This window comes from Leptidea sinapis, chromosome 27 (assembly GCF_905404315.1).
Source record: "Leptidea sinapis chromosome 27, ilLepSina1.1, whole genome shotgun sequence".
Lineage (NCBI taxonomy): Eukaryota > Metazoa > Arthropoda > Insecta > Lepidoptera > Pieridae > Leptidea > Leptidea sinapis.
This window is the reverse complement of record NC_066291.1, coordinates 8,563,492-8,635,580: the sequence shown is the minus strand read 5'-3', so window position 1 is coordinate 8,635,580 and position 72,089 is coordinate 8,563,492. Positions and strand designations below refer to the sequence as shown.

General features: G+C 35.7%; 1 protein-coding gene across 3 annotated transcripts; it reads left to right on the top strand.

The window, feature by feature from the left end:
- The first annotated feature begins 12,316 nt into the window (after nucleotides 1-12,316).
- LOC126972713 (sodium/hydrogen exchanger 9B2-like) lies at nucleotides 12,317-70,386 on the top strand. Of its 3 annotated transcripts, none has more exons than XM_050819620.1 (11): nucleotides 12,317-12,471; nucleotides 20,422-20,482; nucleotides 21,044-21,147; nucleotides 28,401-28,638; nucleotides 33,444-33,613; nucleotides 34,582-34,796; nucleotides 36,426-36,597; nucleotides 46,895-47,049; nucleotides 51,128-51,292; nucleotides 68,510-68,696; nucleotides 70,251-70,386. In XM_050819620.1, exons 1-11 carry the CDS (start codon nucleotides 12,444-12,446, stop codon nucleotides 70,361-70,363), a joined length of 1,608 nt encoding a protein of 535 aa, XP_050675577.1. In that variant the 5' UTR covers nucleotides 12,317-12,443; the 3' UTR covers nucleotides 70,364-70,386. The 3 variants fall into 3 exon arrangements, with proteins under 3 accessions (XP_050675577.1, XP_050675578.1, XP_050675579.1); XM_050819621.1 differs by having other exon boundaries at nucleotides 68,510-68,683; nucleotides 70,251-70,385; XM_050819622.1 differs by having other exon boundaries at nucleotides 12,373-12,471; nucleotides 20,422-20,486.
- Nucleotides 70,387-72,089: the final 1,703 nt, after the last annotated feature.

Below are 72,089 nucleotides of genomic sequence, written 5' to 3'. Positions count from 1 at the left end.
CTGGTTAACGTAGATCGTGCTCATCCTCCTTTTACAATTATCATAACAGACTTAAACATACAGCCACTACGTGAATCTTTTATTCCTAGGAGAAATTTTTATAAAGCAGATTACGCCAGTATTAGTGAAAATTTGAGCGCACATGACTGGCCTATTGCGAACAGGCACTATCGATGATGCGGTTGATGTTTTTTATGATATTTTGTATACTTGTGTAGATAAGTACGTCCCTTTACGCAAATCAAAACCGAGTAGACCGTACCCTAAGTGGTAAGGTTCTGCTCTTATAAAAATTGTTAGGGAGAAGTTTTGTACGTCTCACCAAAGATGGAAGAAATACGGTAACCCAACAGACTATGACGAATTCTCATTTCTTCGCCGTAGGGAGCGACGTGTACAAAAACAATGTTTCAATAACTTTACTTCAAACTGCCAGGTCAATATCAAATCGAATCCTAAATTATTTTGGACTTTTGCTAAAGCTCTTTGAGGGGGTTCCAGTTACCCTAAGTCTTTAAGTCTGGGCAAATACAAATTTGTGGATGGGAAAGAGATTTGCGACGGTTTTAACTCATTTTTTAAAAACGCTTTCGTTAATCCCCATAAGACGGATCAGTTACCAGAAAACGTCTCTCATGGGCTAGACGCAAACTCTTGCGTACGAACAAATCCCACCATTATTCTTAAGATGCTCCAAAACCTTAACACTAGGAAAGGCGTTAATTGCGACGGTATTCCTTCCACATTCTGGCACTTGTGTGCAAAAAGTCTTGCCCCACCCTTAACAATCATATTCAATCGCTCTTTAAGTGAAGGTATCTTTCCACACAGATGGAAAACAGCATACATCGTGCCTGTTCACAAAAAAGGTAGCAGGGCAATGTTTGAGAACTATAGGGGTATCTCAATGCTATCCACTCTAGCTAAGTTACTCGAACTTATCGTATACAATTCAATTTATCATATAATTGGTAAATCCATTCCTCATGAACAGCACGGTTTTCTCAGGACGGGATCGACTTCTACGAACCTGGCGTGCTTCACCGATTATGTACATTCTAACATGCAACGTGGTGGTCAGGTTGACGTGATCTACACTGATTTTGAAAAAGCTTTCGATCGTGTGGATCATGTCATCCTTTCCCACAAATTGCAGCTCCTTGGAATTCATGGAGATTTACTTCGTTGGTTACAGTCGTATCGTTCAAATAGATCTCAAGCGGTTGTGATTGGTGGTTAAAGGTCTGATCTCGTTGATATTCCCTGCGGCGTAACACAGGGTTCGCATTTAGGACATTGTCTTATAATGCATATCTCTATGATATCGGTTCCTGCTTAGCTAACTTTGAATATCTTATGTATGCTGACGATAAGAAGATATATCGTAGTATAAAATCGATAAATGATTGTCAGTGGATGCAAAAGGATCTCGACTGTCTTTTTGAATATTATAAAAGAAGCAACATTACAGTCAACATATTCAAATGCGTGCAAATCAGTTATACGCGTAAATCAAAGCCCTTTGACTATAACTACACCTTAAATGGCACACTTTTACAGAAATCCAAATTTGTTCGCGACCTCGGAGTATATTTTGATCACAAAATGTTACTCTGTGACCACATTGACAACATAGCAAAAAAAAGCATAAGAAATCTGGGCTTTGTCTCGCGCACGTGCAAACCATTTTCTGATATAGAACCTATTAAAGTTATCTACTATGCGTATGTCAGGAGTATTCTGGAATATGCTTGTCCAATATGGTCTTCACAATATATAATTTACAATGAACGCTTGGAACATATACAGAAAAAATTCTTAAACCACCTAAACTACCGTAAAAAATTACACACCGGCTCTTATTATGACAGTTGTAAGGCGCACAAACTATTAACGTTGGAGCAGAGACGCATTTTACTTGATATGAGCCTACTATTTGATATTGTGAACAGCTTTGTCGACTGTGATAAATTGATCTCTAAAATATCATACTGTACACCGTCATCCCGCACGAGACACACGAATCTACTATATGAACCACTACACTATACAAACTATTCCAAAAACACTATCATAGTCACGTAGATCTTTTTCACCATAAATAAATCTAAATTCAAATCAGAACTCATAGCTACTTTCAATGATACATCTAAGTAAATGATGCACTAACATATATAAATATGTTTATTTATTTTACCACATATAGTGTACATATTTATGTATATACTAGCTGACCCGGCAAACGTTGTTTTGCCATATAAAGTATAATTCACGCGATAGTTTTATAAGTAATAAAATATTGCCTATATTATAGCCTGTACATCATTTTGTTCTATTGTCAATAGTTTTTGCAGCGCACGCAAAAATAGGTTTTCGATTTTACACCTTGTGTTACAAAATAGCAATTTTATTACGGATCCCTAATTTTGAAAAAAAAACATAGCCTATAGCCTTCTACGATAAATGGACTACCCAACACTGAAAGAATCATTCAAATCGGACCAGTAGTACCAGAGATTAGCGCGTTCAAACAAACAAACAAACAAACACTGCAGCTTTATAATATTAGTATAGATTTAGTAACAGATTTTTTTTATGTATTGAAACGACTTATATAATCTCAAAATTAATCTCATTTTTGTTTAGTAGGTTTTGCACTATGTTGAAATTTTTCGAAAACCGTAATTTAATATAATATAAGGGAAACCTGTTATTGGCATTATTATTGTAAAATATAATTAGTTATTTATCTAATCTGTAATATGCTGTTTGTTTTCTTAATAAAAAAAATTAAAAAAAAAGGATGCTTCGTGAATATGATGGTCGTGATTACTGTCATAAGTGGACGTAGTTCCGGAAAAACGTTCCAAGCCACAAACATCATATTTTAAGGAATTCATGTTTAAAGTTTTATAAATATTAGTGTATTCCATACATGTGGGTTGGGCTACTAAGTCATGATGTAATTCAAAGAGTGACAGTAGGGCTGCCATTTTTGTCAGTCCGTTAATATGAATCACGTGACCAAATTTGTGTTCTTAACTCAGTTTCGACATGATTGTAGTTTGGAACGTTTTTCTGGGATTATGTCCAATTAGTAATCGCATCAAACAAATACAATGATTTATTAACTATTACAAGTCAATCCGGCACCACAAGCAGCACCCGTCCACATCGTTCTCTTCGCACTTATTTAAGGGAAGGAGACGACCCGGCACACGACGCCGCCGCAAGCAATGCCATTTTAGTGAGTATGACGAACCGTGTTATAGAGTATCAGGGTAAGGGTGCACTGTGCAGCCCGTTATTTAGAAAACCGACACATACCGATCAGTACCTAAAAGCCAATTCCCACCACCATTCGTCGCACCTCTCGTCTGTTACCTCGGACATACTAATCGTACACTTCGTTTGTTCAATTCTCGATTTCTTGAGTCAGAATTGACACACGTAAGGCAGCTGTTGGAGCGCAATGGCTACAATTGGCGACAGAGTTCCCAACTGGCAAATATGGCAAAACGAGTGCGGCAAAAATGGAGAAACAGGAATAACATAAACACTAGACTCAACAAACACATCCAAAGTGTACGGAAAATGTCCATTGCTGTCCAGCAACACCACGGCGTTGGAAGAGCTCCAGTAGGAGGCTCCTTTGCACTGGATGCCGGCTAGATTATGAGTACCACAACGGGTCCCTATTTGTGCCTTGAAGCAGTAATGTGTAAACATTACTGTGTTTCGGTCTGAAGGGTGACGTAGCTAGTGAAATTGCTGGTCAAATGAGATTAAATATCTTATGTCTCAAGGTGACGAGCACAATTGTAGTGCCGCTCAGAATTTTTGGGTTTTTCTAGAAACCTGAGCGGCACTGCATTATAATGGTCAGAACGTATCAATTATCATCAGCTGAACGTCTTGTTCGTCTCGTCCCTTATTATTATAGAGTTGGGCTCTGCCTAATAAACCTACTTGGAAACCCGTGTTAAGCGCATCTCGGACTAAGAGCCACAGTACCGATGATTCCATAGTGGACATTGTGAGTACATTTAGTGCACCGGTGAACACCATTAGTGACACAATAGTTTCAGTGATACCAGTGCTCGGCATCACCGCCGGCATCGTCTCCCCGCCCTATGAAACCGCGCACTGTGCAAATCCATATTCAAAGAAACCGTGAACTCACTACACTAATCCTGAGGAAGCACCTCTGAATGGTCTGAAACTAGTCGGTGAATGAACGCCGATGAATCGTGAGTAATACTGATTTAAATAAATATAATTTCAACATATATTTTCTTGTGGATGTAAGTTAATACGGAATGGACATGAATGACGAAATAACGCACATCAAAATTCAGCATAAAAAGAATGCAAACATTATATTTACAGCAAGTATTTAATGAAGTGCAATTATTTTTTATACCATTGCACGGGATGCCGGCTAGATTATGGGTACCACAACGGCACGTATTTCTGCCGTGAAGCAGTTATGTATAAGCATTACTGTGTTTCGGTCAGAAGGGTGACATAGCTAGTGAAATACCTGGGCAAATGAGACTTAACATCTTATGTCTCAAGGTGACGAGCGCAGTCGTAGTGCCGCTCAGAATTTTTGGGTTTTTCAAGAATCCTGAGTGGCACTACATTGTAACGGCCAGGACGTATCAATTATCATCAGCTGAACGTGCTGCTCCTCTCGCCCCTTATTCACATAAAAAAAACAATATCCGGACGACCGAGCCTTGCTCGGATTTTTAAGAATGTACAAAACTTGAACAAAAAAAAAACTAATAGGACATCTGGATTCGAACCGGGGTCTTTTGCTTTCCGGATCACCCAATGTCCTATCTGAGCTATAATAGTCTTTTATATAGTGGCGAAATTTACCTTTGTATTCTAATGTTATTGTAGCTGTTTCTCATTCAAACATGGATAAAACCATTTTTTTTAAATTGAAACCTAGCTAGATCGATTTATCACCCCCGAAATCCCCTGCATACTTAATTTTATGAAAATCGTTGGAGCCGTTTCCGAAATTCAGATTATATATATATATATATATATATATATATATATATATATATATATATACAAGAATTGCTCGTTTAAAGATATAAGATACAAATTTGAACGCACACTATCGCAAGTTGGATAAAGTTAAAATTATCACAACAAAATAAAACAAGATTATATTATGATAAGTACAAATTATGATTTTATTGCCATAATACAGATCTTTGAAACCAATCATGTATACAAGCTTCTATCCGCGAGTTAGTCCGTAGTATTTGGTTTCATGTTTAACCTGCACGTGGAGGATGGTAGACTCATATAAATCTATACAAAAGGATAACAACCAGGATATACAAGGCAAGTTCATGGAAAACAACTTCATGATACTTCTAGCAATGAATTACGCTCGTGATATTAAAAAGTGTGTGTGAACTTATGTATGCACGCAGGAAGTTATACTTCTTTGGCTTAACAAAGCAAAAATCCTTAAAAAAAATTATTCCTCGTGTAGTTACTTTACGTTTCTAGAAAGAACAATATAGTAAAAATCTTGCAAAGATGGCTTTGACAATTAATTATTAAATAACCAATACGGCTGTAAGGGCTTGAACCCTTTGCCTATCCTAATAATGGACGAAGAAACCAAAAAAAAATAACGAATGTCGCAAACGTCAGAAAATTTTAAGGACCAACTTCACCCTGTTACTTCTGCGTTAGAGTGATGCGCGCGCATCTTAAAATTCCACTGTCATCATTTTTTCAAAACTCGGCTAAAGAAGTATAACTTCAATGTGCTTATTGATTTCCGGCTTGACATTGTGGATGTTATGAAACTACTGAAGAAACGAACGCCTAGAAGAATAAGATTACCCAGGGAAGAATGGCTCCTATGAACAGGATTCTGCAAGATACGAGCTCTATCTGTGTTTTAAAAGTACCGACTTATATTTAAACAAGTCCACACAGATTTTAGGGTATTCAGAAGTAGAATCCTGTTAACAATGTAAACACCAGGTTATTCAAAAGAATTGCTACAAACGTTTATGTGGTAAAGGTTACTATAAAATGACTTTCTTAATGATACCACAGATTGGGAATGGAGCGACCGGCCTCAGGCTATTAAATAATAAGTTTAATAGTACAATATTACTTTGTAAACATATTTTTGATAAAAAAATCCCGCTGAGTTTGCAGCGCTATTCTTCTCAGGCCCGAGTATTTCATTTTGGACTGGGTGTTAGTTTTTTTGACTTTCAATAAGTGATGTCACATTCTATTTTGAATAAAAATATTTGAATATGAATTTGTTCGACTCCATTACAATACATATATGTTTAATTATTTCGTAAAAGACCAATAAATTTCTTAAAATTTGTAATCACAACTTATACGAAATTGTGTTGACAACGCATTGTATTCGCTGTCAATTAGTGCACATGTAACACGACTTACATACAATTAGTCAGCATTACGAATAATCTGATGATTTACACAAAATCATAGGTGAACGACCGTCTTGTTCAACAAAGCCAGCTTAATATATCCAGTAAGTGTCCTGTCAGCCACTTCAAATCCTATACAAGCCAAATAATATATCTTTGGTTTAAAATATTATTTAATAGTTTCAAAAGGCTAATTTTAGTTAAAAATTTCTACGCATACTGTAAAAACTCTAAAGTAAAAGGTATTCTATCATAATAAAACGAATCTAGTGTTTCTATTGTAATTGGATTTTGTCACAAACATCTTATCATATTACATATGGATATAAATTCTAATAACTCAACTAAAACTTACAAAGTAAAAATTGTTTATTCGCCAGAAACATTCACAAGTAAAGTTGTCACAAATTTAAGAGTAGGCACATGTTTGGTCTAGACCAGGGGTGCTCAAGCTTGAACTGCTGGCGATCTACCTAAAAATTTGTAGACTACGATCGATCGGCTCTGAGAGGCTTCAAGTATGTGTGATGAAGGATTGTCGTCTAGGTAGAGTGTCACGATGACATAGATATTAGTTTTGCGCAAAATATACATTTTTTAAGTCAAGGTAAGTGAAGGTCTGCTCTTAAATGTCAGTGAAAAAACTCATAATTGCGAGTTTATTGGTTCTTACAAACAAACGCGTTCTAAAGTTCTAAGCTAAACTAAAACGTGACTTTGGATGTTAAAGCGTGAGACTGCATATCATGAGCATACTTTTCATAAGATGGTACGTAATTACCGATTTTAGTTTATTATACCGGATTTTTTTCTCGAGATCGACTCAAAAAGCACTCGCGATCGACCTGTCGATCCCGATCGACCGTTTGAGCACCCCTGGTCTAGACAGACATGCAAATATATATACAAATACTAGCTGCCCCGACAGACGTTGTTCTGTAGATAATAAAAAAATACTGTTTTATAGGAATTTGCCAATAAAATTTCTAAACATCAAGAAATATTTCGTAAAGAATGCTCCCTGTTGTTAGAATGAAATTGTTTCACAGCGGAACTGTCAAACCGTGCGTCACTAAATTCTCTCATAGAAAATATGTCCATACAAAACAAATATTGAAAATAAAAATATTTATGGGTCCCAAATCGAAATAAAACTACCCTATCTCTCAAGTTGGACCAAACTGCACTCCATGAAGTAATCACCATTAAAATCCGTTCATTAGTTTAGGAGTCCATTGAGGACAAACATTGATTTATATATATTAAGATTTCAGTGGTTTCGTTTTATATTTATATTATAACCTAACACAATCAATAACTACTGCTACATTTAATTTGACCAACACAAAGCCATACCCAAAAACCCTACAATACACAATTACAATAAAAATAATTACAATAAATTAGAATATTAAAAATAGTATTGGTGTCAGTTACCACTTCGTTCGATAATATTCGTTTATTGAGTAAAAACAATATTTATAATAGTGTTAATTATTTAAATTTAAATCTAATTAACACTGTTTCCTCTCTTATTTCTTTTGGTAATTTATTATATATTTTTACGCACATAGCATGACAGTTTTTTTTCGTACAACGTGGTTCTAATGTTGGGTACCCGAAGTCTAGTAGGATCACGCGATGGAAACAAATAACAGTCGCCCAGCCGAGTGAATAAATTAAAAAATTTTCTTAACAAATAAACTAGCCTCTAAGTACATAAGTTATTTTTTATATTTTATCTGTAGTAATGTTAATACATGTAACTATTATAATATTACTTTATACTTACACAATAGAGAATGTTGCTTACCACTTTTGTTTGATTTTTCCTAAAACTGATATTTACAGAAAAAGTATTAACATCATGATTTGATCATCATAATTTTACCAGTGGGAGGCTCCTTTGCACAGGATGCCGGCTAGATTATGGGTACCACAACGGCGCCTAATTCTGCCGTGAAGCATTAATGCGTTAACATTGCTGTGTTTCGGTCTGAAGGGCACCGTAGCCAGTGAAATAACTGGGCAAATGAGACTTATCATCTTATGTCTCCAAGGTGATGAGCGCAGTTGTAGTGCCGCTCAGAGTTTTTGGGCTTTTTAAGAATCTGGAGTTGCATTGCATTGTAATGGGCAGGGTGTATCAATTACTATTAGCTGAACGTCCTCCTCGTATCGTCCCTTATTGTCATAAAAAAATGCAAAAATTCTGCAATGATTCAGCTTAAAATGCTCATTAAAGTCGAGCTTAACAAAACGCTTTTATACCCGAGCAATGCTTAGATCTTGTTTAAAATGGAGATTTAAAACTGCAGCAGAAATAGGTTCGCTTTTCACTAAGGCTGGGTAAAGAAACATTTTGCTAACAATAATGTTCTCGCCGAGTGCATCTTTTTATGCCCTTTCACTGAACATTCTAAGTGGGCTGGCTGTAGCTCGCCTTTAAAAAGTTTTACTGCGACTTTCTTTTAACATCTCCGCTTCAATTTCGCTTCGCAATTTATATGCACTTTGTGGGTATCGCTACTCAAGAGCACCCTGCGAGCGCGTTTGTTTATGAAGACCGTAGCTAAAATTGACGTTTTTCTCTTAAAGACACATCTTGATGATGCGTTCATATTTAATGAGACGCCACTATCCGGAGGGCGTTAACAGATTGCCAATTCTTTAGAGGCCCAACGTTTGCCAACTCCCTAAAGATCGTTCTTGTGTGAAACAAATATCCGACCATGTATTATTGTTTACTGCCGGAATGACTTCCTTTTGATACTCGAGACAGCCAACTTTAGCTGAGAACTCTCAGTAAAACAAGTTTATATGTGCGGTCGTGATGGCAACTATTCCACAGCTATACAAACGGCATAAAAGTCATTTATTTTCTTAAAATTGTTTCCTATCGAATAATTTCCCAATAATAATTTTTTATGTCAATTAAAGAAGTGCTTCAGCATCGGAAACAAATGCTGCACTGAGTGAGAAGAAGCATTATTTTTTGCGTTCTTTCATTTATTATTATTATTATTTACAAAACTAGAAGGTACAATCGGATATGTAACTTCTCGCCTTATAATTTGTACAAAATTATGTTTTGTATGAATAACATACAAATAAAATATTCCGACAACCATTACTTTCCTGATTAAAAGTTTCCTTAATTCTCGATTAAGTAAACTTACAATCGCAATGATAATTAAAATGAAAATGTACCTAATGCAATTCATTTTATGATTGTTTATTAGGCATTGTATGATTGCTGTAGCTGTAAAAACGTACCTAATGGAAAATATTAATTAATCTTGTATCAAGGTTGACATCACCAAGTTCCATAAATATACCAGTAGAACTACTGAATATTATATGACGCTGTATTCGTTCTTCAACATTTAATAAATAATTCAATATTTATTTCCAAAACTAGTTAAATCTGGCCACACTACACTATGAATCATAGTATTAAAATAATTATGGATCATAGACTATGATCCTATATAAATTACGTGACACGTTGTTTGTCCGCGATGGACTCCTAAACTAATGAACGGATTTAAATGGGGATTTCTTTATGAAGTGCAATTTATTCCAACTTGAGAGATAGGATAGTTTTTATTTCGATTTGGGACCCATAATTATTTTTATTTCCAATATTTGTTTTGTATGGACATATTTTCTGTGAGAGAATTTATTGACGCACGGTTTGACAGTTCTGCTATGAAACAATTTCATTATAACAAGAGGGAGCGTATTGTATGAAATAATTCTTGATGTTATGAAATGTTGTTGACAAATTCAGTTAGTATTTTATTTATTATGTACAGAACAACGTCTGTCGAGTCAGCTAGTACTATTATAAAAGGAACGTTGCCATAAAAATCCTATTCTGTTCTGTTGAACCTGAACAAATATTCTACTATAATATTATTGTTTTATTTTTAACCGACTTCAAAAAAGGAGGAGGTTTCCAATACGTCGGTATGTTTTTTTTATGTTTGTTACCTCAAAACTTTGGACTGGGTGAAACGTTTTTAATAATTCTTTTATTTTATTTAAAAGCCGGTGCTTCCGTGTAGCCCAATTTGGCCCAGATATGACATTGGCAACCATGAGAACACCATAAAAGTCTTTAATTTAGAATTACATTAATTAATTAGATTGTATAAAAATAAGTAATTAATTTAATACTATTTAGTGCATTTTCTATCTATTGTTTTGGAATAGTGTTTTTGAAGTCGGTTCTTTTTTTGTAAATTCTTATTTATTATAGAACATTTAATGTATAGGCCCAATTTATTTTAATAAATTTAATCATTATAGTCAATTATAGATGATCACTTACTTTCGAGTGATCCACCTGCCAAATTATAACTCTGAATCGGGAATAAATATTCAGTATAAAATTACAAGGCTTGGCTTAAAATAAATACCATTGAAATGGTGCCAAGATTAACCACAGATCAATTATTGAATATAGCATTGTAGTATTCTTTTCTAATATTAATTTGTGAATTCAATGAATTCTTATTATTTTTATTATCTATCTATATATAAAAAAATGAATTGCTGTTCGTTAGTCTCGCTAAAAATTCAGACCGGCTGGCCCGATTTGGCTAATTTTGGTCTTGAATTATTTGTGGAAGTCCAGAGAAGGTTTAAAAGGTGAATAAATATGAAAGTGTTGGGAATTAAATAAAAATAACAATTTTGTTTCTCCTTTGATGTGTCGTCCGATATTTGTTTTGTATGGACATATTATTTTCTATGAGAGAATTTATTGACGCACGGTTTGACAGTTCTGCTGTGAAACAATTTCATTACAACAACAGGGTGCATATTTTACGAAATAATTCTTGATGATATGAAATATTATTGACAAATTAATAAAAAAAATATTTTATTTATTACTAGCTGACCCAGCAAACGTTATATTGCCGATATTAAAATTGCGATACAAAAGTAACTGTTGATCGTAGATGGGTGTAAGTTTTAAGTTGTATTTATTTTTTAATGCAGACTCATAATCAAACAAATTTTAAAAAATGTCAAAAAAATTAAAAAAAAAAATCGTGTGGACCATCCTTAACATTTAGGGGGATGAAAAATAGATGTTGTCCGATTCTCAGACCTACCCAATATGCACTCAAAATTTCATGAGAATCGGTCAAGCCGTTTCGGAGGAGTTCAATGTTTAACACCATGACACGAGAATTGTATATATAAGACTAGTTGACCCGCCAGACGTTGTTCTGTATATGATAAATAAAATAATGTTTTATTATTAATTTGTCAATAATATATCATAACATCAAGAATTATTTCGTAAGATATGCTCCCTGTTGTTGTAATGAAATTGTTTCACAGCAGAACTGTCAAACCGTGCGTCAATAAATTCTCTCATAGAAAATATGTCCAAACATACGACGGGGGACACATCAAAGGAAAAACAAAATAGTTGTTTTTATTTAATTCCGAACACTTTCATACTTATTCACATTTTTAAACCTTCCTTGGACTTTCACAAATAATTCAAGACCAAAATTAGCCAAATCGGTCCAGCCGTTCTCGAATTTAAGCGAGACTAACGAACAGCAATTCAGTTTTATATATATGTAGATATACAGAACAACGTCTGTCGGGTCAACTAGTCAATAATAAATTATAAGATCGTTTGGAGGTTCTAAGTCAAATTTGTTCCACATATTGGAACAATGCATAGACTCACATTGTTCCAACGTATGGAACACATAATAGCCAGTGAGATCGTCACGAACGACATTTGTTTAATAATTCTCAATTGATTATTTTCAAACTGTGGCACAATACACTAAGTCAGTTGGTCTTCATTGCTCGCTCACTAATATATTTTCTATTACATCAATTAAAGTCAGCGCGCATTCGACTTGTGTTATTAGTTGTAGAATAGGAAACGGGAACGGACGAACTATTGTTATTCTAGAGTTTTTGTTGGTGAATTCTGGTGATAAATAAATAATGGACGTATCTAGTTACAGACAGACAAGTAAGTACATATTAGATTTCATGTATGTTATTTATATAAAAAGGCATAAATGGCATTTTATCAAAATTGATTCCTTTAGAATTGTTTTTGATGTCATTTCTAATATACTAGATACTACTACCGCTTCGGAAACAAATGGCGCTCTGAGACAAAAGAAGCGGCGCAAGAAACTCTCCCAGCATTCTTTTTTTGCGCTCTTTTTAATATAAATATACAATATTGAACTGTTATTGCTGTTGCTATAAAAAATCATAATCTTGTCCCAGGCTGTCCGATCACATAGATATTCAGCTGTGGAGTAATAGGATTTACGACAGAGACATTTTTAATAAAACATTTAAATTTATTTATAGATAATGCCTGAACAATGGCTGGGAATTTATTATAAAAGTGTATACATTTACCCTTGAAGCTATTATGTATCTTATGAAGCCTATTAGAATTAGTTACAAGCAATCCCTTATTTCTAGTGTTTTAATATATATTATATAATATACTTCAATATATTATGTTAGGGACCCTGCCTACTGAGCTAGAGGTCCCGGGTTAGAATCCCGGTAGGTTAAACATTTATATGATGAATATGGATGTTTATATGTATTTATGTATGGTTTAAGTACAGTGTGCCTAATTTGGAGCAAGATAATATTTGTAAAATGATGTCTTTATTATATTATATTGTTTATTATTATACACACATCAAAAAAGTCTAAGCAACATGTACTAATTTAAATTTTAGGATAGTTTTTCGCATTATAACGTGTATTTTATTTTTTAAATAATATTTTTAGGGTCCTATGATGTAAAAATAACAGCTGTTGTCTTTATTAGTTCTTTTAATAACAGAAATGAACAATATTAGAATATACTGCAGAAACTAAGGTACATAAGCAACTAAACATTTTTTTAACAAACTGAAATTTCTAAAGAAAATTAATTTATTGTGAAAGAATAGGATAATTTGTATTAAATTAAGTATGGCCTCCTCTGCTATTCAGAACTTGTCGGCAACGATTATTCATTGAATTAATGAAACTGTTTATGTCATCTTGCGGTATTCGCTCCCAAAGGAATTGTAGCAAATCCTTCAGCTGTTGGTTTGTTGTCACTCCGTCCAAGTCCTTCAAAACACGTCTCTGGAGCATATCTCATGCGTGCTCGGGTTGAGGTCTGGCGATTGTGCATGCCAGGGCAATACCCGGAGGTTCTCCGTTTCCAAGTATTGACTGGTTCGCCGAGCTGTATGAGAACGCGGATTGTCATGCATTAACGTAAAATCGGAGCCAAAGGTTTGTGCAAATGGATGGACATAATGTCTGAGAATATCCTCAACGTAATTATCAGCGTTCATGTTTCCATTTACAAAAACAAGCTCAGTTCGCCAGTTCTTCATAATACCCGCCCATACCATAACTGTTGAGCCGCTGTATGGATGAACTTCCTGAATGCACCTGAGAGTTTCAGTATTTCCGGGCCGACTGTACACTCACACCCTTCTTGTGTCAGGCCTAAACCCGAATTGCGTCTCATCGGAAGACATAATTTTATCCCATTGTTCCTGGGTCCATGTTCTGCGTTCTCTACACCATTCATTTCGGCGAGCGCGATTCCCATGACGTATTGGTGGGCACCTAATTGGGCGTTGAGCTCGTAGGCCATATTCATGCAGTCAATTTCGCACAGTTGGGGACTTACATCAACATCACTTGAAGTTTGTAGCCTCAAACTTAACTCTTGAGCGGTTAACATCGGCTGGCGTCTTGCAGTCAGTTGTATGTACCGATCTTGCCGAGTGGTTGTACTCCTTTTACGGCCTGAATGCTGTTCAGCGGGTTCCCTTGTAATATTATAGTGCTGCCAAAAACGACAATTAACACTTCTATGAATGCCAAAATGCCTGAGATTAATTACTTCCCGATTGCAACATCCCTATAGCTCTTTGCATTTCATTTGCCATCAAATGACGATGACGATCTAACAATTCAATTTTGTCGCTAACTTTATTTAAATGGTTGGTAAAATTATAAAATCAAGACTAAACGTAGCGATAATAATGCACTTAAATTCAAACAAATTCCCTTTCATTTAATTTTATGAAAAAAACAAAACATAATCGTTTTTTTTTACAACCAGTATGTCATCAATAACAAAAAAGTTTACATACGTATGCACTTTGAGTGAATAAAGACTTAGTAATTAATTAATATAAATCGTAAATTTGTAATATCATGCATGTTGCTTAGACTTTTGTGTATATGTATAATCAAAAATTATGTCTAAGCATTTGCTATCATAATTTTAAACAACTGTTTTAACTAGTTAAAAAAAAACTAAGTTTAATTTTAATTACTTACAGAGATCTTATGGTGATATTTCATACACAATATATCTAGCCGTTCCCGCCCGCTTTGCTGGGCGAAATCTTAAAAGGAAATTAAAAATTAGCAAAATAAGTTGCCTTAAACCATTTAAATAATGAGGATAAATTTCGCATCGAATGGTGGTAGTTTCATGTCAATACGATCAGTGGTTTAGACGTGAAAGAGCCTCAAACAAAGACCATTTTCACGATATATAGAAGAAGATTAACATTCGTTTTGCTATGAGCTCGTGAGAAATATTACATAATAACTCTTGATATATGGACGACATATAATTAGTATTTCATCCTTGAAGCTCATTTAGTTGATCCATTTCATCTATTTGTTCAATCAACCAAGTAATATTACATTAAAAATATCTTAGTGGAATTTACGTTGGTTTAAATAAAGTTTCAGAAACAACTATATATTTTGGATTTTATTACTTTCAAATCAATTGGTTTGAGATTGTTTGATGCAGTGAATTTTTTATTAGTCTCTATAATATTTAAAAGTATTTTTCACTGCTATAATATGAAACGAATATACATACCCTGCTAACTCTTATGCGTGACTTCAAAAGGCATAAAAGGCGTTTATTTTCTCAAAATTGATTCCTTTAGAATTCTTTTTGATGTCATTTCTAATATACTAGATACTACCACCGCTTCGGAAACAAATGGCGCTGTGAGAGAGAAGAAGCGGCTCAAGTAATTCTACCAGCATTCTTTTTTTGCGCTCTTGTCAATGAAATATTGTACTGTCATTGCTATTGTGTATCTATCACTTAGATATTCAGCTGTGGAGTCGTAGGATTAACGACAGACCCATTTTTTAATAAAACATTTAAATTTATTTATAGATAATGCCTGAACAGCGGTTTGGGACTTTATTATAAAAGTGTATACATTACCCTTAAAGCTATTATGTATCTTATGAAGCCCACTAGAATTAGTTACAAGCAATCCCTTATTTCTAGTGTTATAATTCTTCATCCAATATCGGTGTTAACATATAAGTTGGTGTTCCAGTGCTGCAACATGCATATATACCCAACAATCATATATCTCTCATCGTTCGTAAGCAATGTTTTTGTTCAAGCGTTTTTTCTGTTCACAAAGCAAATCCGACCACCACGAAAAATACTTTAAATGACTATGAAACTCACAAACAATGTGGATTTCTGTTACAGATTTTTCAATATCAGTTGAGTAGATCCATATATTACACCGTACAACCTGACAAACTACTATTTCTTTATAATATCAGTATGGATAAACATAAGCGTACTTCTTATTATTGTTTAGGGGTTTTCGTCAATGGGTGGGATTAAAACCCGCACCTCCGATAAGAACATCTTCCCCTTTATACATAATAATCAATGTTTGTTCCCTAAACGTTCCGAAACTGTTGATCATGCTGTTTGAAAGAAATTTTGATAGAGTGTTCTGGGCAAGCTTCTTGGTCAAAAAAGTCTATATAGATGAATTTAGTTTAGACACCTAAAATAACAGTGAAGCATCCAAACAAGTTAACGTGTAAATACACAGCCCCACGCACACACTTACACTACAATAAGCCGATCAGCCTCCACTATGAGCCTCCTCCGGACATCTGACATCGTCTGCGACGTTTACGTTTGACAGTTTACGTCGCAATCAATTATCTTAAAATGCTGCCGTGTATTGAGAATTTGTGTAAACACAATGCTAAGATACAATAAAAGTGTAAAGGAAGGAAACCTTTCACATATAGAATAGTTGTTAGCACACCATTTTTTGTTCTTTTCATAATACAAATTAATTCAATGTTTGGGACACAAAACTTCCGCTACGCGTGATAGTAACATCCGGTGTGACCGGAAAATAAACGGGGACTATACTCGAAAAATAGGGTAATCCATTTAATGGTGTTCTAAGTAAATAAAACATTATGTGTTTCAAGATGCAATTATTTATGATACAAATGATATACAGGTCTGTCTTTACCAACAATTTTAAAAGTAGTGTGGAACACTACTTCAATATGAGTATCATTCTCATCTTTGATCTGGTACATCCCGGTATCATTTCTAAACATTAAATCGCATGCAACGCAGAGCTACTCGAATTGTCGGGGATCCAGTAATCTGTCAAAATTTTCATCACTTTTGTATTTACTGAACAACCAAATCACTATAAGGCACATAGTTATTTGTTCTCTAAAAATTTACTTATTTAATACCACGTCAGTGACACACAAACGAATTTAAGAATGAATTTTGTGTAGGTATTCTTAAAATAAGAAATGTTACGTAAAATGTGTACGTCATTGCTATTCTTCAAATTTATATTCTTTTCTATATTTTAACTATATTCTTAAAACAAAGATACTACAAACAAGACTTTCAAGGTATTACTGTTTTTTTATGTAATTTATTTAATTACTCATACTAAGCCGGCGATATTTATTTTTATATAAGGAAACAATCTGACAAACAGAAATTAAAAAATCGGAGTTAAAACTAAAAGTAATGTGGCTATATAATACTATGAATTACATTAAAACAGGCCGATCGGCCGCCATTATGAGATTTTCCATCGTCTGTGACAGATCAGTTTGCGTCGCAATATTTTAAAAATACCTTCGTTGGTTGTGAAAAAGTGTAAAAACAATAATATAAGAGTACTTGTGGATATATGATTATTTAAAGGAGAAAAAATTGTATAACTGTTATACCCCGTAACCGCACACACACTAGCATAAAGGTGCTTCACTTGCTAATATCACGGCGCGGAGTCCTTCTTTTTTTACTAGTCCGTGATTGGAATATACCATTTTTCAATCAATAGATCGATTGATGAATAGAATCGATTTTCCTAAAAAAAAATACTGACTGGAAATATAATGTTATAAAAATGATAGTGGTGTTATATTATAATAATTTACTTTTAGTACAGTAATCATGATTACTAACGCAAATAGAAAAAATACAATAAACGGGAACAAGAACCCGCAAAAAAGAATTCGAATTTAGAACGAACACCAAAGAGTATATTTCGTTTTGTTTTTATTTTGTTTGTTGCTTTTCAGCCATTTCAAATCAATACGATATTGAAACAGGGTTTATTATTAAGTTTAATGAAGTGGTAAGATAATTAATCTACACGTGTATCTACTTGAAATTCATCAATATCATATCATACATAATTATAAAATGATAAGGGTAAAATGAATAGGTTCCATTTAAAATAAGGAAAGTAAAACCTTTCTACTATCTAATACTAAATGTATGGGGAGTGTTTCATGTAAATTTTTTGGACATTTCTTGTTTTATTTTCAATAAGTTTTTATTGTCATTTTACTCAATAAGCAAAGTACTTCCGAAATCAATTGACTTTTTTTATATCTGTAATAGGAATACGGAAATAATACGAAATAATCGCCTGTGCACACTTAACAATTACACCATGTATACGATGAGGTGGACATCTCTTATACATGGGGCACACTAAAAGTTTTGCACTTCTAGCTAATCGGAACTAATGAATTATGAATGTTATATTTTTTGAAACGTTGCAACCTTCTTAGGAATACAAAAACAATTGACCGGAAATCATTTGTCAATTCTTTTTTTATCACACATCAAAGTTTAACATACGCAACGAAAATGGAATTAAATTGAAAAGATTTTAGAGCGATGATTTTCTATTATTTAAAAAGTTCTCTCTACAAGACTGTGCCGCTCGTCTTCAAATACTTTTGGGAGAGAAGCACCTTGATTGAGCACTGTGAGACGATGCTTTGCTGAATTTGAGAGAGGTCTGGTTGACGAATTTCGTGAATTTTCGGCGCCCTTCAACTGTCGTCAACGAAAATAAAGAGACAATTCGATGACTATTGGGAATTAGTATGAGCCAAATTCAGAAAATTTTACACGAAGAATTGAAAGTTCGGAAACTTTGTTGTCGCTGGATCCCTCGTGAACTGACAGTGAAGCAGAAGCGGGCTCGCGTGGAATGGTGCTCACAGATGCTAATGAAGTACGACCATAGACATTCTAATGCTGTTTATGACATTGTCACAGGAGACGAAACGTGGATTTATTGTTTTGAACCAGAAAAATAAACAGCAATCTTGTGAATGGGTGTTTGAAAATGAGAACAGGCCAACAAAAGTGACACAGGCGAGAAACGTTGGTAAAAAAATGATCGCATTTTTTTTCTCAGCTACGGGTCCCATTTGCACAATTCCACATGAGGATCAAAAGAATGTTAATGCCGAGTGGTATTTTACCATTTGTTTACCCAGGGTGTTAAAAATTTTGAGAATAACGACCAAAACGCCGCGTTCTCCTTCATCATAACAACGCTTCTTCACACACGGCCAACAAAACTAAGTAATTTTTAACTACCGAAAAAGTACAACTCGTCACCCATCCTGCACATAGCCCCGACCTAGCACTCTATGATTTCTGTATTTTCCCCAAAATTAAAGATTTGATGAGAGGTTTCACTTTAGACAATTCCAAAGAGAGGTTTCACTTTAGAAAACGGCAGTGATAGCGTTCAATCAGCACGTAGGAAACATGCCTTCGAGACCCGTGGTCCTCCTGTTTTCAAAGATGATTCAATCGCATGAAAAAGTGTTTAAAATGTAAAGGAGAGTATTTTTATAAGCAATTAACATAATATTTTCGTTAGAACATGTTGTTTTTTTATGTTACGCAATACTTTTAGTTTGACCTAAGTATATATATATATATATTACTAGCTGACACCGTTGTATGTGTAATCATTTGAAGTCTTTAAGGAAAATATATCTTTAAATTGTTATTTTTGTTGTCAAAAGCAGGATTCTTGACGACAGGATCATCCATCGCCCACGAATAGGGCCCGCGCATGAGCATGACGCATGGACATTCCATCGCTTCCCTTGAATATATTTTAGGGAAGAAAATGAACCGCCATATCTTAAGTTTACAATAAAGAATAAATTTTTCATATGAGTGGTTAGTAATGTTAGTAGGTTTCATCTGATTGTGTTTCAGTTATATTTAAGCTTGTTTCATAAAGACTTCTACGATATAAGTTTTAGATAGAACTCCCATACAAAACTTTATAGATATATTTATTTTTATCACACGGTATCGCGCGATTACATCCAGAAATAGCCAGTTTCGCAAAATGGCCAACACAGTTCACCAGATATTTTTTTATTTACAAGGAGGCAAACGGGCAAGAGGCTCACGGGATGGGAGTGGAGAAACAACTGCCCATGGACATCCGCAACAACAGGTGTCAAGAAATACGTTGCCAGGCTTTAAGGTGGGAGTATGCTCTTTTCTTGAATGTCCATAAGTCACATCGGTTCGGGAACGCGCGGTTGTGGAATTGAAGACGTCAACGTGATACGGGTGGTATTTGGCATTTTCACGCAAAGTTAATAATTAAAAATAAAAGTGATATCCGGTCGCTGAAATCAAGCCGAACAACTCTTAGCATTCCCCGTGATAAATACGGTAGAAGATGAAGGCAGAACCCACATCTCTACCCAACGCCAAAGAGTCAACCGATCGGAGATATAATAATGTTTTAATTTATATTTTCAGCTACAATCGAACCTGCCCAAACACAAAAAACAACACAGGAAGAAGTAAAGGCTCCTAAAACGTGAGTGAGTACCGACCAGTTAACCACATCTCGATCATATTCTAAAGTTTTTACTGAACAAACATTAGTATTCAAACAAAACAAATCTTATAACTATGTTTACAATGACTACATAAAATTTAAGTTACGTGGAAGCGTACCAAGAATAGCGAACTACTACGAAATAGCAGCTGCCAGCGCTTGGGTTTCCAGTAGCCTTACTGACGCGCGAAGATAGCATTTTGAATATTCTCCGCGCCTCTGGGCCCCACGGCCAAGTGTCTCGACATCAAACGGCACAAAGATGTATGATTCACTGAGACCAACATATTTGCGACGCTTGCTGTCTTCGGCTGTTGAAACAGCAGCCCCAGGCGTCGCGTCCCACACCAGCGCCCTTCCCCGTGCCCAAGCCACCAGCGTCATTCCATTAGGACGCTTGCTATCGCGGCGGTATATTAAGAGCGGCAAATGCCCTTCGGATGACTTCATTAATGCTGGCTTGACGACTGATACGGCCTGCCGAATTTAGGCAGGTTAACTAAATATAACAAACTTTTATATTAAACTTTGATATTTTAGATTGCGAAATGCTAAGTCGTGTGGGACGCAGTACATTAAATATTTGAGGAAAAACATTCCAACTGTTTCGGACTTCAAGCAATACTCAGCAGTTCTTATATGTGGTAAGTATTTTTTTTATGACGATAAGAGACGAGACAAGCAGGACCTTCCGCTGATGGTAATTGATATGCCCTGTCCATTACAATGCAGTGCAGCTCAGGATTCTTGAAAAACGCAAAAATTATGAACAGCACTACAATTGCGCTCGTCACCTTGAGATATAAGGTATTAAGTCTCATTTGCCCAGTAATTTCACTACCTGCGGCGCCCATCAGACCGAAACACAGTAATGCTTACACATTACTGCTCCACGGCGGAAATAGGTGCCGTTGTGGTATACATAATCTTGCTGGCATCACGTGCAAAGGAGCCTCTCACTGGGAGTAAGTTATTTATTTACTTTGAAGTACTTCATTTAAATTGTAGCTCGTAAATTATTTTTAACAATAGATACCAACTCTTGGGGCCTAGCGCTTGACAACACATACATACCTCGTACCAAATATATCACTACGGCTACGATAATTAGGAGACAGTCACTATTCTGAGACGTCAAATATTACTTCCCAATTCTCGCTGTAAAATTTGTCCTTAAACCAAAGAGTATAATAATATATAGGGAAAAGAGAGCCCTCTCTACGCATTATGAGCTGTCTATTTAAAGACTAGCGCCATCTGATGATTGGCCCCGAAAATAACTATATATAAGCTCGAAATTATAAAATTAATTTTTAATGTTGTGACGCAAATAAATAACTAACTCTACTTTTAAATTATTATATATTAATTTGGTATTGCAATTTTTTACCATGTTGAAATTGCGCGTAGAGTTAGTTATTTAATTTTGCCAAAACATAGAACATAAAGGATAGGATTTAGTAGTGTTGGTATGAGTAATTGAGGTAATTGGGTGGGAGAAATAAAAAGCAATGTTTGCATATTATTTTTATAATGTTTATGTTTATCATAATATTGTTGGGCAGCTGTTTTTGTTTCGTCTTCACCCACATATGTTAATTTTCCGGACAAAATTCGATTGATCGATCTGCACCAATACAATACAAAATAACATTTATAGTTGTGTTATTAAAATATTGTTTTAACTTTTCTTTATGTGTGGTGCAGTTAAAAGGATAATCTACCATCACATCTGCTATTAATATAATATGCTTTTTTATATTTTTTTTTGGGTATATCTATTTTTAAGAACACAGTTATTATATTATTTGGAATGTCATGGATGCAATTTTCTAATTCCTGATTTGGATAACATAACCATTTTTTATTATTGTATTCTTTTGCTTTTATATAATCATTGTTATTTCTATCATATTTGGGTTTTTGATGCTTGCAACAGCATACTTAAAAAATAATTGAGATGGTTTCTTAAATTTCATAGCAAAATGTTGAAATACATTGCTACTGGACCACTCTTCAGCACCTTTTAACCTTGCTTTGAAAGATTGTCCTTTTTTCGCAAGCATGATATTTCTGCTTGAAAATGCTTGATCTTTGTGCGCTGTGGAGCCATTAGATCTGTGAAAGAATGTTTTATTTACAAATTGTATAGAAGATTCAGTCTTAAAGTATATATACACTGGCCTGTAATTATCGCACTTTTCAAATTATTTTTTTTTTCTTAACTATAGATGGTAGAGATTTAAGATTAAAAACGTTTTGTTGCAAATTATATAGGCTTTAATTCTTAGAAACTAAAATTATACATTACTAACATTTTTAACTTAAAAAAGATAAAACAATGAAAATAGATATTTTTAGTTAAGTGTAAAAAAATTCAACTTAAATGTATTACATGTTATTTAATTTTTAATAACTGGTATTGCCTCCTCGAGCTCTCATTACAGCTTCGAGCCGGTTTGGCATACTGAACACTAGTTTTCGGAGCTGATGTTGGGGAATATTCTCCCATTCTTCTACCAGGGTCTGCTTTAGTGCCCTGAGGGTAGTAGATGGTGGTCTGCGATTTCTGATTAGCCTCCCAAGCTCATCCCAGGCGTGTTCAATCGGGTTGAGATCAGGACTTCTTGATGGCCAAGCCATCACGCTGATACTGACCTCCTGAATATACTCTTGTACGATATGAGTCGTGTGTGGCCTGCCATTATCATGCATCAGCATCGATCCATCACCCATATTTGCTAAATACGGCCCTGCATACTCATTGAGAATCTCTTGAGCATATCTTTGCCCAGTGAGGGTTCCATTTTCTATGGCTACTAGCTCTGTGCGACATTCTGAAGATATGCCAGCCCATACATGTACACTGCCTCCACCGTATTGGACTCTTTCTGAGATGCAGGCTTGAAGGTATCGCTCACCAGGTCGCCTGTAAACACTTCGCCTTCCATCAGAAGTGTAAAGGGAGAATCGAGACTCATCTGCAAAGAAAATTCTTGTCCATTCTTCTTCATCCCACTGCATGTGTTGACGGACGTATCGCAGTCTCGCTACTCGATGCTGTCTCTCGAGTTTTGGGCCACTCGCTGGTCTTCGGGGTTTCGAATTTGCTTCAGCAAGTCTTCTTCTCACTGTACTGTCACTAATGTAGTCCCTCCGGGTCTGAAGTGCTGGACTTCAACTGCATTTGGTGGCGATTTCTTAACACAGTGGAAATAATATAACGATCTTCTCGGGCACTGGTACACCTGGGTCTGCCATTACAAGGTCTCCTCAGATGGTGTCCAGTCTCTTCGTACCTTCGCTTTACCTTCTGGACCGTTCGTACCGTCACACCCATCATTCTTGCAGTGCGACGCATACTGATGCCTAGTTTCAGAAAAGCCATGATCCTAGCACATTCTTTAACTGAAAGAGGCATGATAAATAAATGTTATGTGCTTTTTAGCATAAATTTTTAAAACAAGACCCATCGATCGTGAAAAAAATTTAAAACAGAAAGAAAAATGTGAATGGTAAAATTGTAATTCGCAAACGTCCACTTTGAAAAAGGAATGGTTTTGTTTTTGAAGTTTTTTTTCAGCCAATTCTTAAATGAAGGTTACCGACTATAAAGTTTTTATGTACAAAATTAAATTCTCTTTGGAGTCCTTATTATTTCGAAAGTAAACCTTGTGAACTTAAAACGTTATCCCAATTTTAAAAGTGTGTAAAATAAAATACTTACTTTTGAAGGCTTAAATTAATGAATTGCTGTTCGTTAGTCTTGCTAAAACTCGAGAATAGCTGGATCGATTTGGCTAATTTTGGTCTTGAATTTTTTGTGGAAGTCCAGTAAATGTTTTGATAAGAAGAAGAATTTAAAATGTACAACACGGCGTCTGTCGGGTCAGCTAGTAATGAATAAAAATATATTCAAAATTTAATTCCCACACGGACATTAGCTGTTCTCAATCCTATCAGGTACCAATGCAGCCTTCATCAAAAAAGACATTCGGCTAAATAGTCTTACGTCATGTCATGCATTAATCTGCTGTTATAAAATTAATGTCACATTTATGGTTAATGTTTGTTAAATAAAGACCTTTCTAAATTCTTATTATGTTTAATATCTTATGTGTGTTGTAATATTACATCAAAGCCCGCCATCATCAGGTGTGCTACTCCTTAACTTTGCTGACTCACATACTACAAAATAAATGATGGGCCATTACAAAAATCTAAGTAAATAAAGTAACTAAGTAAATAAGTTTTAAAAATTATTTACCTGAACAGTCTTGCTGTATTATTGTAGGCAGTAAATGTTGTGTGGATGAAGCTTGTCCTAAGATTACTTGACTCTGAACTTGCCCAGAAAATTAATGTGAATATGTAAAGATTATGTTTTATCAATTTAATGATTTACGCTGATAATGAACCAGTTTCAGCTAGAAATGCAACCATTGAATTTTGTAATCACAACTGTGTAAAAAAGTCAGGTGTTTCCAGAATGAGGTGCTACCTTCAGAAAAACCATCAATTCAACAAAGATTCTTAGTGGTGTGACTAAATCTGACAGAATAAGGAATACAATCGAATATTAACTCAATATGTGTTAAATTAGGGGACTTACCAGGCAGATGAAGCATCGGAACTGCCAATGTGCTTAGCCGTTGATTACGATTTCTGTGTCTGTCAGAAAAGTGTGACTGTGCGACATTCTCATCACAAATTCTCTTCCTCTTATAATATTCAAAATCAGATGTTTCAGGGTTTCCACCAACAAGACTGACCCAAGTTTTAAGCTGTTCACGAAATTTGACAGCATCTGGGAAATGATGCATTGGAATCTCTGAAAATAATAAATAACATTAAATAAATTGAGTGACTATTAAAGCCATCAGACAAATTGTGATAACCTAGTACTATGACCATTGGGCTAGTATTAGATTTTGGACTCATATATTGACTTTCTCTTGATAAAAACGGTGTCAGAAACCAGCACAGCTGTCAATTATTATTAAGTGTGTTAGACCATATAAGTCAGGGGGAGTCTGAAGTCTGACATAAGGTGATTTGAGGGATTGGAGTTTTATCTTTGGGGCAAGATAAAGCCGGTATGTTTATAATAGTTTTAACCATGATTGCCAATATAATCCACGGACCGGTAGTAGAACCTGAGAGTAGAACCAACCTTATATGATACTTTAGTTATCACTAGATAAGTCAATAAACTATACTGTTAAGATTTAAGAGAATAATTTACTTATCACGGAGCGCACAACCGAAAGCACAACGTCTCGGCATTACATCAAAGTTCATAAATTCCACAAACAAAAGTGTCTCTATCACAAAAAGTAGAAATTCACAGAATAATTAGATTTTTGGAGTGAATTCGCAACAGCAAGGCGGAGGAACACATGGCTCGACTCGACGCACTTACACTTCGATTTCAATACCAAAAATATGCAAAATGGAACACGAGAGCTACATACATGCGCCAACGCTAGAAGTAGCCGCCATTTTATAACCAGTGGGCAGGTTTCAAAGCGAGTGACAGCTGACAAAGCTTTAATTTTGGGGCCAACTAACAGATGGCACTACAGTTTTCTGAAAACGTCACTTTAAGACGACTGTCCCACCCCTGCCTTAAACTATATAAACATGATAATTTTTGTGACTGTATATGAATAACAATTCGACACGTGTTTTACCTCTACACGAGGCATCCTCAGGACATGTTGAGTCGCCAAAATCTAGCACGAGACAGATTGTCGATCGTGTCAATTTGTTTAAAGACAAATATTGGCGGAATTAACACTAAAGAAAACTCAAATCATTTGGATAATTATGGATTTCCGCAAAGTAACGCCTACTTCAATAAATTTTCTTAATTATTAAAGTTTTAATTTTCTAGTGTCTTATTAATTTTTCTATCATACAAGTTTAACAGCAGGCAGTAAAAGTCGGGGTTATAAATAACTAATGTCATTAGCGACACGGCGTCATCAATTACGAGTAGACAAACACAGAGACCCTTGATATTACATGTTTTCTTTATTACACCACACCCACTCCTACAGACCGGGGTAGTATTACTCTGTGCACAATAATTACTTCAAGCTGTGACAGTATCGCTTTATATGATGACTAGGAATGCCCCTTGGTTTCACTCGCTTAGATACCAATCTTGTGGTAGTGGACAGTCTACTAAGTCGCATTATACATATATTTTTTCTTAGTTTTAAATAAGTTCCTTTCAGATTATTAAATACACACTTACACTCATAATCTTAACACATCTATATCACAGATATCGTTGCACCTTTTCCGGGGAGCGTTTTTTGAAATCGGTTCAGTAGTTTTTGTGTGAAAACATTACGAAAACACAAATGTTTTAATTTAGATTAATTTAGATAACCAAATAAAGCGAATTATAGAATTTTTTGTAGAATCAATAATTAATTATTTATATATTTATTGGAAAACAAACAGCTTAAGTTATATACACATTGTAACACATAATTTATATTACACAAGCCAATAAAGTTTCCACTTAAATATAATAATTGTAAGATTACAAGCCTGATGCACCAGGACATGCAAGGATTTTAAGCTAGTTATGTTTAATAAAATATGTTTTTTTTATTTATATTCTATTGAAAGGTCATTGCATAATTAAAAATGCATCAAATGAAATAAAAGTAGCTTGAAATATCATTTACTGGAAATCTGGAAGAGTGGAAGACTGCATCTCTGAATATAATCTGATAAATACAAAAATGTAACCGGACCAGTGCAGATGCTTCTGCTATAAAGAATTCATATATTTTTTTCTGATATTTCAGTTTCTATCATAAACACTCTTGTCTCCTCCGCCTGCATTGCTGAGTCCCTTCTTCTGGAAAATGATAAGGAATGTTAACAAAATTTCAATTTCAGTTTTGTTAGCCCTGAAAAAGTAATTAAAACTTTTAGATCTCTAAGTAAAGCTGATACATAGGGTACTTATGTAAAACTATTAAGTACAATAATTGATTTCATAGCACCATATCTTGCAATAGTTTTGAATACCTAGTAGTATTAAACATGGCGTGTTATCTGACCTTCTGAAATATAGTAAAATTTAACTAATTCTTGAGTCAGGACGCACTTCTGACCCGAATAACTATCGTCCTTTTTCGGTGTGTCCGATCCTTAGTAAAATTTTCGAAAAAATAATTATAAGCCAAATGCTCACTGACTATTTTCAACTCAGGATTTAAGTGTTGTGCTAATCAAGAATATTTTTGATGCCTGGGATTATCTTCTGTGATTTATCTAAGACTTTCGATGGTGTACATATTTCAACACACGTCAGGAAGCTATGTCACTATGGCATAATAGGAACTGCGCTCGATCTTATGATTTCATATTTTAACAATAGAGTTCAGAAAGTTGACGTTAATTTCAGGAGTTCTACTGGGACTTCTGTCAGTAAAGAGGGGTACAACAAGGGTCTTTTCTCAGACCGTTCCTTATCCTCACGGAATAAAGAGATTTATTTATCTTTTATACCATTTGATGGGGTGAAATTTGACCATAATTGTTTTTCTTGTATATAACAAGACACTATGCTTTGGCATGGTATTCGCCTAATTTAAAAAAACACTTTAAATTAACTTTTCCGTCCCTGTGAAGGAAAATCTCTTGAAAGCCTCAATTCGATAGAAAATACAAAAAAATAATCATAACTGTAAAACGCTGAAAAATTGCAATACATTCAGGGTGATTCGCATAGTCCTAATGATGTTGTACTACTAGATATACGCTATACATTTTTGGGGATACCTATATATTTTATAAGTTTGAAGTCGTTTTTGATGAGATGTAACTGCTAACATACAAATTTCTTGTTAATTATTATTACCATTTTCAGGTCTGTCGCTATGGATGACGTCATGGTTTATTTTCGAGGATTTAGTATTCCCTGGTGGATACATCTTCGACATGACCGCATTGGTAGTCATAGGATATCTCTTTGGCCATATGTTACAAAAATACACATCTATAAACGCGGTAGTTGGCATGACTCTCGTTGGAGCCCTGGCGAGGAATTTAGTTCCTATAAATTTCATAGAAAACCCAATGGCATATTCAGTTGACTATCATCTAAGGTAATATTATTATTTATTTTTACTTAAAACAATACAATTTGGACTTGCCTTAAAAATGGACTATCCGTTTACTTCATTCGTGGTACTTTCATAGCGAAAGACGATTGAGCAAAGAATATAAATTACTATAATACTCTCTAACGAGAGCGACATAGGGAGTAGTTTCCTATTCCCTTTTCCCGTTTGATTTTTTAGTCAAGTCAAAACGACATTTGTTTGTTCTATGAGTTCCGTCACAGCGATAGATATAATATATATTGCTATAAATAAAAGTACAACAAGTGACCACAGAATGTAGCTATTTTTTTTACGAAAATACAGGACGAGATGAGCTGGACGTTCGGCTGATGGTCATTGATACGCCCTGTCCATTACAATGCAGTGCCGCTCAGGATTCTTGAAAGGCCCAAAAATTCTGAGTATTACACTACACTTGCGCTCGTCACCTTGAGACATGATTCACTCAGTAATTTCACTAAGTACGGCGCCCGTCAGACCGAAACAGGTAACGTTTACACAATACTGCTTCAGGCATAAATAGGCGCCGTTGTGATACCCATAATCTAGCCGGCAACCTGTGCAAAAAAGCCTCCCACTGGTAATGGGTATTCTGTAAGGTATTGCACTATTGCACTTGGCAATGATGGCTGTGACTTCGCGAGTTGTTGTAAAAGAACCTGGGTGACGGAGCTCATGCAAACTACATTTAAACTTACGGCAAGTAAATTTTAAGAAAATGTATTTACACATTACACTTTTTTACGCTATGACGTACCTATGTAAATGGCATGTTGAGAATAAGTACCACAAAGAAACGCTTAACCAAAAAAGTTTAAGCTATAAAGAGTAAGCCAAAGCTGCCTTGTGTTTTAAAAGGTATGTTGCTCCCCAAAAAAAAAAAAATATCCAAAACAATAAAAGAAATGAAGATTCGTGCGAGGAAATGGAAAGTGATATTTTGGACGAGTCGGCCGTGGAACTAGATCGGTTAATCACACCACAAACCCTCGAGTAGTAAATTTCATCGAAGTCATTAGACAATTTGTTATTTTTTAAAAGTGATAACCCTCACTTCTGGGATTTATTACACAAACAAAACTGTAATCAAAATTTTATAAGTCATACGTCACTCAAACGGTTGGCTCAGTTGGAAAGAGCGCTCGCACGGAACGCGAGAGGTCGCGGGTTCATAAAATTTTGCTATCAGTTTTATTTGTGAAGTCATTAGAACCGATTTCCAGATTCGCAAAATATTTACAAGAATTGCTTGATTATTATGAAATTACAAAGAGTAAATGACGTCACAGCCTATATTAGATTTGAGTTTAGTCTGTCATTTTTGTGTTTGAAGTTCCTCCATAGTGCGGTTTTCAATCAAACATTGGAATAAGCTTCCATGCGCGGTGTTACCAGGAAGTTACGAAAGTGGTAACACTCGTGTACAGCAAGATAGCATTATGAGCTTATTTGAGTTATTAATATCAAGTGATCTATATATTAAATTTTAGTCTGTGGTTTGTTTTTGAGAAAAATTGAAAAGATAAGCCAGAATTTCATCTCATAGTTAGTGATACGTTTGTCCATGGTTCTGATCAGGTTTCTTAATTGAACCCAAACGGCATTGCAATTGCGTTTGTCACTCGAGACTTAAGATGTTAAACCTCATTATTAATAGTTTTTTCACTAGCTATGGCGTCCCTTACCACAGAAAAAGACGCCTATCCGGCATTGGCAAAATGGCCATTTTCATACGCCGACCATAGATGTTTTACAAACAAATTGCTAGACTCTACAGCACCTATTCTTATTTTAATAATGTTCCGATCACCTTGGAAATGTTTCAGAAACAGTAGTTATTAATTTTAATGAATGTTTTGTTCTTCTTGAAAGTGGTATTTTTCAATAAACAATCTCATATCCTCAGTGTAGAGCATTTCCGATTGTTTGTGTCAGAATTTTCCGTTTTGTGAATAATAAATATCATTGTACTTCGTACAAAGGAAATCCAAGCATCTTATTTGTCCACAAAGATGGTTGCTTCCTATCATTTGAATCCTCTTGGTATGTATCAGGATGTCTGTACCTACAAATTTATTTAATATTACGTAAAAGTACTTTTACGATACAATATATTTAAGTTCCAAAGTAAAAAGAGTAGCGTAGTCGAGACTACAATAATTAGGTACTAAATTTTGAAGGTGTATCGAGATACACATACACCACTACCAAACTACTGCGCAAGGCTGCGTGTAAGTAGAACATCCGACCTTTTTTTCGACCTTACCCGTCTTTTCCGGCTTGAAAACCGGCGCCAGTTCCGGAGCACATGTCTGCAGCAATATCGGGGGAATGCCATCGGGCCCGCTCGATTTGTGAATGTCCAAGGTGAGAAGCGCCTTTATCACGGCGCCATGACGGATTTTTGTCTCCGGCATGTATGACTCGCACCGTGGAATATGCGATGGTGGTGCACCTTGGTCATCCAGAGTCGAGTTGGACGTGAAGAGGGAGCCCAGTAGATCAGCTTTCTCCTTCGCGTCATGGTCCAGCAAGTCATCATCCCTGTGCAGTGGTGGAATGGCTGGCTGGCAGAAGTTTCCTTGGACAGCCTTGGCGAGCGATCAGAACGCACGAGTTCCCGAGGGAAGGCGTGCAAGTCTCTCGCCAATTCTGCCAATGTGCTTCGACTTCCCGTCAGCAATAACTCTTTTGAAGCTGGCATGATTGAAGTGTTTTTTTAAGTTCGCTGGAATTCACATCCTTAGATACCACCGCACTGACCCAAGCCTGATAGCGCTCCTCCTTTGGCGGGAGGCCATTTTGCAGGAGCGGTCAAACCATGGTTAGGACCAGCCACCGATAGGCACAGAGGAGGATGGAATGAAGAGTTCCATACGTTGCAGTACCACATCAACAAAAACATCAGCAGCGGCATCTGGATCACCCAGTGAAAAACAGATCTGCCTCCACGGGTAGGATGCAAAAAAATACCGCATCTCGTCCCACTCTGCTGACCTATAGTGCCACACGGGGCGACAGCCTAAGAAGCAAGGCCGTGTTAGGCGCGTGATCGGCACGGTGCTCATGATCTTCCACATCTGGGATTCGCGTTGGCGTAAGAACCAGTTGCGTCAAACCATATGCTAAGTCGAAGTCGTGAACAGATCTCGGCGTTAAAATCGCCAAGAAACACGATCTCTGCAGTGGGGATCTGCTCCAACACGGAATCTGTAGCCATTTGGATGTGTTCGAAGAGCCGGTCAGTCTCTGCGTTACCGCTATGGGACCTACACAGGCATGCGTAGATTCGCGGATGGTCATCGCACTCTCCCGTGGTATTAAGGAGTGTTCCAAATTATACCCCGAGTATGAAAGGTAAGATGAATCAGCCAGAGAGGATATCTGTGCTCGGTTAAAAAGAGCAGGGCCGGATTCGCCGTCTCCAGGTGAAAGTTGACGGCATTTAAATTTGAGCGAAGCCCCCTGATGTTGCAAAACTCCACAGCTAGTGTGGAGGAGGGTGGTTTGAGCCTCCTGCTCTGTTTGCCCCGAGTCAGCACAGATTTGCCTCCTCCAGAATACGCGGGGCAGCCTGGGCAACCACTACTAGGTACAGGCCCTAATTGTGGACGCCCAGGGACGGATACTCCAGGACTGCATAGCCTGGTACTATCCTGAAGTAGTCTATTTTTTTTAGTCTGTGCTGCCATTTGTATTTGGGGGGGGGGGGGGGGGTGTAGACCTCCGGATACCCCACTCACAGGACGAAAACAGCGGCATAGCCGCTATTTCACGCCGGTTTCAAGTGAGGGAGTGGTATTTTTCCGGGCGTGCCGGCCCAATTCGGTTGTGTCCGTGAGGAACCAACATGGCACTACCACTCTTACCTACTAGCGTTTATTCGCGCAAGCTTAGCGCGAGACGCATAAAGATGTTGACTGCATATACGAACGTAATAAAATCTAATGATATATTTTGTTCGTAGGTTTGCCAACATAAATATACACGTCATGTAAACTTCTATGACTTCTCAATACCTTTTTATTAAAAGCCACGAAAAAAATCCACTTGTGTCGCCTATTTATGGCCAGGACATTCTAATTATTGATCTTATGTTTAATTCGCCACTACAACGACCTTAGACTCTTACATTAAACAAAGTAATTTTGATTTAAATGTATATTTGCGAATTTGTTTTTCGGATTCATATGTTGTTATTCGATGCTTTATAGGGTCGGCAACTCTCTCGTGATTCCTCTAGTGTGATCCGTCGATCCGTGTCCATAGACTTAGAGCCGCCGCTTTTATTCTCTTGCAACATCAGAGAAATTACAGGAGCGTTACCGGCCTTTAAGGAAAGTGTACGCGCTTTTTTGAAGGTACCCATGTCGTATCGTCCCGGAAACACCGCACAAGGAAGTTCATTCGACAGCTTTGTAGTACGTGGAAGAAAGCTCCTTGAAAACCGCATTGTTGACCACACAACCAGATGATGGCTATGATATCCTAATTTGTGGCGTGTCGTGCGAAGGTGAAATTCAGCGGCAGGAATCAGGTGAAACAGCTCTCCGGAACACTCCCCGTGAAAAATGCGGTAGAGGACACACAATGAAGTGACGTCTCTAGGCAAGGGATCAATTAACCTTGTTCTTGTTTTATTGGAAAAAACACGTACCTATATCCGCATTGAATATTAATTAGATACTACTATAGAGGTTCTTTTGCAAATTCTATACAACTCAGCCATTTTTATTGTAATTTAAGCCCGATTTAATTTAAGTTACGAAGTTATTATATTTTCACAGGAGAATTTATCCGGTAATTATTTTAACAAAAGGCCCACTCTCCTGGAACTGGGAATATATTAAACAGAATTCAGTAAAAGTTTTCTCATTGGCAACAATGCCCTGGATCATCGAGTGTTTGTCGACGGCGTTCTTCACATTTATTTTTCTCGAGTTCCCTTGGTACTGGGGTGAGTGAAATCATTAACAAAACAACCTCATTACTACTAAGCGGCAAGTCTTAAACTCCATCCGATTCATTAAGAATATAAACTTAAGTAAATGAGCAGCTTAATTATTTCTTTGAATTGAGGGTTCTCACATAGAGCGCTTTTTAATGACGGTACAGAGACTAAGAAACGAAGATTTCATGCATTTATATAGATCCATTTAAATCCATTAAAAATGTTATAGATGATAATCTTTGTGTTTATTTCGCTAAGATTCACAAAAATTACTTCGACACGTGTCTTCGCCCCTACACGAGTCATATTCAGGAACGACATTATAAAATCATTTATAACATTTAAAATATCAATGGATATCCACAAAGAAGCTCCTATTTTATTTATTTTCTTTTGTATTAAGCCAGTTGAGGAACCCACTCTGCATAGGTACTACCAACTTATAATATGAATGAAACTGTTGTAAAATAACTTTATAACTGCCGGCTGTAGGTAAACTTTAATTATATTCCTAGTTATTTTAAGTGAGCTGGCTCACTTCAAGGAAAATAATAGCATTTCATACCAAAGGGTATGCTTCGTTTTCGCAGTTATGCATAGTAAAAATACTGTTAAGTTTTTTTAGTAGTGTTAGAGGAGGACAAGTGAGTATGCGGGTAGTACCATGATGTTAAGTGAACACCAGAGGAATCACAGGAGGGTTGCCAGTATTTAAGGAATGTATACGTGCTTTTTTTTTGCCGTATGATCATGTCATATCGTCTTGAAAAGACGGCGCAAGGAACCAACTTCCATAGTTTGGTTGTACGTAGCGGAATATTTCTTGAAAACCGCACAGTAGAGAGGTTGAAAATATTTAGTTTATTATTTTATACTTTTATCATAACAGTTATAAGAATAACTATTAAGTCGTCCTACTTATTTGTTGGAAAACCTAAGAGAAAATAGCTAAAGCGTAATATTGAACATTTCAGGATTACACTTGGGAGCGATATTATCATCTGTATCGCCAGCAGTCGTGGTGCCAACATTGGTCGAACTCGATGCTCGTGGCTTTGGAACTAAAAATAAAATAGCACATTTAGTCGGAAACGCTGGCGGTCTCGATACAGCTTTTACTGAGGGAATGTTCGGAGTTATCAACAGCGCAATATTTTATCAATCCGCCCCCGAGTATCGGATAGTGAAGGTAAAGTCAATATACCACTTAGAAGGAAGTTACCAGTATTACTCTCATCGAAACGGTATCTAAGTGACTTTATGTGCAAAGTTGTAATAGCACTTTCAACGATCAAGCTGCTAATGGAGTTGTATTTTATTGTAATTGATAAAGTATATAATATATTTTTAATACTATGTTCATCCCTCTTTCTTACAGTTATATTTCTAATGTTCATAATATGTATGAAAAACCGTGTGATTTTGTTATAACGTCGTCATTATCTTTTCGTCACTTTGAAACATCCATTATCTTGAATAAATTTTAAATTTATTCTTTATATTATTTTTAATTCTTTCCCGCTTGTTCTAAGTCTTACGTGATCGTAAGCGCTGTTCTAGATACAGCGGCGTTACAGATACGTCAAGTCATCTTGACGCGCGGCGCTATGTGTGCGTGTACTTGTCATATTTACAAGCACACGCAGACAGTATGTGACAGTGCCCCTCGAGCATAATTACCCGGAAGACGACTGCCGAGTGCCGCGTCACTGTCACACAGATCAAAGCTACATAATATTTCCAAGCACACGCACACATAGCGCCGCGTGTGTCTATGACTTGGAGTATCTGTTATACTAGAATGAAATTTTTCAATGCTAGTCATATTATAAGAAAATGGTGGTATTATTATATGACGCTCTAGAGTCTAGAGTGACTTGCGCTTCTGACCAAGTAATATTAAGAAGTATGTATTTAGCTACAATCAAATCATCTACTACATTGAATTTCCAGAAAGGAATTGTTTCTGTTTTGTATCTTGTAAGAAGTGTTCTGTAGTTTCAAAACTAAACAGTATCTCCTTAATAAAATACGTTTCTTCTTTTTTACTTCTCTATTTACAATAATAATAATATCAATACTAACGCTCTATAATATATATACTGTCTAAACAATAATGATACTATTATTACTTACTATATACTATATAAACACATATGCGTGCGGGCACTGAGAGGGCAGGGAGAGTTAAACAATGCATACAAGATTTTATAAGCGATACGTCACTCGAACGGTTGGCTCAGTTGGAAAGAGCGCTCGCACGGAACTCTAGTTCATAAGAACTTTTTCAGATACAAAAAATTACTACATTATTTCATTTTTCATGTGAACCTGGCCTTAATTTTGTATAGTGCATCCTCGGAAACTCTTTAAAATATACCCTATATCCTTTTCTATATCCTTCACAACGTATATATAAAATTTTATGAGGGTAGGTTGAGTAAATATGGCGTAAATAAAGTTACAATCAAACAAACTCAAAAAATTGTACATATTTTTTTACAATGGTTTAATATAATTTCATCAAACCAATCGAATAACCTAATATTTACAATACACTAAAATATTAATTGTTTTAATATAAATAGTACATAAATTAACGTCAAGGAAACTCCTATTATTTCAAAACAACAAAATAATTATGAAAACTATTGTTCGTCGGATTTCACGAACTAAACTTCCACCAAGCTAAGTAATTGGAGAACTGTGAAGCCGCGTGGCTTTATAAATAAAATATAATTCTTATGATTTATTTTAATGATGATAACTGGAGCGAAAATATTCGTTAACATACGAATTAATGTAATTTTCTTAACAGGCTTTACTGGCGATATTTGTTGGGATCGGCCTGGGAGTCGTCTGGGGATTCCTCGCTGATATTCTACCGGAACATAACGATATTTATGCACCTACAATACGAAGCCTTCATATTTTCAGCGGTGGAATTCTCATCACTTTCGCAGCATCATATTTTGGATGGGGAGGAACTTGTAAGTATGTTATATATTGTGTAATACTAGCTGAACTGGCAAATGTTGTTTTTTCATATAAATTATTTTTAGAATTAAACCGTTTCTTGGACATTTTATTTGATTTTATTTACTTTATTGTAATTGGAAAACTTACAGCTAAATACAATAATAGTTAGGAAAATATTTACATAGAAGGCTATTTACAAGTTTTCGGCAAATATTTACTAGCTAATTACATAATAAATAGTTACTAGATTAATATTAACAAATCGAGGATAACAAAATCTTATCTAGCGATATGGTAAAAAAGATTCGTTAGTTTATATAAGTATGTTATCTATTATACATAAAAAAATAATGCAAAAACGGACGTGCATCTACATGCACGTGTTCAATAAAGGCTGACATTTATTAAATACTATTTTGCTTAGTCTATAAATATATTAATATAAATAAATAAATATAAAAAGACATCGCAACATTACTTCATTTTTCCTAAAACCATTTTTAATAATAAATATACTAAATAATAATCCCGTCAAAATCGGCCCAGCCATTTCAGAGATTAGCCGGAACAAACAGACAGACAGACAAAAACTGTAAAAAAAAATATTTTTGTGTATATATTGGTGTGTAGCGTATATATATTCATATACATTAGTAAAAAACGAATATTTCAATATTACAAACAGACACTTTAATTTTATTTATATGTATAGATTAGAAAGCATCAGTACAGTAAATTTTGTGTGTTTATATTTATATGTTTCGTACATGTAAGGTTCTACCAGTGACGACTGATAAATGTCTGATTTCACAAATAAAATTAGAAGAAAAAAAATTATGAACGATACGTAACTCGAACGGTTGGCTCAGTGGAAGAGCACTCGCTTGAAACGTGGAAAGTCGAGGATTTGAGTCCCGCATCGTTTATAAATTTTGTTTTCAAATTTAATTTTTGTAGTTAATTCCAGAAGTGAGATTTATCACTTTAAAAAAATGTTAAAAAAAGTTTTATTGTCTGATTTGAGACAAAACGAAATGCTCCAACAAATTTTAATTTTTTCAGCTTTGCTTACCAAATTTTTTGAAAATGTCTTTTTCAACATTTACAATGTTTTCATGTGGATTCGTTACTAAGTGAATTCCAATTCAAATATTTTTACTCTAAATAGGATTTAAAATAACTTAAAAAATTATTGATAGTTAAAGTTTTTTAACAACTTTAAATTTCGTAATTGATTTCTTTTGAAAAATTTCTGGGTATAATTTCTATTGTAAACGCATATATATTGCCCTACAAAGCACTTACTAACTCGACATAACCGAGTATTAGGCATAGCAAGGTTATGTTTGTTCCTAGTGCTAACATTATGAATTTCACGGTATCTAGAAAATTTTCTATTGTGCCTATATCCCTGACTACTAAGCTAGAGGTCCCGGGTTCGAATCCTGGTAGGTGCAATCATTTATATTATGAATATGGATGTTTGTTTCCGAGTCATGGATGTTTATATGTATTTATGTATGTTTAAGTAAGTATATCGTATTATGTATATCGTTGTCTTGTACCCATAGTACAGATATGTCTAGTTTGAGACAAGAAAATTTGTGTAAAAGTGTGTCAAAAAAATATGCTCGTGGATGTCCGAAATGATCGTTAGATTATGATAGAATTATCTGGATTTTTATCATTAAATGTTGGTAAGTTATAGATTATACTTGAAAATAGGTTTCATCGTACTTTGGGTTTAGAAGTGACACACTCCATGACATTAAAAAAACTACACGTGAAGCTACAGTTGAGTTTACTGTATCCGGAAAAATGTTATTTATACGAATTATTGCATCATTTTCATTCGAAGTAAAAGAAGAGAAAGAACAGGAAAAATTATAAGTTCCTGAGGGGTAATTAGGCATAATTTAATGGCTTCGGGCTCAAGCCTCCACCCACACAAAAGTATTAAGCAAAACATTACTACCAAATATAATCTCGGCGGATTTAACTTTTAAAACAAATAATATTTCAGTTTAGTAATTAATTTATTCGCAAAGCAATTTATATCAACTCTGAGGTTGAATGACTACATTTAGTATATTATTTTAGGGCACCACTTTTTCATAGTATAAGAGTTTTAATTAGTGCCTACAGTCTGTTATCAGCAATTCTCGTGTCATGGTGTTCAACTTTGAACTCCTCCGAATCGGCTTGACCGATTCTCATGAAATTTTGAGTGCATATTGGGTATTGAGTCTGAGAATCGGACAACATCTATTGTTCATCCCCCTAAATGTTAAGATTAGTTAACACGATTTTTTTTTTTTACATTTTTTTTAAATTGTTTTATTATGAGTCAGCATTAAAAAATACATACAACATCACATTTTCACCCATCTACGATCAACAGTTACTTTTAAATCGCGATTTTAATATCGGCAATACAACGTTTGCTGGGTCAGCTAGTATTAAAAAAAACCAATGCCCGAATTAAAATTAGAATGTCACCATTGTGTCCTATAGTCGTCAAATAAACATTTAATTTAACACTTATATTTTCTAAAGTTAGTTAACTGATTGCTATTGAAAGTATATAAATTTCAGCATTATAGGATAAGCATATTAACCTAAGTCTGTACCTCCGGTCCGCCACTTAGCGAGGTTTGAGCGATTTAACCATTTCAGGGCCAAAATTTAAAAAAAAATTAATACAAAGCGGAGTACTACAAAAATATCGTAGATCACGTTAATCTAGTAAGTGTTTCACAAGAGTAATAAAAATCATTTAATCTATATAAATAATCAAATAAGCCCTTTGTATATTCATTACAATACATTGAAACAAATTAAAGAAATCAAAAACAAAGAGAGATATAGAAATACTGATCGAATACTGTTTTTGGAAATAATTAATGTGTAAATAGAAACAATCAAAATATACTTACCAAATCTTATATCTTTAAACGAGCAATTCTTGTATATACAAATCTGAATCTCGGAAACGGCGCCAAGGATTTTAATGAAATTTAGTATACAGGCGAGAAATTGTTCTAGCTAGGTTTCAATTTTAAAAAATGTAGTTTTATCCGTGTTTTAATGATAAATAGCTACAATAACAGTAGGATATATAGGTAAATTTCGCCACTATATACTAGACAATAATAGCTCAGATGGGACATTGGGTGATTCGGAAAGCAGAAGACCCCGGTTCGAATCCTGTGTCCTATAGTTATTCTCTGTTCAAGTTTTGTACTTTCTTAAAAATCCGAGCAAGGCTCGGTTGTCCAGGTACTTACATTTCAAGTGAAGTAAACTGCACAAGAAATTTTCCTGACAGCAATCCACTAGTACACATTTTATTATGCAAAAGATTGTAAGGAGAATATCCAGTCACACTATTTAACTGTATGGTTTGTCACTTATATTATAAAAATTATCGTAACCTCAAACTTACAAACATATTGATGTATAGTTTTGAATTGAAATCCTAATTAAGCTTTGCCAGGTAACAAAAATAGCAGAAAGCAGGAACGTACGTGCCTCTACTACCAACTAAATGCACACGTCCCAGTCAATGAATTTCTACAAAAGTGCAACTCATAAAACTTTCCGTTACGCTACCAGTATATGGACTGCCCGTACTCACAAAATGCAGCACTGGGGTAATAAATTTAAAATAAATTATTGTATCATGTGGTGTTTTGACAAGAAAACATCAAAGTTTTCTTAATTAATCAAAGTAATACGTAAAAGTACGTACGAGCAAATTGTGGCTCACATCCGTTCCTCTCTGAACTCATAGCAAAAATTTAATTGAAAAAATGACCGCATTTAATTTATGTACCAAATAAATCATGATTGCGACGTAAAAACTATTCAAAACACACAAAAATTCCGCCAATAAAATAAAACTCAAAGTCTACAGAGCTTCATACGTCATATCTGTTCTATGACATCAAAGGCTTTATTCAATTTTATTTAAACGTAAAAATGCACATAATTTTTTGAGCAAATATTTTTCCCCGCTTCGGTGTTTATGTTACCGTAAGCCGAGAGTATATCCAAGTCATTATTATATGATATTTGTGAATATTTTTTTATTTATAACATTCTTTTCTTATAAAAGGCATTTATTTTCTCACAATTGATTCCTTTTGATTAGAATTCTATTTGATGTTATTATATATTTATCATACTAGATATTACTACCGCTTCGGAAACGATGGCGCTCAAAGAGAGAAGAAGCGGCTCAAGAAACTCTCCCAGCCTTCTTTTTTTCGCAATAGATAATATATTTTGATAAATTTCAGATATTTTCCTGAAAATCCTAATTTAAAATAGTCTACAAGTGTAATATTATTATATTGCAACTAAAATAAAAACTAAAATATGATATATTTTCTCCATTTCTGTAAAGTTAAGTAAATTAAATATTAAATTTCATTATTTGTTGTGTTGTAAGCTTAGCCACCCTCACAACTTGGCATTATTTATTCAAACATACTTGTGTAATGGTTTTATCACTGTCGTGGGTAAGCCCCTGGGGTTTATTACCCCCTTATTAGATAAAATACTTTATTGTTAACTGGTATAATTATTAGTAAACTGCACGACACAAATAATTTAACATCTTTTTTACAATGTGAACGTGTTAATTATCCCGTCAGTGGCTAAGCTGCCTCAAAGAGCATGGTGCCCATGCCCGTCTTAAGCCGCCGCGCGTTACTGACGCCAATTTGTGTTACAATAAAATTTATTGCTTTTGAAGTGTTTCGGCTTGTTTATAAAAACGAACGTCAATGCTTTTGTTGTTAAACAAGCTAGCGCTTTGTTAGATTACATACACAATAGATACTGCGTAATTTAAACAAATTTCGTTTAAGTATGTTGTCATGCATTTTTTCCGATTTTTTTAGATTTACCTACAGATTACATTTCGATTATTACTAATGAATGAAGTAAGTGTATCTTTATTTGGAACAAACACTACAAGTACAGGTAAATATTTACAAATAAATAATATGAAAATATTATATTATTTACAAATAAATATAAATAATGACGAATACAATATACATGCCTAATCTAATTAAAACTAATATGTACATCAATAAGTACATTAATAATACAGGATATATTTTAATAGTATCCTTTAAATAGAGTGGGCAAGTTGCTCATCTTATGCAAAATAAAAATGTCAGCTGTTGATAAATCCATTTACAAAAAATAACGGCTTGCACTCCGGTAGGGACGGCAGAAGTGAAAACTTGAAAATTAACGTTGTGCATTTTTGAATATTTTGGAATAATTTCGTACGAATTGCTTTATTTGTCAGCATAAAAGTACTAGCTATGTGGTTCAATACAATATTCATTTATTGCACTTTCGTATAGAAAAATGATAGTTTTAATTGCATAAAAAATTTAAAACTTCAGAACTATTACAATTATTTTACATTAAAAAGTTTGGTTATATTTTAATCGACGTTACAAATATCAATGTAAATTATAGTTTAAAATCAAAACGAATATTTCTTTAATACGTGCACTAACAACAAATTACGTATTATAGTCTCTTGTCCAAGTTTCACAAAAATCAACATAAAATAAATTACTTCTAATCTTAAGGCTCACAAATACTAATAGGAAACTATGTTCAATCTAGACTAGACTAGAACACTGATTCGGAATCAGGCTCTTCGTGTAAGAGTTCTTCTATTATTTTATCACTCAAAAGCCGCGACATCTTGAATAAATAACTATAAAAAATAACAAACATTTAAACGATACCAGTTAAAGATTAATAGTTATTTATGCAACTGTTGTGTAATAAGGGGTATTAAAACACGAATGTGAGTTTATCACACTAGGCGCATATGAATGTGATAATAGTATCACATGAGTGTTTTAATACCTAATTATCAACAGTTGTATACAAGACCTTATCTACACCCATAATATGAATCCTTTATAAAAGATTCTGAAACAGTTAGCTTACTTCTAACATTAAAAAAGCCAGTCCTAGTAACCATAATATCATCCAAAGGAGTGGTATTATGAAAACGGATGCTATAATGTTGAACTGGATTTCGTTTGGATGATGTAATGGTTATAGGACATTGGGTGTTTTAATGTTGGCAATAAGCTAACTGTTTTAGAATCTTTAATATAGGACTTAAAGCATGGGTGTAGATCATAGTTTCTCAACCTTATTTTGCTCACCGCCCACTTTGAGAATATGTTTTTTTCTAGAGCCCCCCATCTTAATTTTACTTACCATCTGTCGCGAATTTCAAACAGCTATTGGCACGATTATATTTAGACGTAAGTATTATAGTATAGCCCCCCCGAAAGTCTCAAACAAGGGGGCGTTATCACCCACGTTGAGAACCTATAGATAAAAGAAGTAGAACGTGCTAAAGTTAAGGTGCATTAGAATATAATTGTTTCTGTTACACGCAACCTGCTAGTTTAAATGTTGTTCAGGGAAAGAATGATCACTGAAATTTGAGAAATTAAAGCGGGTGCACAGTGAACAAAATTCATCCAACATTGAGTGACACCTGCTCAATCAATTCGTCACTCATTGAAGCGACAATATTCGTCGCCTGCCGTATGTAGAGTGCAATACACAGAGTACCAATACGAACGTTCAAATTGTGTTATTGTTTTATCAGAATGTTACGAACCATTCTCATTATTTTCTAACTTCTGTTTCATTTCATATAAATATTATAATTAATTAGTGATAATTATTTTATTCCAAGAATTATAATTCAGAAGGCCTTCAGTTTTATTATTATGGGTTTTTTAAATTTTGTTGTGGCATTGTCGGTTTTGTACAATCAATCAAATCTTGATGTTGGTAATGGACAAAAATAAATGGTTCAAGCTGATACTAGGGTGCGCCAGACCAGAGATGATAGCAATTCCCATATGTGGCCAGACCTGCGCTTTCTAGAGCGCTAAAATGTGGGCCGGCTTGAAGTATTGCCCTGCCGAAGTCAGTTTGACATTGCTTTCCTGATGACCGTGAAATTGGCAATCGCTCGAGCTTTCGAGACCCAGTATTCCGATACTAGGCGAGGCTTTAAAGGCAGTGTTGTCGAAGATCGGTGAAACGATAATTGGAGTATAATATATAACGGTAAACGTGCAAACTTGAGTCTTCTGCGGGTTGAATTGTACAACTTCTATGAGCGTGTTCTATCTGCCCGTAATAAATAATTAACTCTGAAAGAGCGGCGATATCACAGCACGAATCTATCATAAATACCAAACCAAGTTTGTTTACCTAGCAACCCGTAACTCAAGCCGCATAATGATACCTCGACTATTGACCGACCCATGACACAAGTGGGCATGGGCCGGCACCGGTTTGGCGCCAATACAAACTCAGCAGATGGCTTCTACGGGCGCGTCCCGTGTTGGTATATCAGAGGTTAAATATAATACCAAATGTTTATTTCTACACCAAGCTTGTACATCAATCTATATTCGTGATTGGAGCCTCATTGTAACCATTATAACGCCTGTAATAGGAAACTTGTTTATTTTAGTACCCCATGTTCGATAGCGTGGCGATACAATGGCGACATTAAATGAACACAAGGGTAGAGTCTCTTAACTGTAATTTTAAAAAAATTAAACTACACAATTCACCTAAAATTATCGATAATTATACATAGCATCATTTCGGAACATCCTGTAAGTAATCTAGTAGCCGAGAGCTAACGTAGGCACTGACACCTTCTTTTTTCACGCCTACGCCGAGACCCCGCCGTAGCCGTCGTAGCACCCATGTAAGGGTGATTAAAATTAAGTTATCTAAATGTTTTGTTTAAAAATTTCTTTGTTTGAAAATTTCTAAATTTCAATTACTTACTTTAATTTTTAGAAATACTTTCTTACGGTTATGTAGCTCTACCTACAATACAATTTTTTACATCTTAAGTTACAATTTCTTATTGAATATTATAGCGAATAGAAAAATTACAAAAAATACTCCTTAATTTCTTTTGATAAGGAAGTAATAAAACATAAAACTAATACTAGAGGGCCAGAAGAAGAAATGAAAATTTAAAATCCGTTCATTAGTTTAGGAGTTCACTAGAAACAAACATCAGGACACTGGATTTATAATATATAATACTAGCTGACCCGGCAAACGTTGTTTTGCCAAAAATATTATTTTTAGAGTTAGACCGGACATTGCAACATTACTTTATTTTTATGAAATATAATAATTTTTCCAAAATAAACGTAGCCTAAGTGACTCCTTATTACATCAGCTACCTGCCAATAAAAAGACAAAATTGTAAAAATATATATATGAAGCAAAAAACAGTTATTTCAATATTAGAAACAGACACTCCAATTATTTTATTTATATGTATAGATAAATATTATCATAAATGCAGTAGAAGATGCAGAGAGATATGCCGTATGAAGCCAAATTTGTGTCTTATATAGTTATAGGCGTTGGCTTGAAGTAAATACTGTCTCGCCTTAATAAGTAAAAGGGTAAGGTGGTAAAACAAGGGGAAGGTAAAGGTTGATGCAATATACGAGAATTTATATTTATACTTTTAATTCTTTATTACTGTTTATGAAGTATTTGATATTATTTAAACATGACTCATATATTGGATTCTGCATTTTACAGACTAATTAATTGTTATGTTTATTACAGCCATTGAAACGGGGTACACTTAGGGGTAGATATATATATATATATATATTGGTTTTATGGTAAAAGTATTTATTTACTTAGGTACTAAATTAATCTATGACACTTGTTAAATAAATATAATTATTGGTTCTACTTGTGAGTACGCGGATCTCTACTATTAATTGGTTAAAATGGTTACTCGGACCAGTCCTGTAATGGTTATAGACAAATGGTTAATGGTAACTAGGACCGGACCGATCAATGGTTACTCGCGTACTACCTTACTAAAGGCAACACATGGTTATAAGTAATTAATATTATCTACTAAGCAATATTTGTAATATAACGCTGTTCGATGGATTTACTTCGTAATTTCATTGTAATATTACTCTATTTGATTGAACAGAGTGGCTTGAATTTCTTATAATTATGTTCTTTTCACGAGTTATATTTTTTTCAAGCATATGGTAGATTCATTAATTTCAAAGAAATATTTATATTGATGATTCCATTATACGCCAGGCTTTTTAGAGGCCAATTTGGTCGGTACGGAATGTTCGGAAGCAAGGTCTCAAATATTTTCATATAATGCTTACTTACTTAGTTACATTCAGACATTAATTAAGTTACAATTCACTTGTAGGGAACTTCAACAATGTTTAGGAGCTACTTTAATTGAATTGTTAAGTTCTCAGACTATTATTGAGTTTTATAATATATTCAACATAGATTCTGGATTGGTCTCCGCTGCACTCCTACTAGATACCGTACTACCTAATGACAGTAGCTTTTTTATTACGGCAACTGTTAGATGTTTGTGTACGTAATAAAATACAAAATACTTACTGATGATACACATATCATCAGTAAGTATTTTGTATTTTATTTTAATTTTATTTCTTTAAATTTTTCTCTTAATGATTCTTTCGGACCTAGGTTATAAATCACGCGAATAGCCCTCTTCTGCAGCACAAAGATAGTATTAATATCGGCCGCACTGCCCCATAAAAATATACCATAGGACATAATACTATGAAAATAACTAAAGTATACTAATCTCGCCGTATCTATGTCAGTTAACCGTCTGATTTTCTTAACCTCATATGCTGCAGAACTAAGCCTATTCGCCAATCCTTCAATATAATTCATCTAAAATCTCTTCATAAAACATCTAAAATTATCAATAATTATACATAGCATCATTTCGGAACATCCTGTAAGTAATCTAGTAGCCGCGAGCTAACGTAGGCACTGACACCTTCTTTTTTCACGCCCACGCCGAGACCCCGCCGTAGCCGTCGTAGCACCCATGTAAGGGTGATTAAAATTAAGTTATCTAAATGTTTTGTTTAAAAATTTCTTTGTTTGAAAATTTTTAAATTTCAATTATTTACTTTAATTTTTAGAAATACTTTCTTACGGTTATGTAGCTCTACCTACAATACAATTTTTTACATCTTAGATGGGATCACAATCCCAGTGTCTTTTTTATTTCCTAATGTAGTATTTATTTTTACAAAGTTTTACTATGCAACCCGAAATTTTATTTTCAATGATTATTTTCAAAAGTGTTTTATTTAAATGCGTTACACTCGCGTTAATCAAATAAAATATTTTATAATATATAAATCGAACGTATAATTTTAGCTGGAGTTAGTATAATGGTGTGTTCGGCCGCAGCAGCGACGCGTTGGTCACGGAGGGGTTGGGCCATAAACAAGAACCCGGTCTCCGAAGTCTATAAATTACTCTGGACCTTGTTTGAACCAATGCTGTTTACCCTTAGCGGTTACTTCCTTGAGGTAAGTAATTAACTTAGAGATACAAAATATACTATTCAGTGGCGTAGCGTGCCTCGGCGGGGCCCCATATAAAATTTGTTTTGGGGGCCTTATGAAGGGTAAAGAATTCTCAAAAAGAATAAAAAAATGTTGGCATTAAATCATAGAAATATATTTTATTCATCGTAATTATGCATCGGTTACTTGTTACAAAGTTTTTTTAAATAATTCAAATTAAATAACACACAGTTATAGCTGTCATTTCTGAAATAAATAAAAAATTGGGTAGTTCTTATTAATTTTTGAGTATGCACGTCGGGGGCCCCCGTGACCCGGAGGCCCCGTATAATTGATACGACAGATACGTACCTATCACTACGCCCCTGATACTACCACCCATTCTAATAAGAATGCCTCAGCCCTCAGAAGAACTGGCGCAACAAACTCAGCGGGCTTTTTTTGTATAAAAATATGGTTACAATGTAAAATCGTACAATAAAATTTATTATTTAATAGCCTGTGGGCGGACGCTCCATTCCCAATCTATGGTATCATTCAGTCATTTATGTTAAGGTAACCTTAACCATACAAACATTTTTTTAAATTCTTTTATATTTCGTAATACATTTGTTTTGAACATTTTGCGGGATCTTGTTGTAAAAGCATATACAACGCCCCACAAAATACTTACTAACTCGACTAGGCCGAGTAGTAGGCATTTTTCGAGAAATGTTAGTGCATGATTTTACAGTTGACATACTTAAATCATACAGCGCTCTGCGGTTCCAGTAAATTAAGACATTCAGTGTATTAAAGGCATAAAAGGCATTTATTTTCTCAAAATTGATTCCCTTTGAATAATTTTGATGTCATTTCTAATAAATACTACCGCTTAGAAAACAAATGGCGCTCTGAGAGAGAAGAACCGGCGCAAGAAACTCTCCAGTACATACTTTTGCGCTTATCACGATTCTGGCAGGGGCATTGAATTCAAGCTCTAAAGGTTGATGCATCCAATATGCGATAATTTATATTTATTCAGTTTATTCTTTATTACTTTTTATGAAATATTTGATATTATTTTAACACGACTCATATATTGGATGCAGCACCTTACGAACTAATTAATTGTTATGTATATTACAGCCATTGTAAAATACTCTATTTCATTGAAAAGAGTGGCAGTTGAGTTTATTTTATCTTCTTCTCACAAGGTCTACTTTAATGTGGTTTAAAAGAAATGTTATAGTGACGATTTAAAAACGCTTAGTTTAAGCCTGATTGAATAAAATTGCGGGTGGCGTCTCAAAGTCAAATAACGTTACTTTTATACAATAATAAAGTTTACTTTTACACAATAATGCAAAAACATTGCACGTTATTGATATGTAGGGTGCTGGACAGCCGCAATAATGTTCTGAATTAATTAGCAAAAATTTTACCGTCAATATTTGAACCAACAGTGGTTGGTATTACTGGGTTATATGGTACACTTACTGACTCGAAGAAATGTATAATTTAGATTTTTCTTATCAATTTGCAATCGTTTATGACCCAGGTTGGTCGAATAAATAAATAAATACCATTAGAAACTGTTTTTTTTACCGTTAGAATAAAAAAAAATTAACAAAAAAATAACCGACTTCAAAAACACTATTCCAAAACAGTAGATATAATATGCACTATAAAGTATAAAAATAATTGCGTATTTTTATACAATCTAATTCTAGTTACGATTATTGTCATTTTTGGAATCGGTGTCCTTCCGCCGCGACTCGCTCTCGCCTCTCGCCTCCTCACAACTCAAGCACATCTCACCTATAACTATGTATGTAGTTACAAACCTATCATGGATGACGCCGACTCCAAAAATGACAATTATCGTAACTTGAATTAGATTAATTAATTAGATTGTATTTTTAGTGAATTTGTAAAGTATATCCTTTCCAATAAAAAAAGAATCATCGAAATCGGTTGGCGCGATATTGAGTTATTCGTAAATTGTGATTAATTAGTAATTAATCCACTTTGCTATACGTATGTATAGCAAATTTAAGACTTTTATGGTTTTCTCATGGATGCCATTGTCAAATGTGGACCAAAATACAATGGGACTACACGGGAAGCACCAGCTTTCAAATAATTTTTCAAAGAATTATCAAACTCGGTTCACCCAGTCGAAAGTCTTGAGGTAACAAACATAAAAAAATACGAACGAATTGAGAACCTCCTCCTTTTTTGAAGTCGGTTAAAAATAATACCACTATCCAATAATACCACATAAAGTTACATTCGCATTACCAATTCGACTTACGGTTCAAAAGATGAAAATCACTGCCACTAGCGCCATCTATCTGACACTAACGTAACTATGTTCTTCGGAGTGGCCATGTAGACCGTGCCAATAAAAAAAAAAGTATTTTTTAACTTAGAAAAATTATTATTTTTATGTTGATGATGTTACACTATATTTATGTACAATTATTTAAATATTGACTTTAATATAATATTATCATTCGTTTGTAGACTGCATTAGAAGCTGCATTATTAGATTACAACATGCTAGAGTAACCATATAACCGTAAGTAAGTGTACCATATAACCCAGTAATACCAACCACTGTTGGTTCAAATATTGACGGTAAAATTTTTGCTAATTAATTCAGAACAATATTGCGGCTGTCCAGCACCCTACACATCAATAACGTGCAATGTTTTTGCATCATTGTATAAAAGTAAACCACCCGCGTCTCAAAATCAAAGTCAAATAAATTTTATTCAATCAGGCTTAAACTAAGCGTTTTTAAATCGTCACTATAACATTTCTTTTAAACCACATTAAAGTAGACCTTGTGAGAAGAAGATAAAATAAACTCAACTGCCACTCTTTTCAATGAAATAGAGTATTTTACAATGGCTGTAATATACATAACAATTAATTAGTTCGTAAGGTGCTGCATCCATTATACTGTCTAAGATTTTATTGGTTCAAGTGTTAACTGTTAAGTCACTGCATAACTATTTGCTGGTAGTGGAGAGTGAGTAGTTAGACTTTGCTCAGACTACACTAACGTAACTTTAGCTTAGCATAATCTATGATTTTATAGTCAATTCTCAGCTGAATGCTGTCTTAGCGTAATTCTATGTCTGAGTTTTACGTAAGTAAAGTCTGATCAATGTCTAAGAACGCCCTATTTGCATGAGTTTTTTATGAAAATAAGGGCCGAGACGAGCAGGACGCTCAACTGATGGTAATTGATACGCCCTGCCCATAACAATGCAGTGCCGCTCAGGATTCTTGAAAAATCCAAAAATTCTGAGTGGCACTGCAGTCGCGCTGGTCACCTTGAGACATATGTTAAGTCTCATTTGCCCATTAATTTCACTAGCTACGGTGCCCTTTAGAACGAAACACCGTAATGCTTACACATTACTGCTTCACATTCAGAGCTACGCTCTGAGAGAGAAGAAATGGTGCAAGAAACAAGATTGAAGGCACAATGTGCTGTCATTTTGATTATGAATTTTAGATAGTGAATGCAGAGAGCCATTCCGGATGTGTTTGGCCAGCATTAGAATATACTAAAATGCGTGACCAATTTTGATTTGTTAATGTGTGCGTTAGCCAGTGGTTTAATATTTAAAATATGAAGGAGCTAATGCCAAGCGTGGCTTACTGCGTCTATGGTTGTGGTTGTATATAATTACTACAAAATATTCGCTTTCCTTTTCTATCTTGTTATATCTTCGTTAGAGATAATCTTCTCTCTCACACTTTGTTTGTCTATTGTAAGTTATGCTTGAGACATATTGTAAATCTATGTTTGAGACATTGATTGATGTGATTGAAGTCGTATGTGGTCGTATATCGCGGTATGTTAGGGATTAGATTGCTTTGTAATGCATTCCGACTCAGAACATATATCCGATAGGACAGTAGATATCAGCATGCAATCAAATCTTTCCATCTCTTCATCCTATATAAAATTTCTTAACATTTATTTTGAATCCAAAAGCTTTGATAGCAAATTAATAGGTATACATTTGAATAATAGCTTAATTCAGTTAGACTATTGTATTAATAACTTTTAATTTTTCAGGTCAAACAAATAAGTGCAATAGAGTTTGGATATATTTTGGCCTGTATATTCTCAGCATTATTACTTCGTTTATTAACAGCCTTCCTCATAGCATTAGCTAACGAATTATCAGTCAAAGAGAGTATATTTATAGCAATAACTTGGATACCAAAAGCTATTGTTGAGGTAAGTAAGTAAACACATAGGGTAACAATTTGTTATTTTTTAAAGTGATAACCCTCATTTCTAGGATTAATTACACAAATTAAATTTGAAAACAAAATTAAACGATGCGGGTCTCTCAACCGCGACCTCTCGCGTTCCATGCGAGTGCTCTTCCACTGAGCAAACCCTTCGAGTGACGTATCGTTGATAAATCTTGATGTTGACGTCTTGTTTAGTGTCAGTTGTGGCTTCATCTACAGGATCTACCTAACAGTTGATAACCTGCTCAACCCGAATATTTTCATTTTAGAAAATTGACTTGAGATGTCGCTCTTTCAAATCTAACAATTTGAAAGAGCGAATCGATCGATCTTTCAAATTGAATTGAATCGCTGGTTCGAGTCCAGCATCGTTCATAAATTTTGTTTTCAAATTTGTGTTAATACACAGGTAAGGTTTTTGAGAAATATACCTATACTATATATATATACACCATACAGCGCAATGACTAGTGACCCTGCCCCTTTAGCTTATAGGTCCCGGGTTCGAATCCCGATTGGTACAAACATTTATATGATTAACGTGGATGTTTGTTTCAAAGTTATGGATATTTATATATATTTATTTATTTATATCGTATTAAATATATCATTGTCTTCCACCAAAAAGTGTGTCAATATTATTATTATTATGTGGCGCCATAGATAATAAGATTCCTGGGCTAATGAAACAAAATATATCACGTGTCAAGGTGACGAGCACAATTGCAAAGCCGCTCAGAATCTTGGGTTATTAAAGAATCTTGAGCGGCATTGAATTAAAATGTGCAGCGCCCAGATGAACGTCTCATTTCTTCACATTATTATATCAACTATTTGCAAATAACTTATAAGCAAGTAACTAACCCAACCTAGCTGTTCTGTACATAATAGATAAGATACTGTTTTTTATGAATTTTCAATAATATTTCCATCAAGAATTATTTTGTAATATATGCTCCTTGTTGTTATAGTGAAATTGTTTTACAACAAAACTGTGAAACCATGCGTCAATAAATTCTCTCATAATAAATATGTCCATACAAAACAAATATTGGAAATAATAATAATTATGGACTGTTGGACTAAACAGCACTCCATGAAGTAATCTCCATTAAAATCCGTTTATTAGTTTCGGAGTTCACTGGAAACAAACATCAGGACACTGGGTTAATATATATTAAGTTGATCAAATACGGCTAAGTCATGAATTTTTATAATAACTTAATGGACCCTGACGTAGATAACAATTGTGTGTAAATCAGACTATATAAATATAATTTACAGATTTTGCGCCGGACCCGAAGTCATTTCTTTAATATAACAAATTTCGTTACTCAAATGTTACTAAAAGTCCCATCCAAATTGAATCCACCGCTTCAGAGATTAGCCGCAACAAACTGTCAAACAAAAGCTATAAAATTTAACATTATTTCCTTTTACACGTATTTAAAAAAAAGTGTGTGTGTTATACTTCTTTGGCCTAACGAAGTAAAAATCATTAAAATGATTTATTCCTCGTGCTAATCTACGTTTTTAGAAAGGCAATTTTGTAAAAATCTTGCAAAGATGGCATTGACAATTAATTATTAAATAATAAATACAGCTGTATGGGCTTGAACTCTTTGCCTGTCCTAGTAATGGACGAAGAAAGCAAAAAAAAAATTACGAATGACGCAAACGTCAGAAAATTTTAGGAACCTGTGCGCGCGCATCTTAAAATTTCACTCTCATCATTTTTCATAAAGCGTCTAAAGAAGTATAACTTTAAAAATAACCGATTATTTGGATATTAAGATGTATCTAACTAAACTGTGTGTAATACAACAATTGCTTGCAATCATTATAATTAATCAAGCAATCGTTAATTTAGCACAGTTGGGTCGACACCGCGTCGCCAGTTGACGTCACCTCACTAATATTACTTTAATCTGTTCATTAGCGAGTGAAAACCGCTCGTTCAAGTCTCGTTTAATTCACTTTAAGTCCTCACCAGTTCACTATCGCTCTTGGTAAGGCTGGGCACGCTTGCAAGCTTCAACGACCGTTCACTAATATACACTTAAAGAACGTCGTGAACTAAAGTTTTAATTGAAGGCTCTTTTATATACATACGCAATATTTATTGCACATCTCGCTACTTATTATCTTAATCTTTCATCAACACTATGAACATTTTCCGGCCTGTTCTAGTAATTGTATTAAGTGTGTAAAAACTTAGATTAAAGATTGGTCTTCGCTTCGCTCCAACTAGATACCGCACTATCTAAGAACAATTGCTTTTTTATTACGGCAACTATAAGATGCTTGTTTGCGTGGCATCTTGACACTCAATGGCATCTTTACAATTTTGTAACATACGCTTCGTGTTATTTTACATTGAAATTAATAAAATACAAAATGCTGACTGATGATATGTGATCCCTGTGCCTTTCTTATTTCTTGTAGTACTATTTTTACAAAGTTTTACTATGGAACCCAGCATTTTAGTTTGAATTATTAGCAAAATTAGCAGGACATGCGGCACGTAAACGCCACACATGAGACTGGACCGAGTACACCCACTTGGGCATAGTGTTAGTTGCCGCACTTTGCGACTACGCCTGCGGTATTTGGTTGGAGCGCAGCGGAGACCAACCCTTAATCTAAGTGTAATAAATTAAAACACAGACGTAATAAACTTAATGAGAACTAGCTGCCCGGACAGACTTCAATCTGTCAAAAGTTATTCTTATATCTTTAAACGAACAATTTTTGTACATATATATAATCTGAATCTGAAACGGCTCCAACGACATTCATAAAATTTAGTATACAGGGGATTTCGTTGGCGATGAATCGATCGAGCTAGGTTTCAATTAAAAAAAAATGTAGTTTTATCGGTGTTTTAATGCAGCTACAATAACATTAGAATACAAAGGTAAATTTTGCTAATATATACAAGACTGTAATAGCTCAGGTGGCTGGTGATCCAAAAAGCAGAAGACCCCGGTTCGAATCCAGATATTCCATTAGGTTTTTTTTGGTTCAAGTTTTGTGCATTCTTAAAAATCCGAGAAAGGCTCGGTCGTCCGAATTATTTTATTAGTACTTAAATAAATAAAATGTGATTCCCGATTGATCATGTTATTTATATCTCAACAATAAACGACGATGACATACAAAAATAGGTTTCGTAGACTGCAATACCTTATAAACTTAATGATATTATTACTAATGCTTTCCCGGCCGGTACCGCCGCAACCGTTCCGTCCCTGCATCTTGAATCTGTAATATCTTCAAAAATATTCATTTAAAATACATACGGTAAAGGGCCACATTGATCTTTTTTAAATGCACAATGTAGATATTTAATCTATCTCGTTGAGTTCGTCCATCGTTTGCAATGTTAGCGCAAAAAGATGTTATTATTGACAACATCGTATTAGAAACCTCTAAAATGATGTGTTTCTCTACTATATTCTGCATGTATTATACATTTGAACCTTCCTCTTGAATCACTATCAATTAAGCATACAGAGGAACAGACAGTGGTGGGAGGCGATTTTGTTTTATACTATTTTGTGATATTTTCATATTAAATTAAATATACACTTAAATTGATTATGAAGTGTAAACGACTCAACTGTTTGAAATTGATAAAATTATTTATCAATAAATGAAAATTCGTTAGACAATGAGCGCGAGAAATTAATTGTTCACGGTGTTGTGTCCGAACTCGCAATACAATGGATACTCATTCACTTATATTTGTATACAAAACAGTAACACTTTGCACCTGCACAAAAGGTTTTTACAAATAATATCAATTAAAACGATAGTGAAAACCTTGAATACAATAGAGTCAAATATTTCTTTAAAACCTTTGACAGGTCGCTATTTAACATTAACAATAGCGTTAGGCGACGAAGATTGGACGGTTATGGTTAACAGTTAAAGTGATGACACCAATTAAAAATTATCAAATGGTGCTTTTGTTGCGTAAAGGCATAAAGGGCATTTATTTTCTCAAAATTAATACCTTTACAATTCTTTTTGATGTCATTTCTAATATACTAGACACTACTACTGCTTTGGAAACAAATGGCGCTCTGAGAAAGAAGAATAGGCGAAGAAACTCTCCCAGAATTTTATTTGCGCTCTTTTTAATCAAATATACAGTATTGTATTGTCATTTCTATTGCTATAAAATAATCATAATCTAGTCCCAGGCTGTCGGATCACTTAGATATTCAGCTTTGGAGTAGTAGGTTTTACGACGGAGCCATTTTTAAAAAACACATTTAAATTTATTTATAGATAATGCCGGAACAGTGACCGGGACTTTATTATAGAAGTGTATACATTTACCCTTAAAGCTATTATGTATCTTATGAAGCCTACTACAATTAGTTGCAAGAAATCCCATATTTCTAGTGTTAAAATAATGAAAATCACTATTATGAGCAAAATGGTGACGATTTTAGTGAACGTTTATTAAATTTTTCCGTGTACTTGTGTATGCCAACATCCTATTGTCTTTCTTTTAATTTGTACAAAATTTAACGGACTTTTATTATATTTTGAGTTCAATGTTAAACAGCGATTCCTAATGTAACGGTGGTGTCATATTACGATCCTCGAATTGTTGCCATATGGCTAGGCGGTACGCAAAGGGATAGGATATTAAACCGATCATACGTTTTGTTATATATAAATTTAATTTAGATAAATATCAAGTTGAATCTACTTGCCTTAAATTTATACAGATATCGGAGAGCATTAGAGTTGCTAATGGCAGTTTCTAGAATCTAGACGAAGAGATTGCGATTAGCGGTAATGACTGCGTAGCGACAATGTGACGGGTGAACTCAGTACTTACTCAGGATTACTTTATATTATTAAACTTAAGTTACGTCTCCTGTTTTATTGGCTGGATTTGAGGTCACAGACGTTGATCTAATTATTGAAAGATGTTATAAGATATACAGTTAGAAAGATTAAGTTACGACCTGGTGTATTTAATAATGGTGTCCTCTTATTCATAATGTTATGGCTAAGGATAATAAATTTGATATGAAAGAAAGAAAGAAAGAAAAATGTTTATTGACGTCATTATACATTCTGATTATAGTTCTTAAAGTTAAGTTACTATTCTAATTATGATCTAATGACGCCAATGGGCCCCAAACTCAGCATAGTTTTGGTTTCGAAAGAATCCACAACGCTGGTCTTCCGTGGAAACCCTAAGAGCGCTAATAACGCGCAGTCCTATCACACGAAGGTATACAAACTATTAATTATCTATGAGCACAGAGCACAAAAAATAGTGAAATTAGGATCTAAAATTAAAACCAAAACAATTGATTTATTTTTTCAGAAACAATACAATTCAACTTAGGATTGCCACACAACACAATCTTATTTTTTTAAATAGTTTAAATTTTCGGGTCACCTGTTGTTAAATGATCACCGCCGCCCACAATCTCTTGCAACACCAGAGGAATCACAGGAGCGTTGCCGGCTTTAAGGTACACCTTGTACGCGCTTTTTTTTTGAAAATTGATCTTTGTATATTAATGAGATATTTCTTGTATTTTAATTTAAATAGTAGGGCTATTAAGTTATAACGATATAACTTATTTTCACGGAACTTTATCTATTAAAATGTTCAATTATGTTAATCTATAACTTGGCTTATTAATAGCAGCACTAGTACAGATTGTCCGATTTTAAATTCTTAACTTTTACCACAATAATAGATTTCCAACGCAACGGGAAATGTTTTAAATACTTTAATGGAAGTGAAGTAAGAAATGCACATTATGAATCAACTTATTGTGAATGGGCTTAGGTAATCACCTCCCTCCATAAGACGGATCTCAAGTAATAACATAAACATTAAAATTTATACAGTAAAATAAGCGATAGCTATAATTTAAACACTAGAAATAACTACAAGTTTAAAGTGCCCCCCTACTAGGCTTTATAAAATAAACAATTATTGCTTACAATGGTATTAAATTTTACAAAAAATTACTAAAAAGTGTATCTGAATTATCAATAAATAAATTTTAATCTTTCATTCAACGCAGACTTATGTCGAAGGCTTATTACAGTATTGAAGATTACGTAAACGATATTACAATATGGAATTGAATAGTATTATAGTTTTTTATTTATTTAAAAAATATGAATTAATTTTAAACTTTTGTGTAAGTAATATGTATCTGAATTTTATTTTAAGTGATTGACGTTGACGAGCAATCTTTTTGTTTTATGTTAATAAAATATTTTTGACTTTGACTTTAACAATGATAAGGCTTTAATTCAATTATTAGCAACTGTCAACTGGCTTGAAGTGAAGTACTGTCTCGCCTTGCTGAGTACACTAACCTTATTAGAGGCCAATTTGGCATTCTGCAAGTGACCACTGAATTAAGCGTCACTCGCTATCTCGACGTAATATTATATTTATTGTCTTATTGATAATGACTAAGCGGAGATTTATAAAATGGTATTCATGGCATCATCAATAGAGCATGGCAATACTTCAAGCCGGCCCACATTCTAGCGCTCTACAAAGCGCAGGTCCAGCCACACATGGAGTATTGCTATCATCTCTGATCTGGTGCACCCCAGTATCTGCTCGATCCATTTGACTTCGTGCAACGTAGAGCATCTCGAATTGTCGGGGACTCAGTGCTCTGTGAACGGCTGGATCACTTGGCGTTGCGTAGAGACGTCGCTTCATTGTGTGTCTTCTACCGCATTTATCATGGGGAGTGTTCCGAAGAGCTGTTTAAGCTGATTCCTGCCGCCGAATTTCACCTTCGCACGACACGCCACAAGTAAGGATATCATCCACACCATCTGGATGTGTGGCGGTCCTCCACAGTGCGGTTTTCAAGAAGCTTTCTCCCTCGTACTACAAAGCTGTGGAATGAGCTTCCTTGTGCGGTGTTTCCGGGACGATACGACATGGGTAAGGTACCCAAAAAAAGCACGTACACCTTCCTTAAAGTCCGGCAACACTCTTGTGATTCCTCTGATGTTGCAAGAGAATGTGGGCAGCGGTGATCACATAACACCAGGTGACCCGTACGCTCGTTTGTCCTCCTACTCCATAAAAAAAAAATTCACATTCGCATATTAGAGCTAAAACGCTCTTTATCTCTTCGATAAAGCTGACGTGACTTATTGTAGCTAGGACCCTTCTATAAACCTATTTTAAGCACTCGAACGCAAAAGAACATGGCCGACATCGATCAGCTGTTCGTTAAATAATGTGATAAATAGCTTCCCGCCAAAGAGTATAATAATATATAGGAAGAGAGCCCTCTCTACGCATTATGGGCTGTCTATTTGAAAGCTGGCGTCATCTGGAGATTGGCCACGAAAATAACTATATATAAGCTCGAAATTATAAAATTCATTTTTAATGTTCTGACGCAATTAAATAACTAACTCTACTTTTTAATGTAGGTATTGCAATTTTTACCATGATGAAATTGCGCGTAGAGTTAGTTATCGAATTTTGTCACAACATAGAACATAAAAAATAGATTTAGTAGTGTAAATATGCAAAATGGAACACGAGAGCTACATACATGTACAAGCGCTAGGCGTAGCCGCCATTTAATGACCAGTGGGTAGTAATAGAAATAAAGAAAAATTGAAAGGTTTAAAATCGAGTGACAGCTGCCAAAGCTTTCATTTTCGGGCCAACTAACAGATGGCACTACAGTCTTTTGAAAACGTCACTTTAAGGCATCTGTCCCACCCCTGCTTCCCGCTCAATGTTGTTGGATAACCGTCATAGATTGACATCCGACAGACTTCAAAACTTTGATACTTGAAGTTTGATATTATTTTGACATCGACTTTTGACAACTGACAAACCATTGACATTTAAAAGATTGACAGTTCCTCATTAAATTAGTTAAAATAATGTTTTTTGTACGATATGGCAACATTACAATAAGGAATTTTATCAAACGTTTGATAGGCTTAAAACACGTTTTAACTAATATAGATTTATACCTTCGAAAAGCGTTTTATTATGAATAAGGCTGTTAGTAAATATTAAAATTATCTACGCGCTTTCTAAAACACAGATATAATGCTAGACAACGAAATATATACAATGAACATACTACAATACATATATATAATATCATCTATACATATTCACATATCCGCTAATCTTGATACAGAACTCGACTCACACTTTACTGGGCGTAATGAACAAATCCGACACTCCACCGTAAATCTACTTCATTGGTATTGATATATACTAGTATTCGTCGGAATTCCACCAAAACACGAATGCAATCACAGATTTGAATAACCAATAAAATCTACATACATACTACGGCCTCGGCCTAAAACTCTCAAAACTTCACGAGCTTCGTATTCGCTCACAGTCAGTTGATTAGCCCGACTACACTTTTGAATTATATGCTTAATTAGAAGTAATTTATGTCCACATTATCTCTTATCATATATTCTCATGATAAGTTTAAGTTCAGACCCTTATACTATTACGGTCCTCACAATACATAATATATTTGTTATTTATGCAACTGTTGTGTAATATGGGGTATTAAAACATGAATGTGGTTGAGTGTTTTAATAACTAAATATCAACAGTTGCATACAAGACTTTATCGACCCATAATATGAAGCCTCTATAAAAGATTCTGAAACAGTTAGCTATGCTAACATTAAAATTTTATATCAATATTAAAATTGAATATCTAAATGATCGGACTGCCTGGGATTAGATTGTGATTATTTTATAGCGATAGAAATGACTGTACAATATTGTATATTTTTATTGAAAAGAGCGCAAAAAAAGAATGCTGGAAGAGTTTCTTGCGCCGCTTCTTCTCTCTCAGAGCGCCATTTGTTTCAGAAGCGGTAGTAGTATCTAGTAGTTATTAGAAATGACATCAAAAAGAATTCTAAAAGAATCAATTTTGATCAAGCTCTGTAGTACCGATCGGTGGCAGATCACAGCCCTGGTTCGATGCGTCAGTTAAAGCAGCATCTGACTGCAAAAAACAGGCGTATCGAACTTGGGTTGCGGCGCTGGGCACAAAGGATCCGAACTGCAAAGTTCTTAAGAGGAAATATAACCGTGCCTCCAGATTTTTTAAGCGGCAAATCGCCCGTGCGAAGTCAAAGCACGTCGTCAAAATCGGCGAGCAGCTTTCCAGTTACCCGACCAGAACACGCAAGTTCTGGTCGTTGTCGAAAGCTGCTCTCGGTAACTTCAACCAGCCGTCCATGCCGCCGTTGCACATGAGGAATGACACCCTGGCCCATACGGCAAAAGAGAAAGCAGATCTCCTGTGCGCTCTTTACGCCTCCAACTCAACTCTTGATGACAACGGACTAACACCGCCGACCATCCCGCGCTGTCAGAGCTCTATGCCTGAAGTTCAGTTCAGACAGAAAACTGTTAGGCGAGCTCTGTTTTCGTTGGACGTCAGGAAGTTGAGCGGGCCGGCTGGTATTTCTCCAATCGTGCTTAGAACGTGTGCCCCTGAGTTGACGCCGGTGCTAACGCGTTTATTCCGGCACTCTTATTCCAAAGGCATAGTCCCTGACTCATGGAAGTCAGCCCTTGTCCATCCGATCCAAAAAAAGGAGACCGTTCGGATCCGGCAAACTACAGGCCTATTGCTATAACCTCCCTGGTCTCCAAAATCATGGAGAGCATAATTAGCCGCCAACTTCTGGTATACCTAGAGGGTCACCAGTTGATCAACGACCGACAATACGGCTTTCGCCATGGTCTGTCGGCAGGTGATCTTCTGGTATACCTAACACATAGATGGGCGGCAGCTATTGAAAGGAAGGGGGAAGGCCTGGCAGTTAGCCTGGACATAGCGAAGGCCTTTGATCGTGTATGGCACAAGGTGCTCCTCTCAAAACTTCCATCATTTGGGCTTCCCGAGAGCTTGTGCAAGTGGACCTCCAGCTTCCTCACTGGGCGTAGCATACAGGTCGTTGTCGACGGATATTGCTCGAACCCGAAGCCCGTGAATGCTTGAGTGCCCCAAGGATGTGTGCTATCTCCTACGCTGTTTCTTCTGCATATCAATGATATGTTGGACACCTCCAACATGCATTGCTATGCAGATGACAGGACTGGTGATGCCGTATACACGGGCCATGCAGCTCTCTCTCGGGAAATCGTCGACCAGTGCCGGGAGAAACTTGTGTCTTCTATCGAGTCCTCTCTCGAGAAGGTCGCGGAATGGGGTAAATTGAACCTTATCCAATTTAACCCCCAGAAGACTCAAGTTTGCGCGTTTACCACTAAAAAACCCCATTTGTCGTATTACCACTCTTCGATAACACTTCCCTTAAATCCTCGCCTAGTTATCGGAATACTGGGTCTCGAAATCTCGAGCGAATGCCAATTGCGTGGCCATCTGGAGGGCAAAGCCAAATTGGCTTCGAAGAAGCTGGGCGTCATCAATAGAGCACGGCAATACATCAAGCCGGCCCATATTCTAGCGCTCTACAAAGCGCAGGTCCGGCCACACATTGCTGTATTGTATATAAAGTATTGCTGTCATCTCTGGTCTGGCGCACCCCAGTATCAGCTCGATCCATTTGACCGCGTGCAACGCAGAGCAGCTCGAATTGTCGGGGACCCAGTGCTCTGTGAACGGCTGGATCACTTGGCGTTGCGTAGAGAAGTCGCTTCATTGTGTGTCTTCTACGGCATTTATCATAGGGAGTGTTCCGAAGAGCTGTTTAACGTGATTCCTGCCACCGAATTCCACCTTCGCACGAGACGCCACAAGTTAGGATATCATCGCCACCATCTGAATGTGTGGCGGTCCCCCACAGTGCGGTTTTCAAGGAGCTTTCTTCCACGTACTACAAAGCTGTGGAATGAGCTTCCTTGTGCGGTGTTTCCGGGACGATACGACATGGGTACCTTCAAAAAAAGCGCGTACACCTTCCTTACGCTCTTGTGATTCCTCTGGTGATGCAAGAGAATGGTGGCGGCGGTGATCACTTAACACCAGGTGACACGTACGCTCGTTTGTCCTCCTATTCCATAAAAAAAGGAGCCTCCCATTGGAAAAAAAATACTAATGTACTCTTGTGTTCGAATATGACGAGTGTAGATCGCGGTATACACCGTAGATCTATTTGTGAGAAGTTACTCATGAATGACGGGCACGGTATAACCATTGCATGGTTGCCTCGCACGAGATGGATGCTATATTTTTTTTATGAAAATAAAGGACGAGACGAGTAGGACGTTCAGCTGTTGGTAATGGATACGCCCCGCCCATTACAATGCAGTGTCGCTCAGGATTATTGAGAAACCCAAAAATTCTGAGTGGCATTATAACTGCGCTCGTCATCTTGAGACATAAGTTTGTTGTCAAGTTTCATTTGTAATTTTACTAGATACGGCGCCCTTCAGACCAAAATACAGAAATGCTTACGCATTAGGTGCTGCTTCGCGGCAGAAATAAGCGCCGTTGTGGTACCCATAAACTAGCCGGCATCTGGTGCAAAGGAGCGTCCCACTGGTGGGATGGGATAGAGAATATTAAATTTATTTTCTATTTTTTAGTTGAATTTTATATAAAGCGTGCTTTTTAGTTTTTTTAACTATTATTTATTTTTTAATTTTTTAGTCAAATTAGTGTAATGTCATCGGTTCTCGATAAATCTACAAAGTTTGAACGAAATCTAGCCGTTTAAAGTGGGTCAAAATCGCGCCCAAAGAAGTCGGTTACAAACATACAAACATACAGGTGAAGCTTATAAAAAGCGTATAAAATGTCATCAAGGAAACTATAATTTGTAATTATCACATGATACAAACCACTAGGTAAAGAAATGATACTAGACATTGAATTATAGCCCAGTATGCTATCAGGGAATTAGTAACTAAGACAAAATCTACAGTAGTCGATACATACGCATCTTTATCTCCTTGTGTTTATAAATAAGATAGTATACTTTGTTTAAGAATTTATTAAAATTACCTTGACGCAATTCTACATTCTTCTAAGCGTCATAACAAATCAGAGATTATATTGGCAACTCTATAAAAGAGCCTGCCTTCAAAAAAATTGTAAAATTTTCTTTATTTTTAGATATATCATTGTTAAATACTACATAATCTGAAACACAAATAAATGATAATATTGATTATCAAATATTTATCAAAGTATTTCAGATTAAGATATTGTGACATGGCGCTTAAATAAATTGTTTTTGGACTGTTTTTAGCACATGCTATTTCTTTGGTTGGTTAAAAGGGATTAGTTATCACGCGATTAACTCACAGCCGTATCTTAATATCTATTTTGAATGTATGAAATAAATGGAAGTTTTGTTTAATTTTTTTTTAGAAAAAATTTAAGTCGAAAAAGACGTTAAGTGGTTCTTGAAAAACCCAGAATTGTGAGTGGCATCACAATTACGTAACCTCAACGTAACCTTGAGTATCTTATGCCCAGTAACTTCACGAGCTACTGTACCCATGGAATTGAAAGACAATAATGCTTGCACACTACTTGTCGGCAGAAAAAGGTGCCCCTAGTCCCTTTTATCTATCTATTCTCTATCCCATCCCACCAGTGGGACGCTCCTTTGCACCAGATGCCGGCTAGTTTATGGGTACCACAACGGCGCTTATTTCTGCCGCGAAGCAGCACCTAATGCGTAAGCATTTCTGTATTTTGGTCTGAAGGGCGCCGTATCTAGTAAAATTACAAATGAAACTTGACAACAAACTTATGTCTCAAGATGACGAGCGCAGTTATAATGCCACTCAGAATTTTTGGGTTTCTCAATAATCCTGAGCGACACTGCATTGTAATGGGCGGGGCGTATCCATTACCAACAGCTGAACGTCCTACTCGTCTCGTCCTTTATTTTCATAAAAAAAATATAGCATCCATCTCGTGCGAGGCAACCATGCAATGGTTATACCGTGCCCGTCATTCATGAGTAACTTCTCACAAATAGATCTACGGTGTATACCGCGATCTACACTCGTCATATTCGAACACAAGAGTACATTAGTATTTTTTTTCCAATGGGAGGCTCCTTTTTTTATGGAATAGGAGGACAAACGAGCGTACGTGTCACCTGGTGTTAAGTGATCACCGCCGCCACCATTCTCTTGCATCACCAGAGGAATCACAAGAGCGTAAGGAAGGTGTACGCGCTTTTTTTGAAGGTACCCATGTCGTATCGTCCCGGAAACACCGCACAAGGAAGCTCATTCCACAGCTTTGTAGTACGTGGAAGAAAGCTCCTTGAAAACCGCACTGTGGGGGACCGCCACACATTCAGATGGTGGCGATGATATCCTAACTTGTGGCGTCTCGTGCGAAGGTGGAATTCGGTGGCAGGAATCACGTTAAACAGCTCTTCGGAACACTCCCTATGATAAATGCCGTAGAAGACACACAATGAAGCGACTTCTCTACGCAACGCCAAGTGATCCAGCCGTTCACAGAGCACTGGGTCCCCGACAATTCGAGCTGCTCTGCGTTGCACGCGGTCAAATGGATCGAGCTGATACTGGGGTGCGCCAGACCAGAGATGACAGCAATACTTTATATACAATACAGCAATGTGTGGCCGGACCTGCGCTTTGTAGAGCGCTAGAATATGGGCCGGCTTGATGTATTGCCGTGCTCTATTGATGACGCCCAGCTTCTTCGAAGCCAATTTGGCTTTGCCCTCCAGATGGCCACGCAATTGGCATTCGCTCGAGATTTCGAGACCCAGTATTCCGATAACTAGGCGAGGATTTAAGGGAAGTGTTATCGAAGAGTGGTAATACGACAAATGGGGTTTTTTAGTGGTAAACGCGCAAACTTGAGTCTTCTGGGGGTTAAATTGGATAAGGTTCAATTTACCCCATTCCGCGACCTTCTCGAGAGAGGACTCGATAGAAGACACAAGTTTCTCCCGGCACTGGTCGACGATTTCCCGAGAGAGAGCTGCATGGCCCGTGTATACGGCATCACCAGTCCTGTCATCTGCATAGCAATGCATGTTGGAGGTGTCCAACATATCATTGATATGCAGAAGAAACAGCGTAGGAGATAGCACACATCCTTGGGGCACTCAAGCATTCACGGGCTTCGGGTTCGAGCAATATCCGTCGACAACGACCTGTATGCTACGCCCAGTGAGGAAGCTGGAGGTCCACTTGCACAAGCTCTCGGGAAGCCCAAATGATGGAAGTTTTGAGAGGAGCACCTTGTGCCATACACGATCAAAGGCCTTCGCTATGTCCAGGCTAACTGCCAGGCCTTCCCCCTTCCTTTCAATAGCTGCCGCCCATCTATGTGTTAGGTATACCAGAAGATCACCTGCCGACAGACCATGGCGAAAGCCGTATTGTCGGTCGTTGATCAACTGGTGACCCTCTAGGTATACCAGAAGTTGGCGGCTAATTATGCTCTCCATGATTTTGGAGACCAGGGAGGTTATAGCAATAGGCCTGTAGTTTGCCGGATCCGAACGGTCTCCTTTTTTTGGATCGGATGGACAAGGGCTGACTTCCATGAGTCAGGGACTATGCCTTTGGAATAAGAGTGCCGGAATAAACGCGTTAGCACCGGCGTCAACTCAGGGGCACACGTTCTAAGCACGATTGGAGAAATACCAGCCGGCCCGCTCAACTTCCTGACGTCCAACGAAAACAGAGCTCGCCTAACAGTTTTCTGTCTGAACTGAACTTCAGGCATAGAGCTCTGACAGCGCGGGATGGTCGGCGGTGTTAGTCCGTTGTCATCAAGAGTTGAGTTGGAGGCGTAAAGAGCGCACAGGAGATCTGCTTTCTCTTTTGCCGTATGGGCCAGGGTGTCATTCCTCATGTGCAACGGCGGCATGGACGGCTGGTTGAAGTTACCGAGAGCAGCTTTCGACAACGACCAGAACTTGCGTGTTCTGGTCGGGTAACTGGAAAGCTGCTCGCCGATTTTGACGACGTGCTTTGACTTCGCACGGGCGATTTGCCGCTTAAAAAATCTGGAGGCACGGTTATATTTCCTCTTAAGAACTTTGCAGTTCGGATCCTTTGTGCCCAGCGCCGCAACCCAAGTTCGATACGCCTGTTTTTTGCAGTCAGATGCTGCTTTAACTGACGCATCGAACCAGGGCTGTGATCTGCCACCGATCGGTACTACAGAGCTTGGTATAAAAATATCCATGCCCTGCAGTATCACATCGGCTACTGCAACGGCGCAGGCACTAAGATCATCCGAAGGGAAACAAACCCTGCCCCAAAGGTAGGATGCAAAAAAGGAACGCAACCTATCCCAATCTGCTGACTTGTAGTGCCAAACGCGGCGGGTTGCTGGTGGTCTGTGACGTTGGCGTCGGATGGGCACTACACTCCTGACCAGGCAATGGTCGGACGTTCCGAGAGGGGCGTCGACAAAGACCTGGTAACCATCGGGATGTGTAGTCAGCAGAAGATCTAATAAGGACGACATGTGGCTATCCACATCCGGGAGCCGCGTTGGCGACTTAACCAATTGGGACAGACCATACACCAATGCAAAATTATGCACAGATCGCCCTGCGTAGTCTGTGGTACGTGATCCAAGCCATTCGGCATTGTGCCCGTTGAAATCACCCAAGACTACGATTTCTGCGGAGGGGATCTGTGCATGAACGTCGTCAATTGCCGTTTGAACGCAGCCCATGAGGTGATCGGTTTCTGCGTTACCACTATGGGACCTGTAGACGCACGCATAGATGCAGACGCGGGAATGGCCTCCGGTCCTCGACACTAACCTTTGAGAAACATAGCGGCACTAAGCCGCTACTTCACGCCGGTATTCTGTGCGAGTGTGGTAAGTAACCCGGCCGAGTCTGGCCCGATTGTGCTGACGTCAAAAGACGGTAGCGTAACTCTCCCACTTTCAATAAGCCCGTAGTCGCCTCTTACGACACCCTAGGGCCTGGGACTACCCTATTCTTTTTACGCCCCGGGGAAGCACAGGGCACTTTTCACAGGTCCTTTGCACAGGATGCCGGCTAGATTATGGGGACCACAACTGCGCCTATTTCTACTGTGAAGAAATAATGTGTAAGCATTATTGTGTTTCAGAAGGGTGCCGTAGCTACTGAAATTACTGGGAAAATGAGATTTAACATCTTATGTCTGGAGGTGATGAGCGCAATTGCAGTAGCACTCAGAAATTTTTAGTTTTTGAAGACTCCTGAGCGGTACTGCCTTGAAATAGGCAGAGCGTATCAATTACCAACATTATTGTCTTAAAAAAACATCTTGAGGATTATGTGTGGTGGCAGTACTGGCCAGACGAACGCTGTCCATGCAGTTCGTTAGTAAATTACAACTGTTATAAAAAACATAGCAACACTGGACATTGGTTGTGATAGGCTCCCACTTTTTCTAAAAAATGTAGCGACGCTCTGGCCAATTAATTAGTGTTTAACTTTCTATTATATTCATTATTTGTTATTGTTCAGAAAACCATATTCTTCCAACTAATACTTATTATATAACTTATTTTTAAGATACTTAAGTAGTTTTTAGTCACCTTAAATGCAAATTAACCACTGTTATTTTTATGGAATGATGTGTTCTCTTATAATTGGTAGTACATACAAATATGTAGTTATAAGGCATGTGTTAGATGTAAATTAATATGTACAACTGTTGGAGATCCATACAAATAAAGAAATAAACTGTTATAATTAAAACTATATTTGTACAAGTATTCCCAACGTTGAAGTGTTGTACGAACATGCATTTTAGACGCTACAGCTTCGGTCAGCAACAGACGGACCGCCAAACATTTTAATGTATTGTAGGTACAAATTATTATATAGAGAAGGTATACTATACCCTTACTTATTGAAAAATTATAAAGCGAAAAAAAAATATTAAAATTGCATAAACTAGCTATCAATGTAGCTTCTATGTTTGGCTCGACATACGTATGTGAAACATCTTGCTCAGAGATGACGTTTTTAAGAAAAAAATATCTTTCAAGATTGACGTACGCCCACCTTAAAAGACACGCTTCGAATCTGCTAGTTCTACTCGAGAACCAAACGATAACCTCGATAAAAAAATTCCACATTGTCCGGACCCCACCTAAAATTACTTAACGATCACTGGGCTATGGTAAGTGTATTTGACAAAATGGGAATCTAATGATATTTTTTTACTTTACAGGCTGTTCTAGTGAGGGTGGCGACAGATTCATTATGGCAAGAAGGTGCTACAGATCAAGACAGAAAGATAGCGGCACAACACTCAAATATAATAGTTATTTCGATACTGATAACGTCTACAATCGGATCACTTCTGACAACATTAACGGGACCATTGTTACTGTCGGAGTCAAAAGTCAGTGCTGATGGTAAATCGATTATTTGAACACTTTAATGCATGTAAAGAATTTAATATATTTGATCATTTACTCTATCTATACAATATTTTATTTTAAAGGAGGACAGTCTTAAATTATATGTAAATAATAATAAATTAGAATGTAAAAAAAAGGCCAATAAAATCAATAATAAAAACTATTTTTTGAAAAATTTAATTTCTAGTGCTCGTATTACCTGCTTATGTATGTATATATATATATGAGCAAGTAAGACTATTTTTATACTATATAGTCTAGTCTTGTATATATACTATATATAGGGTTTCCCAAAGTTATGGGACATGAAGGGAAACTGCCTTAAATATCGAAGATAGGCTATTTTACTGAAAGAAGACTTTATGTTATTTTTAAAAGTTCGTAATTCTGCATTTAAAGATTTTCTAAATATTACTTATCTCGTCTGGGAATCGAACCGACTTAAATGTAAAAAAATCACCCCAATGTTACTTAAGAAGAGTTATTAGTTTGTGGCCATTCTTTCGATTGGCATCATAAAAGTAATGGGTGTTTTTTTTTTTACATTTAAGTCGGTTCGATTCCCAGACTAGGCAAGTAATTTTTAGAAAATCTTTGAATGCAGAAGTACTAACTTTTAAAAATAACATAAAGTCTACTTTCAGTAAAATAGCCTATCTTCGATATTTAAGGTACTTTCCCTTCATGTCCCATAACTTTGGGACATCCTGTATATATGATACTCAATGTTAAAATCGTTAACTATATATAATAAAACATTGTTGTTGTGTCTTGATCTTAACTATACCCTTATAACTGTTTAAATTTTCATTTTGTTAGTTGTAATTTTCTGGTTTTCACTTTTGGTTTAAAATATCTTTGTTGTTTTTTTTTAATTATCGTCCATTGTAAACATAATTAGTATTCAATTTATGGAACTGTTTTGTCTTCTAGATTATGTATATTTGTAACCTTACTATTGTAAAAGACTGTTTTGTTCCTGACTAAATAAATAAATATTTATGCATGCATATTTATCATACAAACGTTCATACATTTACTTGTAACTTACTATCAATTGAAGCTCTACGTTGTAGTTAAATAACTTTTATGTGAAATATTTGGTCAAAATGTTCTCAAACATGTTGGACTCAAATTTAGAGATCACCTGAGTTGAGCCAAATCAAGCCACATCTTTATATACCTCCCACTGCACTTTCAATTCAAATTCAAATTCAAATATTTTTTGTTCAAAATAAGATGTGACATCACTTATTGAAAGTCAAAAAACTACCACCCATTCCAAAATGAATGCCTCAGACCTGAGAAGAATGGGCGCAACAAACTCAGCGGGCTTTTTTTTTTCATCGAATAAATATGTTTACACAGTAATATTGTACAATTAATCTTATTATTTAATAGCCAGAGGGTGGTCACTCCATTCCCAATCTGTGGTATCATTAAGAAAGTCATTTATGTTATAGTAACCTTTACCTAAACATTTTACAGATTGAAGTTTCACTCATTTTATCTCCTATACTATACTAAACGTAAATTTTTGAATTACAGGCTTACAGACAACACAAAGCCCAGGAGCGTTACCGGAATCGCAGTACAATAGATGTGACGTCACAAAACCACCAAACAAAAGAGCTTCAGTACAATTTATAGATATGAAATAAATTATTTATTTATGCAGAAAAAATTGTTTTATTTTAATGAGATGGTATTGAGCTTACACACTTATAGTATGTATACGATCTCTTATTTTATCTTTTTCACACAGATTTCATGTCATGCTGTCAATCGATGTAACATTCTATATTTGAATATGTCTATATTTTTAAATTAATATGGTGTAAACAATGACATTTTATACAAATTGCGTATATATATATAAATACAAATCCGAAATGGAACATGCAACAAATTAAACCATAATTTTTAAGCTTCGACTGCTATGTGTATACATTGCCGCAATTACTCTAGTTGCTTAAAATATTCTTAGTCAATATGCAGCAATGTATAACATTTACTCAGTTTAGGTTAAATAAGTTTATGCATATGTTATACGTTTGTTTAATTTAGAATATTCGGATAGTGACAGTTGACACACGGCTAATGAGAAAAGAGTTTTTTTTTTAATGAAAATACGGGATGAGACAAGCAGGACGTTCAGCTGATGGTAATTGACAAGCCCTGCCCATTACAATGCAGTGCCGCTCAGGATTCTTGAAAAGCACAACATTCTGAGCAGCACTACAATAACGCTCGTCACCTTGAGACATAAGATAAATAAGATGTCAAGTCTCAAGATCGAAACACAGTAAAGTTTACACATGACTGCTTCATGGCAGAAAAAGGCGCGGCGCTCTTCAAATCGAAACACAGTAAAGTTTACACATGACTGCTTCACGGCAGAAATAGGTGCCGTTGTGGTACCCTAAATCTAGCCGGCATCGTGTGCAATGGAGCCTCCCACTGGTAAAAGTGTGCTAACCGTGGCATTTACCTGGAGTTTGTATAGTTCAAATTAGTAATTTTAATTCTTCAAATAGTTTCGGTCTAGTGAACAATCCAATTTCTTTAATTACAATATGTTATATTATAATATTGAGGTTTCTTTCTCTTTAGTCTGTTTAACCCTAAGATTTAAACGATAAAAGAAAAAAGATAAAAGATTTTAAACCATAAGATTTCAGGCGAGTGCGTTTAGCTGGGCTCTAATACGTTTTGCGTAAGACTTTAAGTTTAAAACAGGAGATGTTTTACTTTTGGTGCTTTTAGGTCGCGGTGAAGTTTTCTTGTTGGTGATATACCAAAGATAATACCAAAGAATTCGTTATGAGCCGTAGTATTTTAGACTGAAAGTATGGAAGGATTTCCAGAGATGAATTTTGGCGAGACAATACGTCCTGAGGATGCCTCGTGTAGAGGTGAAACACGAGTCGAATTGTTTAAAGACAAATATTTGCGGAATTAACACTAAAGAAAACTCAAATCATTTGTATAATTATGAATTTCCGCAAAGTAACGCCTACTTCAATATTTTTTTTTTTGTAAGTATTGTGACATTAGCCAGTACATCTTTCTGAGTTGTATGCCAAATGCTTTTGTTTTATTGAAAATATGTTATATAATGATTCCTCTGGTGTCGCAAGAGAATGTGAGCGGCGGTGATCACTTAACACGGGTCACCACCCGTACTCTCGTTTGTCCTCCTATTCCATAAAAAAAATTACTCTCGCTTCTGGGGTTAACTACATAAATTTATATTGATGATAAAATTTCGCGTGGTTCTAGTCCCGCATCGATCATAAATTTTGTTTTCAAATTCAATTTGAGCAGAAAAACATTACTTCTATCACATTCAAAAAATACCAACACGACGTCCCATAGACGACATAA

Bases quoted from the DNA above. Each gene is read 5' to 3' on its own strand.
- LOC126972713 (XM_050819620.1), top strand. From the start codon at position 12,444: ATGGACGTATCTAGTTACAGACAGACAA. The intron at 12,472-20,421 runs GTAAGTACATAT...TTATATTTTCAG, and splicing joins ATCTAGTTACAGACAGACAA to CTACAATCGAACCTGCCCAA. The intron at 34,797-36,425 runs GTAAAGTCAATA...TTTTCTTAACAG, and splicing joins CCGAGTATCGGATAGTGAAG to GCTTTACTGGCGATATTTGT.